We start from the raw sequence: 72,089 nt of genomic DNA on the forward strand, positions 1-72,089 counted from the left end.
TCATTCTGTGAATGGAGCCCAAGAACTAACAAAAGAACAAACTGGTTCTGCTGCGGACTGCTGCTTAGTTCCCTTTTTGTGTCAGTCACATGATGTTAACACTCTTTTAACTATTAATTTACTATAAGAAGATATGGATACTGATTGGATTGATTATACAATCACACCTAGATTACGCCTAGAACATGCCTATACCTTATGCATATTCATAATTATTAATAAGTTAGTTTAACGTTTGTTAGCCAGATTATACTAATTCCTTTGCCCAGTTCACACAAACGGAGCTTCTGTGAAACTGTATCCTCCCACTGCAGTGAATAAATGCATATTTTCTTTCATCAATTTGGACTCATTATCTCATCTTAAAGGTCTTGTTTGAAGACTCACTAACCGGAAGTAATACAACCATGATATTTACTGGTTGTTAAGGAGCAGGCGGCCGCCTGGTCAATAACGACTGGTACACATTCCACATATACTGCAAGTCTGGACCACTACCTCATTTCTGAATACATTTATTTATTTATGTTCTTCTGTGAATGTATTTTTTCACCTTTTCATGCAGTGTTTACCAAGCTTTTCTTTTTCAGTTATTATCGGTAATTACCGCACAAGCAGTTTAGTGAATTGAAAGTTTGAGAATTGTATGAGATATTTAAAATCTCAAAATGTGTCCGGACACCTAAATATCTCATTCTGTGAATGGAGCCCAAGAACTCCTGCATACTGTCATGGGGAAAGGGTTGTTTCGGGAGTAGGGAGGTTGCCTAGCAACTTTTTACATGCTACACCCTAAATATGGATGTAACATGTAACATGCTGCAAAAGGTGAAGTTAGCCTTCCCTACGCCATCAAACACTTGGAAAAAAAAGTTTTGGCTCTACATAATCTTTTTTTTAGTTACTGCAAATTTCTTGACTTATTTTCACTCCCACATCTCTCTTGACCTGAGTGTCTGTCTTGGGAGCAAAAGCTACTATGGCTGTCTTATTTATAGTTTATTCAACTCTTGTGTATTTATTAGATTTGTGGGGGAACTATGCTTGCTTCTAAATGTTTGCAGCACACATACGGAGAATGGTTTCTCTATAATTGTTGACCATCATCTTGCTTTTTAAACTTAATTGAGGCATTTGGAAGGCGTTCAGACATCAAGATGAATGTTATCAAACGTTAACTGCAAAATTAAACTTTTCAGATGCTTTTTTTTTAATAAAGGCTTTACTTGGTAGATATACAGTATTTATTATCTTGGTGTCAAGTTGCCAAGTGATTTAACAAGACTGTTTGAATTCAGCTATGCAAATTTCCATGGGATAGTTCAAAACTTGCTGAATGGGTGGAAATCTCATACATTTAATCTATTGGGACACATGGTGATTCTAAAAATGATGCGCTTGCCAAGATTTTTGTGTCTAATTTAGAATATACCAATTAAGCTCTCTGTGGTCTATCTCAGTAGATTGAGGGGGATAATATCTAGATACCTATGGTTTCTAACCATCCACAGATCTTATATAAAATATTGGTAGACCTACGATAGAGGTGGGTTTTCACCCCAGGAGACCTAATCGCATACTATACATATTTACATCTGATAAAGAGATATTATTAAGGTATTGGTTATACCGAAAAAGAAGTCGGTTAATGAGGATATAACTTTTATGGAATATAAAAAATAGCAAAAAAAAAAAAATGTTTTGTATATAGCATTACCGTTAAAAAGTATCTAAACCCCAAAACCAAAAAGTACATTTATTGTAGCTTACTGTGGTAGCTGCGTTAATTTTCTTTTTTACATTTATTTCCCTTCATTTTCCCTTTACCTTTTCAGTGAGTATAGAGATAAAGGGACACTTCCTGTTCCTTTATGTCTACACTTATATCTCCACTGTATCTATAGAGGCAGCCATATACAGTATTTTTGTTCATCTATTGGAATCAGCTCTTTGTTCGGTCTGAACCCATGTTTGGCTTGAATGTTGCTTGTTCAGACATTCAGCAAATGGCCGAATTAAGTGGGTATTTGGCTGAGCCAAACCTTTGGTTGCAGCAGGAAGTAACACACTTCAGTATTATTGGGTATGTCTGTATATGTTCACTAAAATCACCTGGGCTACCCCATCCCTTTTTTTTACTTTCACCTGCAGAGACTGAGAACTGGTATCCACAGTAAGTTAGCAACGTGATTGGATGTGTTGGTGGGTTTTTCTTTTGGAAAGTTGGAGGGTGTCATTCATTGTGATTGATGGGGATCTGCATTGCTGGGCAACATGATTGACAATGGATTTACATTGTGGGAATTTTTTTTTTTCAATAAAGGACTATTCAAACAGTGTAGGTCTGTTTGGTTACTGTTTACTTTTTTTGTGAATGAATAGCAGTACTATCTACTCCTTACTTATTAACATAGCGGGGAGCAGGTATCTGGAGGCCCCCTTATTTTCAAAGTGGGCTTCCAGATTCCTCCTGGCAAGGTAGCCCCATGTTGAGGGTATGGCCTGGTTTGGTTTAGTAGCGGGACGCGTGCTTATTTCTCCCCTTAAGACTGCATGCTTGGAAAGGGGCTAGTATGGATTTTTTGGGAATTTCTTATTAACATTTACACTAGACAATATAGAAGAATGGTCTTGTATAAAATAAAAGAATCCCCGGCCTCTTTGTTTAAAAACAGAAGCAGCTGGGCGCTGTCATTTGCTGGCAATGAAAAACATTTTTTTTTCTTTCTAAATGTTACTTTTGCTGTAGTAGTAGTTGGTATACATCATAAAATGCATTATTTCATGGGCAGATTAAGGGAATCACCCTGACATGCTACTTAATGGAATTCACTTTGGTACATGTTGCTCAGAGCAGTGCCTAGCCCCCAACCCCACTTGTTTGACAATCCCTTAAAAACAGGCCGTTACTGTTTTCTAAGATTTGGCTCCCATCGACTTTAATGGGGTTTGGATTCAGCATCCAAACAGTTATGTTTGGTGTAGCCGCCCTGAACCAAACCCAGGTATGTTAAGCTCTTCACTATCCATGTCCATTATGTAATATAATAGAAAGTGTTGGAAAACTGCTGCAGAAATTACTCTTTACGGCCAAGATAGTGCTGGACACATGGCTAAGCCCTTTTTGTTTTATTGGAAATGACATGGACACAATGACAAGAAAATGCATCATAATCATATAGTTCTAATAGAGAGAACAATACACTACACAAGCATTAAAAATAATGCTGCCACCTAGTGCAGAGCTACTAATCACGGTTTAATAAACCATAAGAATGATTGTTACACCTACAGGTATGTCTGCATAACCAGCATGCTTATACCCCCACTCAACAACTATTTCTCATATAAGTCTAATTTTTTTTAGAATTTCAAACTTTGGCTTTATTAGTGATTTCTTATAGCATCTGTTATCATCTTATTTGTTTCACAGGATTCAAATACATTCACATTTTCTTGTTCTGGTTTTGTTTTTTTTCACTCTTTGCAAGCATTTTACATTAATTGTCCTAATACAAAACTGTTTGTTGAGATATTGGTTCTCCAGGATCTAGTAGTAGCCAAAACCAAATTACTTCTTGACAAGTATAAGCTGTCAGGATGTATTCGGCTTCTGGAGAAGATAATGATACTGAGATCTGCTTTCTGTTGGACCAGGGTATTGGGCTATTGCTAATTGAAACAAGTAACTACTTGTAGATTTGTGAGTACTGGGATCACCTACCCAGTCAAAACCCACGTAATTTTATAAGTTCTGGGTTGACATTTGCAGATGATCGCAGGTTCAAATCCAGGGTCTGTTTTAGGTAGTGAATGACTCTTTTAATTGCATTCCAGTCCCTTTGCCAGGGATTACCTTCACATTGGCAGAGTCACATGTCAGCTACTACTGTATATCTGGGGGTGTAGTGGTTGCAGTGAATAAAAGTGCCCCAAAGGGGTGTCTGCACTGTCTCTTGTTAGGTAAAAGATCTTTTTCTTCTTCCAACATTAGGTAAGCTGTTTCCTATGGTGTGCTTACACCTTGGAACTTTCCCATATCAAGCTGTTTAGGGCTAAATTTTAGAACTTTGGACAGGAGGCTTTGACTTTCCTTATGCAGTAGTGAGAGAACAGGAGGTGTAGGCACAGTTGGTGCTGAGAGAAGGGGATTCAGGGATATTTGGTGGTGAGAGAAATAAGAGGGCAGGCTCAATTGGTGGGTCAGAGAAACAGGATGCAGATATATTAGATATTCAAAGAAGGAGGGTGCATGTCTAGTGGGTAGTGAGAGAAAGGGATCTCAGGCTTGGTGGTTGTTGAGAAAAGGTGGGCTGCAAGCATGGTGGATGCTAGGAGAAGGAAGGCTGCAGGTGAAATGGGTGGTAAGAGAAGGGAGCTTTAGGCATGGTAGATGGTGGGAGAAGGGGGTGCAGATGTGATAGGTGCTGAGAGAAAAAGGGTGTGTAGATGCTGTGGGTTCTGAGATTCAGGCATTGTGCAGGAGAAGGATTTCTTTGAGAGATTTTCTTTGAGAGTACTGAAGGGTAGGGACCCCATATTGTACAGGAGGAGGTTAGGTGATGATGCAAGGGGAAGTGGCGGATGCAGGTGCCATTGGTGGTATAAGAAGGTTATGCAATGCCATGGTGAGTGAAGGAGGGCCTGCAACTGCAATAGATCCTGAAAGAAGGTAGGGGTGCAGGCTCAGTGGGTGATAACAGAAGAGTGGGTGCAGGAATGGTGGGTGTTAAGAGAGAAGGTAGTGCAGACACAGTGGAAGGTGGAAGGACAGAGGTGCAGGCATAGTAGGTGGTGAAAATACAGAGGCTACAGGTGCATTGGGAAGTGGGAGAAAGGGGAGTGCAGTAGAAAGGGGGAGAAACGACTGCAACCATTATATAACATTAACCATAGCTATACCGATGCACACCAGTATTGAAAAAATTCACGCTTTATATAAAGAAATATTAATAATAGTAAATGCATTCAATGCAAAGGGCCCAATAGGAGTCCTGGTGGAATTGTGCACATACAGTATAGTTATTTATAGAGATACTGCCAGATAATTGTTGTAGCAAAGTCTTGATGCAGGTGTCTCTGAGGATGATGCGGCATCTGTCTTTGTATTGGGAGGCCTGAAGACAAGATCTGCGGTGATGAGAAGACCCTCCAGCCATTACCCAACCAGACTGAAAAGCAGTCCTAGTTATCTGACATTGAATACTCATCTCTTCCTTCTCTTTCTCTACTTCTTCCTTCCAGGATCTTTTCCAAACAACCCCAGAATCAGGAAGTGGAATACATAATTGTACAAAACAGTGCGATGCTAGCACACAGAGGGCAGCAGATCCCTACACTGGAAAACCAGCTCCTAGTGGGAGCTCCCAGTGGATCCTAGGGAAACAGCCAGAGATTTCCAGACCAAATTAGAACTGAAATTCAAGTCAACAGGCAAACTGGATTCATTCTGTATTGCAACATGGGAAACCTCCAACATTGAGCTTGGTGTTCAGCTAAACGCCAGGCCACCAGTCAGATGTATAGCAAAGTTTTGCTAAAATCTTCCAATTTTCACCAGATGTTCAGTGACGTGAAATGGCAGTTATTGCTGGTTACAGTTCCCTTGAAAAAATATAGAAGGGTCTTTAGCAAGTGTCTAATTTTTTAACACTTGTAAACCCATTACTGTGTGACAATGTACCACAATTTTAAAGGATTAGGACACTCAAAACTACAATTAACTTTCGGGTGTGCACTATTAAATTAGCTCACCTACTAAGGAGTGGGGGTTGCACTGTCCACATTTGAATAGTTTTGTCCATCTACCTGCCTTCATTATTATGTGGACTCTCATTGTTTGAGTTTTTACTTTCATAAATGCAGGAGTGAAATGAGCAAGGTTAGGACATCAGCATCCTGATTGTATTGCTGAAGTAAAGTCAATGAGACATATCATGAGGATTCAGACTAACTAAAATGTCAGTTTTAGGTGGCCTTTATAATTTAGGATACATTCTGGTTTCTCCAAACAGCTAACTACATTTTAAAAGAGTAATATCTACATAAAAAACTGGAACTACACATTCTTTAAAAGAAATAGAAAGGCAAAAAAAATTACACCTCTAGGCTCATTACAGGGCTCCGGAGGCTGCTCAGCTACTTCTTTTCATAAGTTTACAGCTATTTCTGCATACTTTCTTCCATCTCTTTCTCCCTCTAATAAATTCACACTCTGTATGTGTCCTATAAATATTTAACAGCTTTATCATGAAATATTAAATGATAGATGGAGTCTTTACTACACCTGCTAAAGGCACTTCAAACAATCAAAAAACTCACACTTCTTTCCAGCTAATCCCTTCTTCCTGCTGTATGGCTTATGCCCACAATTTTGTGACAGAGGCCTTTATAATTGCTCCCATTCTTATCTCATGCACAGATTAGAAATGCCCAAATGCTGAACATACATCCCTATGGCTGGAGGAAAGCTGTTTAATATGTGCTTCTCAACTCATGGAGCTATTTATACTGTACATGTGCAAGATACAACAAAAAGTAGGCTTACCTTTTCTGGTTTATATTAACGACAGCACAAACTGGACATGTTCTAAAGAAAATACATTTTTTGTTCAAATGTGTACAGTATTTCAAATGTCAAAACGTCTAAAAATGTTTAATGCTATGCTTGAGTTCAGTGCTGTTTGTTGTCTACTCTGGAGGTTTGTTGATATCTATAGGTGTGAATGTCATCAGCTGAATCAGACAACAATATTCTACCTGTAATGTTTTATGTATGTCATTGTCACTCATTTCTCTTAGACAAACAGATAATAAGGCTTGAGCAGTTTAACCACACCCGTGTTGTACAGAAATGAGGGAATTGATCCATCAAGTACAAAGTTCAAAGCTAAATTCCAGTTGTAAAGATCGAAGGATATCATCGGATCTGTTTGCAATCTGGACACAATACTTCTGTTACAGCACTCCCATCACTTTATTGTGGGTGTAAGTAGAGAAAGTCACATGGTCTACAATTACAATGTATTTCCCTTAGCTCTGGTTGGCAAGTGGTAGGGTGAGGGAGATAACAGAAGGTAGGTGTAAGCAGAAGAAATGAAGTTCAGGGGTGTGTAAACAAGTGAACCTATTGCTTAGCTCTTTATAGATTAATAACAAGTTCAATTTCCATTGAACTGCCATGCTGCTTTGTTTTTCATGGCGAAAGTTCCAAAATTGTCATCTTTCTCCATGTCTCACATTTTAATCTTCATGTTCCTTTTAGGATGAGCCCATACACAAGTATACACTTCTCAACACTAGTTCTTTATAATAGTACTGAAAGCCAAAATCTTCTAATTGACTTGCAATGTCACTGTGACTACATATAAATGTTCATGCTAATCTCCTTTTTATGTAATTCCTACATCTGTGATTCAATTTCAGACTTGTCCAGCTCGAACACTGACAAATATACATGTAGGAATGAATCACATAGCATCTTATACATATATATAGTGTTACTTTTTTCATCTATACCTCAGCACTGTTCTAGAGACTCTAGTTGCATGCATTATAGTTCACTGTTCCCCAAGCCAGCCCTTGGTCTACATATATTTATTGCTTGCTACGCATATTCCTCTACATTATTCTAGTAGTGTACAAAACTTAAGATATGCAGTGGCTCTTCAGCTGCAAGAGAACTGATTTTTTAGTATGTGTTGTGTAGTTGTACAAATTTAGAATTACAGATTTGCTTCTTTATGCTTGTAATGTGTAATATAAAAGAGGCAAATGCATTAATTTCCAGTAAAGTCTTGCAGTGCTTCACTTCACTTCACCTGAGCCAAATGGAAAAAAAGGAACAATGATGTCATCCAATCCACCATTTTTAGACTCTGACTTATAACTAATGTACACCTCTCAGGAGGTAAAAGATCAAGCTGTTTTGTTGTTATAACCACTGTGACATCAGGATGCTGCCAATAAGGCTTCAAGATCTGCTCCTGGTGCTTCAGCTTTCCACTCCTTGAAAAAAGTACATATTTTAACCAATGAATGTTGTGCTATGGCTGCTACTACTTTACAACTATACACTCTAGACTGTGCCCACTAATGTCCCAGGACCATAGCAATTTCCTTGTGTATTTTATTGTCCTTCAGACCTTGTTCAGATCTGTTTGTTACAGGAACACACAATACAAATTTAGATACCCTTAGTCATTTAAAGATTTGTAGCATTTACTGCTGCAGGAGATGCTGGTGATGATGAATCTTCTGTTCTGCCACGACTCTAAAGGTTGTAATTAAAAAAAAAAAAAAAAAAAAAATGTTATACTTACCTGCTCTGTGAAATGGTTTTGCACAGAGCAGCCCCAATTACCTTATTTTTGGGTTCTCTGCCTTAAGTCCTGGCTCCTCCCCCCTGCCAAATCCACCCAATAGCAAGCCTCTTGCTACGAGGGCACTCAAGAAGGCTCTCTCCTTAACTATGCTCCTATGAATGGACATTGTCCATTCACACACAGAGCGTGGTTCGGCTCTGCCCCCTCTCTATCCTGATTGGCTCACTGGCTGTGATTGACAGCAGCAGGAGCCAATGGCTCTTGCTGCTGTATGAGCCAAAGGAGATAGAGAGACCTGGGAGAGCTACAGCTCTTGAGTACATAGCTGGATCAAGATGGGGCTCAAGTAAGTGTAAGGGGGGCCGGGTGAGGAAATGCACCAAGAAGGTTTTTTAACTTAATGTATTCTAGAACCACTTTAACTGCTCGGTCCCTGCTGACACACTGGGTCATAGACTATAACCCATTTACACCTGCATAACTTAAGAGTTAGTAGACTACTACACCAACATAATGAACAGGAATAAGGCCACAAGCACCTTGGAGGTAAATTAATTAAATGTATTATGGCAATGATATAAATCAAACAACGCATAAATTAATGCAAAGATATCCACACAGAGTTAGGGGCACACAAATAAATGTGTTGGTCCATGAGCCACTAGCTGGCGCTTAAAACACTATAGCAAAGTCAAACTGACCTAAAATTTAATGCATCTAGGGTCTCTAGAATGTCTCTAGAATGGTAGGAACTAACTCAGAAGAATAAACAAGACCTTGTATGTATCTTATGCATACAACCCCAAAAGTGGGTATGTTTATGTGTTTCTAATGTAAGGAGTACCCCTGAAGGTGGGTGAAAGCACCTGGCTCCTGAGATGCAACGTTGGCTGGCTTTTGGTGGGGTGCTTCCTTAGGTGGAGCACATAAACTGTCCCTTTAGGAATTTTGGCAAGAATGGCAGGTACTTAGTAGCATCTTTATCTTTAATCCTTGCCTACACTTCTATTGTGCCATGACCGCTGCCCCAGACCTCCTGTTTCAGGGTGGTTCTTGTTTTTGCAGAATCCTATAGAATCATCATTACATTTTGGGACTGGAATCATGTCTCCCCACACTGTGTGCATCACACAGTCCTAGAGCCTAGGATGGCAAGGCACACCCCTTCTCCTCCCTCCTTCCTTCTCCAAATTAACAGACTTATTTAAGACTGCACTGTCCACTGTAACTCTTTCCTGTGATGACCTAGGTTCATGGAAGAAGTACTAAGAGAGCAGGAGCCATCAGCATTGAAATTTGTAAAGTGAAAGTGCTAGGGGATTTGAATTTTAGCAAATAGTTTACTGGGAATGTTTATTTTATTGTACTCAATGTGTTAATCTAAAAAAAATATGAGGGTTTAATGCTACTATGAGTCTGGCCTGCTCAGCCAAAGGGGAAGATAATCCAGAGTAGGAGCTCAAATATATACTTTCTACTAGGAGTGCACCTACACAGAAGTTCCTAAACGCATTGGTACCAGAGCTCACTGAGATTCCCACTACTGCTCTATTCCCAGCTGGAAAAATTACCTATTTTTGCATGCATGCTGAAACTTAGCAGCACCGTTTGGCAAGCTGATGCCAGTGTATGCACATTTGTATGAGTGGGGAGTAAGACAGCAATGCCCACAGCCCACTGACCATCAATGTACAACCACATATACATCCAGGTTTAGGACTGATATTTAAAGGGGACAGGCGGTACAGTTTCACCTCACAATGTAGACATATTATAGAGTAATCCACTCTCATACACACCTGAAACCAAGTATACAGTAAGCCAATGCAGATTAAAAACTGAGCTTTGATCTCCATATTGTTCCAAGCCAGTGATTTAATAGAAATCAAAGACATTAGATCAGAACAGCTGCCAGGTGACCACCATTTGTAGAATAGGTTATCAATGGATGCATGTTTCTTAAAGCACTGATTTCCTTTAACATATTCTATTTTTGAGACTTTGGTGTAAAGAAACTCTGAAAGGTTGTATCTGTTCTTAGTTTAGAAGGTTAAACACACCTGCAGAAGACAGCACCTAAAACAGTCCATCCAATTAATTCTATTCAGAAAATGTCAGTTGGAGAACAATTCCCATCATTAAGATGCAGAAAGAGCAACACCACTATCTTGAAATTTTTCTAATGATGTCTTCTCTAACTTCACTTTACCTCTCCTCACTCGGATGTTCTGTCCCTTGGCCATTTTAACCATTGTTAATCTTTAAAGAGATTTTTAATTGCTGCAGCTTTGCTATCGGACGTGGCGAGGTGAGGAGGGGAAGGGTTGGAAAGGTTTTGTCGGCAAATTCGAACTTAGCAAGAGCTGCTTGCTTAATCGAGTAATTTCCCCCAGCTCTGTTAAAGGGGACAGACATCTGCTCCTGTGACATACAATTTTAATTGGGCACCTTGCAATATTAAACCCATTTCTATAAAATATTACCCAACTCTTGCTGATAAAAAATGCCTTTTTTCCCCTTTCACTTCAGATTGCTGTGATTTATTTAGTCCTCTAACATTAACATGACTGCAGATAGTATCGTAATTACTTTTCAAGCAGAAAGAACAAAAACACACTAGGGAATTCTGTGTGTATCAGGATTCACAAAATGGTATTTTCGCTAAATTGGTGCAAGAAAATATTCCCTTAGTGTAACCATTACATTAAGGGAGAAAACGAAGCGGTGTCAAAGGAAAATCACACACAATGACATCAGTGATCAGGGTTGTATGGATCATGTTAATCCAGAAATTTCAAGACAAACACACATTAAAGCAATTTAATAGCTTCTTCTACTGTCGGGTTCAATAGCAGTTGATCAATGATATTACACAATAAGTAATGTCATTGAGCAAAACAGAGGAAACCAAGGCTGCAACTATTTATTTGTATAAATTAAGGTGAAGGGGACCACACACATTCACACACACTTGAAGAGCTAGTTGTTACTGCACATTAATGTACATAAAGAAATGGCAGGAGCATGTACTCTGAAGTCACTGGATTATGCATTGTGTCAATGGACAAAGTATTCTGCTTTAGGTGCATTTAGTTCACATGGAAAATCAGCTTGAAGCTCAACATTCACATGAGGTTTGTAATTGACCTTCTTCTACACCCATCAAGGTGCTTCAATCAGCTTTGGTAATTTCCATTGACTTGCAGTGGGAGAAACACAGTTCTGAAGGAAAACCTATATATGCAGGTCCTAAATTACTGCTATACCTTTCATACGTCCTCAGTGGGCAGAACATATCTCTGGTTGGCCAATGAGTAGAGCAGCTACAGCTTGCAGGTTTACAAGCTTTTTACCTATATGCAATGACATTTTATAGAGTGGCTCAGATGGTTTCAGATGAATTGAATCACACATCTGCTGCAAAGTCATCACATCTTATTGGAGGGTTTAGAAATGTGGGTGTAGCATTTATTTTATCCACGAAAATCTTTGACTCTTTGTGGGGTGAAAGATGTTGGGTGCACGTCACTTTAAATCAGTTCAACAGAGTTTATGACCAATAAACTCTGGGGAAGAGGGATTCAGACACAGAATAACCAAACATATGCTGACTTTGTATCATCACTTACAGCCAGTACAGAAAAAACAGTCAGTAGATTCTACCCAACCCTTCAGGTCATCCTTTAGCAGACTAACTTTCATCCCTGGTGCTCCAAACCCCGCTAAGCACCTTCCCGTTCCACTATCACTGAGTAAACCCTTTAGCAGGACAGCAGGATACTTCAGATATCAGGTTTGGGCCTCTCTGGAACACAGCACACCCTACACATAAAGCAGGCAGGGGAGCACAGGAATCCACAGCAACAAAACACATGCTCCCAAGGCTGAATAAGGGATCTAAAAGAGCTTTCCAGGGTAACTTCCAAATATTTATATCCTCACCAGCATGTACAACTGGCAATAAATTGCCTAGTGGTTGTCCAGGGAAACACACATATTTATAACTCGGGTTACTAGATATTCTTACACTATTGCCAGGGATGCTCCCTAACTTTGAGCTTAGGGAAAACCAAGAAAGAATGAAGCAAAACTGTTAATGAAAGCACAGGCTGATTACAGCCAAGCAATGCTAGATTCAGACTAGGGTTACTATTGCTTGGGGCAGTGTCCCTACATATGCATGCAAAGTTTCTAATTTGTTTATGTTTGTCTTTTGGTTAAACCTGATGGACATGTGCTTTTTTTTTCAGTCTGAGCAACTATATAAGTATTGTCCCCATGAGCTCCTCATGTAGGCTTTGGACCAGAGAGGAGTTCTCAGTGCAGCTACTTTGCCATGCTTTCGTGGCAGCTGAGACTGTAAATTTCTTACTACACCAGTACATTTGTAGCACCCTTGGAATCCATAGATGCATAAACATTTTTTGCTGTGAAACTTTACTGAAAATTCTTGACCACTTTAAGACCGGAAGGATTTCCCCGCTTAATGACCTGGCCCTATTTTGCGATTTAGCACTGCGTTATTTTAACAGACAATTGCACGGTTGGGCAACACTGTACCTAAATAAAATTGACATCCTTTTTTTCCCACAAATAGAGCTTTCTTTTGGTGGTATTTGATCACCTGTGCAATATTTATTTTTTGCGCTATAAACAAAAAAAGAGCGACAATTTTGAAAACAAAACAATATTTTTCACATTCTGCTATATGACATTCTCAAAAAAAATTTTAAAAATCAAAATTTTTTAACATTTTAGGCCAATTTGTTTTCTGCTACATATTTTTGGTAAAAAAAAATCACAATAAGCGTATTTTGATTGGTTTGCACAAAAGTTATTGCGTCTACTAACTACGGGAAAGATTTATGTAATTTTTATTGTGTTTTTTTTTTACTAGTAATAGCGGCGATCTGCGATTTTTTGCGGGACTGCAACATTGCGACGGACAGATCGGACCAATAACTGACATTTTTTACACTTTTGGGGGTACCAGTGACATTACTACAATAATCAGTGCAAAAAATATGCACTGTTACTGTAATAATGACACTGGCAGGGAAGGGGTTAACAGTATAGGTGATCAAGGGGTTAAATGTGACCCTAGGGGAGTGATTCTAACTGTGGGGGGGGTGTGGCTTCTGAAATGACCATAGAGACATGTGATCCAATATAGAAGGATATGGGCAGGGAGAAGAACGGTCAGCTGTGTTTACAACAGCCGGCTGTCCTTCTCCCTTAGCGGCAATCAAAGTCGCCTGACCCATGCATCGGCTTCCCTGCTGCTGAGTGGGGGCGGGAGTGCGCCGCCAGTGGCGCAGGCTCGCCCCATAGCTTCCTGCGTGCGACCGTCGTAGACCTACGTCGGTTTGCGCAGGAGAGCCACCCTGCCACAATAAAATGGCGACGGGTGGTCGGGAAGTGGTTAATGAGGGACACAAGATCAGGTACACTCGTAAACACTAGGGAAAACATTCAAATGTCCCTCAATACCCTATGTTTAGATGGCATTTATGTAGGGTTTTTAAAGCCACATAACTAGGGTTGAGCGAAACCGGACTGTATTGTTCGGGATCTTACCGGACTTTTGGGTATTCGGTACCCGGACACGGACCCAAACTGAATTTCACTGTATGTTCGGAATACAGTCAGTTGTTCGGTAATGTTATTTGATGTTTTGGTGTGGTTTTAATGGTGCGGTTTCAACAGGTGCAAGGCAGCCAATCAGCAAGCGTTTAACTAGTGTGCCCTTAGAAGCCATCACAGCCATGCCTACTAATGGCATGGCTGTGATTGGCCAGTGCAGCATGTGACCCAGACTCTATATAAGCTGGAGTCACATAGCGCCACACGTCACTCTGCTATAACTATACTAGGGACAGGTTCCTGATGCTGCTGAGGGAGAGATAGGAGATTATTGTAGGGTCAGGCTGGAGATTGCTTTCAGGGAAAGAATCAGAAGAATCTTCTTTAATCAGACAGCGATCTACATTGATTGTATTGTGTGGGGGTGCAGTGCACAATCTTTTTGCCCTGACCTGAGCCCAGTGAGGAAGAGGGAGAAAAAAACTTTTATCAGTCTGTTAGGTGGGCGGCGTGCAGCGGCCATGTAATGCAAGCTCAGTGCATATGTGTCTGCTTAATCTGGATTTAAAAAAGAAAAAAACTTTTCCTTCATATTTTACTTAGACATACAGTGTTTAGACATTGCTTTTTCTAATCTGCGCATGATTAGAACTAACTATAACCTTTCTAATGACGTGTTGGTTTTGTTTTTTTTTATATGTTAGCGGAAAATATGTACTTATGTGTCAACCATGGAATGTTTTGTATGCTTTCTTTAAAAATAATAAATATTATTGAAATGAAAACCTTAGCAGCATGTAGCTTTTATGGCGCAGCAATGTTTATCAGCAGCTCCAATAATTTCAATGATAACACGCTGTAATTGTACCTTAATCACACATATAGAATTTATAGTGTATTAGTGAAGTGTAGCACCCTACAGGTTGGTGCTAGGTAAAATATATAGTGGGCCATGTCTGCTTAACAGAAGGGCTGTGATTTGTTAGGTAGGGTGTCAGGGCTTCCAGATGTTCCTGCTGAGGGGAGAAGTATCCCCACTGGCTCCTGTGAGAGGTTTCTCATAGGGCAGTGTGGGAAGCCCATTCATGGGACACATCCCAGTTTGTAACTACCCCAGAAGGCAGATTAGGCTGCAAAGGATTCTGGGAGTGGGTATAAGTTTGGGGGAAGTGCGTGACAGGTTGTCTTTGGTGGGAGCAGAGTCCCAGGAAGGAGAGTGTGGCTGTCTCTCCTCCTGTCTGAGGAAGGTGGATGTCTCAGGGTGTCGCCTGAGTGTCCAGAGAGTGCTGAGTTGAGCTGAGGGGATCCGGTGTGCCAAGAGCCTGCGGAGAGAGAGGGGTCCGGTCCCAGGAAAGCCTACACAGATCGTGAGTACTGAGGATTGCCCCTGAGGGTTTGCCTGAAGTGTTAGAGGGGACCACTCTAGAAGAGGTTCTGGGATCCAGTGTCAGCTAGCTGTAAAGGGGGTGCCTAGGTAGAGGACCCTGAAGTTGTAAAGGGGGTACCGGCAGTCTGGGCCCTGAATTGTACAGAGAGTGTCAGTGAAGCGACAGTTGCATAAAGTTCTACAAGGTACTACCTCAAGCTGTACCAAGCGGGGGACAGTATTTAGTGACTTCCACAGCACAACAGTGTCAGGAGTTCTACAGCTCTCAGTCTTGGATCTACAGCACTATAAGTCAGGGATTCAACACTTCTTCGGTTACACAGAGAGTTCCCAGAGTCAGTGAGCGTTGGCTGGCGCCGGCTGGCGTCAAGGAAGTGCCAACAGGCATTTTTCAGTAACAAAGTCCCACATGTAATTAGTTTGAGGCTCAAGGAGTATCCCACTCATTCCCTTCTCCCATCCCCTTTTAAATCAAATAAAAACCACAAACAAAGATGCCAGAGTTGTCGCTGCTTCAGTTATCACACCCAGGGCCACAGCTCACATGGGCTGGAGGAAGTACAGGTTCTAATGGCAGACCCACATCAGGCCACAAGCCTGGAAAGCTTGCTACAAAAGCATTTATATATAAAGTGTTAGCTGGGCATTGGGGGAGAGACAGTGGAGGCTCCTGTATCCCAGGAAATAATAGAGACAAAGCAGCTCCAGTCACTTCCTGCTTGAATAGAGCAGCAATGTGGTAACAATTTTTGGTAGAGTATAAAAATGCCCCTTAGAAATTCTCTGCAAGACTGTGGGTTGCACCAAAACTGGTGTAACACTTTTTTTTTCACTGGGCCATTTTTCCATGATCAGCTTGAGCTGGACCAAGCCAAGTGTCAAAAAAGATCAATATTCAAATCAGTCTTGCAGAGAATTTACAAATATGCCTCCTTTCATACCACAACCTAATAAAGCCTCAAAGCAGATCATTTCTCCTACATCGCTTCCCATTTAAGTGCTTCCCTTTAGAAAAACAACTTTGGCATTTAACAAACATTCTTGATGCTTTTTTAATGTTTCAAAAACACAACAAAAACATGTAAAAAAAAAGCTATAGGCACGTTAATGAGCGTTGCTTTATTCTTCATAACAAACACACATGTGAACGAGCCTTTAGGCTTTGATTAACCTTGCTATTGGTTGGTAATAAAACCCTGCAGTTGAGCCACATTCGTACTGCTCCACCTGTTGCTGCTGAGGCAGCGCATGAACGTGAAATTATTCCTCTTGTCACATTTGTCAGGCAGTACCATGTGAATGGGACCAGTCTGCAATGTCCCCCACAACCATGCACAATGCATGAGGTTAAGACCTGGTTATCCAACAATTAGAAGGTTAAAACAGGTGGTGAGGAGGCAATACAACACCTCTTCACTGTCTGTCTATTGCTGAATGAAAAGTGATCCGAATGCAGATGGAGCTTCAGACAGCAAAGCACATCTAATTTAGCTTCTACTGAACTTTGGTTGTTGCATCTAGTATTGCAAAATAGTTTTAAAATCTGTGTCTCTATACTCCAAGGCATTGAAGTTCCCTGAGGGAACATGGTCCTTGGGCCATAGGGAGCAGGCACTGTAACCCTGTAACATAATAATAGAGTCACTAGGATTGATGTCACTTGCCCCCCGGCTCTCTCCTGCCAGGCTGGGCAGGCTAGTTTGGGGCCGATAGGACATGGTAATGGCATGCTCCCCAAGCCAACTGCTGTAAATGGTACAGTTGAATATAATTTCATACTTGATCCTGGGCCGTCTTTAATATTGATTGGACCTTGGGAAAACATCCCCCCCCCCTGCAGACATAGTACAGGAGACGGTCAGAGACTCCAGGCATACTACAGGAGATGGTCAGAGACTGCAGGCATACTACAGGAGATGGTCAGAGACTGCAGGCATGGCACATGAGACAGTCAGAGACTGCAGGCATTGTACAGGAGACTGTCAGATATTGATACTGGTCAAATCAACTGTTAGAACAGTTATTGAATAATGAAGTTTTGAGATTAGGCAATGTGAGTCAATCAAACTTCACTGCATTGAACAATGCCTTTAACCTAAAACTGAACTCTAGGTATGGTTTTTATTGTATAGTTAGGTGCAGCTTGGACTAATGTAAGTATCAATATCTCGTACCTGAGCAATCCCTATGGAAGCGGAGAATCACTGTAGTAAGTGCTACTACAGTGATAGCAGCAATCTTCAGGGTCCTTCGCTTTTCTTCAGCATAGTATCTACAGGGGGCAACTGTCACCATTTACAGAAAGCCTTATCAATGAATACAAGGCTTCTCTGAATGTGGTGGAGATTGTGACATTACCGCCTCTCCACCTCCTCCAATCAGAGAGTGCTGTGTATTCATTGAAAAAAATCCAAGGTGTTCTGTGAATGGTGCCAGTGCCAAGCAAACACCCACCTGTAGTAATCATGCAGACAAAAAGCCACTCAACAGCCAGTACATCACAGCTATCACTGTTGCAGTGCCAACTACTATAAGGATTGTCATCTCCCCCCAGTGATCATTCAGGGATGGGATATGCATACTTACATAGATGCAAGCTGGACAAGTTTAACTATGAAATAAAAATCATATCTAGAGTTCAGTATTAACATATTTAAGGCACTTGGGGATGAAGGAAATTGTGCTTGGTGAAGGACCTATGAAGGATATCTACCTGCATGCTTTATTTACCTTACAGTCAGAAGGCTAGAGACAGTTGATATAGGAAGCTGTAATGCTGAAACAATGAATTGTGATGTAACCCCCTTGGCTTTATGATGTGGCAGGAATCACAGGAATAGCTGAGCCTAAAATGTTTTGTCAGTTGTATCTTGGTTACATATTTACCTGTTTGTTTGGCTAAAGTTCTGCTTTAAATGTACAGTATACTGTATGACATCATTTTGTCAACTTTCAGAAACACGTACACCAAAGCTAAAGCGTTATCCACTGGATGAGACAATGCATGAGTAATTATTTATTTCTAGTGAAAATTAAATGGTTAATTAACTCGCATGTAGGAATCTCACTACTTTCCTGACAATAAAAGTAAATGCTTGGGTTAATTAATTTAATGCTATGAAATGGCTGACTTCCTTTATCCAGCCCCCAGTGATAGAGGGATTAATTAGCCAGAAACGAATAGAATCAAGGTAATTGTCCAGCAAAACCCACTTAGAGACAGTGGAAAGTTGTCTGTGACAGAGGCCACTGGATATGGAGAATTTTAATGACTCTTAATTAATATTAATACACTCTCTTACCTGGTCTTTTTCTTTTCCAAGTAAAATGACAATGCCTTCATTATATTCACTATGTTATTTTATATCACTTCACTTAAACATTCCACATTATCAGCTCTCATGTTGAATTTGTATGAAATACCTTATAAACCCTGATGTAAATAAAAAGAAAGTTTACTAACTCCATTAACTCAGTAAAACCACGTGTACCTATACTTTTCTATCCAGTAATCATTTATTTGTCAACACCACATCACATTTAACACAGTATATTTCAGTGCGTTATGTGCACGTTTAACACAGTATCTTTCTGTGCGTTACTGCACGTTTAACGCAGAAAATTTCAGTGCATTACTGCACGTTTAATGCAGAATATTTCTGTGCATTATGTGCAATTTAACGCAGTATTTTCATTAGTTTAACACGGTATATTTTAGTGCGTTAGTGCACGTTTACCGCAGTATATTTCTGTCTGTTAGTGCACGTTAGAGCAGTATATTTCTGTGCATTTGTGCACGTTTAACGCAGTATATTTCTGTGCGTTAGTGCAGTTTTACTGCAGTATATTGTAGTATGTCGGTGGAGTGTGTCTGTGTAGTGAGTACTCAGGTTAAAGTGCACCAAACACTACTTTCCATTGATTAAAGTGCATCTATAACACATGTCTACATCTTTATTACATTTTGTTAATAAGCACAGGACGTCTGTGATAACGCCTTGGAGGAGGGCGAAATGCATCGACGCAATTTCCGGTCCCACGCTTGCTGTGACGTAATTTCCGTTAGCGGTGGAACGCACGCCAGGACCAGGGGAGCCCCGAGCACACCGCGATCTGAATGATCTGATATACCAGCTGAATGACTGTACCAGCCTGCCTTTTTTTATCATATGAAATGTGAGTGATCCATTTATGTTCTTCATAATAAAACGGTTACCTTAGCAATATTACACTATTGTGAGCCTTTCCTTATGCATATGGTCCCTTATCCTGCTGAGTTTATTTATTTGAGGTCCCTTGGTGGCTCTAATCAGTCTAAAGGATATTTGCCTGGATTCCTTACTGGACTAAGCCTGTGTGACCCTTACACAATACTGTCCAGGGGTCCATTCTGTCCGGTAAGTGTAACATCCTGGGGGAGAGGAAAGTCACCGTTTTTCACCACACAATGGCAGCATGATTTTGCACAGATTTTCCAGCACTTAAGCACCTTTTATGGACTATCTTTCACTGGCTACCTGCTGAAGCACTTTGGATTTTATGTGTTATGTTTTGATTGACTTTTTATTATAATTTTCATGGACTTCTTTATTCACCGCACAGGGTGTACAATATTGATTCTTTTTTTATTGATATTTGTTTTTTATTGATATTTATTGCACAGGGTTCAGGTCATATCCGTCTTATATATTTATATATTTATCTTTTTATGTATTGTTGGTGATTCATCTTCACACTCTTTATGCCAAAGGTACATAAATGTTCCGTAAACATAAAGTATGACCTACGTACACTTCAGGAAATACTGTACATATACATAATCAGAGACAGATGAGATATACACTGAAACGTGTTCAAAGCAAACAGCTATGTTAGGTAATAAAATGGAGCAGTACTGTGTAAAGTGGATACCCATTTCAGATGTCCATCAAGTGCTTATATTCATCAGAGTATTTAAACTTAATCCACATGATCCAGGTTTTGTGATATTGTTCTAAGAGATCGTTGGACATGGCAAGAGTTTCTTCCATGGAGTGAACGAAGTTCACTTCTGAAAGTCAATCCTTGATAGAAGGTGTGTATGTGGTGTTCAAGGCTCTAGGAATTAGAATTTTAAACACGTTACGCAAATGCTTGACCAAAGAGCCTTTGTATCGTTGGAAAGGTTGAGTAGAAATGTGGAGAAGACAGAGGGCTGAGTCAAGCTCAATGTCCATCTCTATTAATTCTGGAATCAGATCACGGACATTTTCCCAGAGAACACAATTAAGCGGCGCTGCCACCAAATATGGAGCATTGAGCCTACCTCATTATTGCATCTCCAGCACCTATCTGTGGTCTGGGGGTTCCAGGGGTGCAATTTTTCTGGTGTTGCATACCACTGTGTGAGTATCTTATATGAAGTTTCTTGAAGTCTCGTGCTAATGGAGCACTTGTGAGAAAGAACACAGGCTTTTTCCCATTGATGGTCATTGAAGTTTCTATCTAAGGCTGTTTCCCATTTAGGTTTGAATTTGACACTTTGCTTGTTATTAAAGGCTTGGAGCCATGAGTAAGCAAGGGATGTGTTTTTTTTTACTGTTACAGCGTCCAAGCAAACCAGCATGCTTTTTGAATGGGCATTGAGTGCTGCTGGAGGTTTTGTTACTGATAATAGTCCACAGACTCTGCGATCCGTCAAACATTTAACAAAATGAATCAGTCCCAGATTACCAGCAGCTATGAAGCCCCTGATGCAGATGTCACTAATTAAGTTTTTTTGGGATGTGAAATCTCTGCAAGACTTCTAAGCTGCCTAGTGATGTGGGTGTTGGTTTCATCTGGAAGAATTTTTTTGGTGTAGGTTTCATGGGCACAATTAACACCCAAAGACCAATTTTTTCGCACCTGTTTGACAAGTGCATAACATTTCAATTTTTGACAGCAAGGCCAATTCTTTCTTTCATCAAGAGTACCTCTATAGGCTTATGGTGTGAAGGCGTCACAGACACCCAAATACCAATTTTTCCTCATCTGTTTGACAGGTGCATATCATTTCAATTTTTGACGGCCGGGCCAATTCTTGCTTATATAGGGTTATCGTGTGAAGGCACCTCCAACACCCATAGACCAATTTTTCGGCACCTGTTTGACAGGTGCATATCATTCAAACTTGTCGCAGCAAGGCAGTTCTTGTTTTCATCAAGAGTACCTCTATAGAGTTACGGTGTGAAGGTGCCACGGACACCCAAAGACCAATTTTTCTACACCTGTGACTTTTATCCAAAGTCTGCCAAAGAGACACCAGAATTTATCCAAAAAATCTCTAATCTTGTTCCCAGTGCACTACATTGTGGGCTCATCATGCAGAATGGCTCCCCAAGTCATTGCTTACAAAATAAAGCAAGCTTGCAGGAAAAACTTCATTTTTGTTTTGGTTATAAATGCAATCATTTCTGAAGCAGCTTCTATGCACATTACAGATGTGCCACTTTACAGGTAGACTAAAAGGATCCCCCAGGCACTATATTGAAAGGATTTTTTATTTTTATTGTTATTTTTAATTTTGATGCTTTCACGTTAAGCATCAGTATATCACTGCTCATTTACAAATTACATTTAAAAAAAAAAAAATAATTTATATGTCTCCAAGGGCAGTACCCGGACCTCCATAACCATTGTATGCCTAACTACTTGCATATAAGTCTTTTGGTTCCGAATGTTCAAAAGTTCTGATGCGAACCGATAAGGGGTTGTTCGGCCCATCCCTAGTAAGAATTTCTTGACTCAAATCATTGAACACAGTAGGTGAGAAAGTTAATCAAACAACTGTCAGCTTCAGAGGAAGGTCAGTAATGGCAGTTGTCATGCGACTTTCCTCTTAGATTTACAATGCATGTTTGCATCCAGGTATACAGTTAAGGAATTCAATAAAGAATGATTGACTTAAGTATTTAGATTTCCCATTGCATTTGTTAGATCAGATAAAGCTGCATTGTTATTCAAGCCTGAAGATTTGAAGCTGCTTGCTGTGGGGGCACTGAACAGGAGAGAGGGGCCGGCAGAGCAGAAGAGGGACCCGAGAAAAGGAGGATCTAGGCTGCTCTGTGCAAATCCACTGCAACAGAGAAGGTAAGTATAACACATAGTTACATAGTTTGTGAGGTTGAAAAAAGACATCAGTCCATCCAGTTCAACCTATGATGTGTGTGTGTGTTTGCTGTTAACCGTACATTGAATACCCCTGTATGTTGTGGTCTTTAACGTGCCCATCTAATAGTTTTTTGAAACTATCGATGCTCATAGTTAAATACGTTTGTTATTTTTATAGGAAAAAAAACTTTACATTCACTTTAACTGAGTATTGGTTACAGGCAGAAATTGGCTGCAGTATATAAAACTAATGGAAGAATATCAACTGTAGAGAAAAATTGTAAGAAAACCGATGTCAAATGTACCATGCAGCTGGGTAATTTAGTTTATTATACAAATCTATGAATACCTTTCCTTTTCTAATTCAATATTCTAACTAGATTAATTCTAATGACTTAATGGAGGAAAGAAGCCCATTCAATAAAACAACTGAGTACGGACTGATTTTTTTATTGACTAAAAACAGTAATATTTATAGTCATTATAGAAAATGTCCTTAGCATTTTTTAATGATTAATTGATTAACCCTGCAAAATCACTACGACAAATCATTTAATGTAAAAAACAATAAATACTGTTTTCAAACAACCTTTTTTATGCAATAGACCAGTTTCCCTGCATAGAATTAAACTAGTTTAGTTGTTATCTTGGCTGATCACAAAAGAGACAGAGTAATGACCAGTTATAAGTCCAGGAAAATGCAATTTATACACAAATATACTATGAGAACAGGTATTTAGCTGTAGAATTTCAGCAAGAAATGAAAGGTAAAGTGACTGTTTCTGTCATTGTATAAAGAAACAAGCCATTGTACACATTAAGGGGCTCTCTAACAGTATACCTTCCCCTACCCACTCAGCATTATTGCAAATGCAACATTTAGCAAATGGCAACTCATTTGTAACTTTAAAATATAGCGAACCCAATCATTAAATTGTATACAAGCTTTAAAGTAAAACTAATAGCAAGACTTTTTTTATTTTAATTGTACAGTACACAAGCTTAGTAATTTATAGATCCTGGATTATGGGCTTGTATCTTCAGGGGATTGGGCACTGAAAAAGCTTTTAGGACACGTCTCCAGAGCACCTCCCTTATAACCTTCCCCCAATCTGAGAGTCCTTAGTTTTTTGCTATAGTCCTAAAGTGATGGACCTCTTCTCCCTTGAAGATAAATCACTCTTAGGCTAAATGGTTTCTTTTTTTTATCTTTGAATTCTTAAATAAACTTTTTAGTCAGCTCCTTGCTGTCTTCTAAATACCACAGTAGAATCAGTGTACCGGAATTGGTGCACTTTTGGTAAAATCTTGGAAACTATACCCAGACCCAATGCCGTGAGGATGGACATTAATGTTTGCTTTAGGCAAAATTGCTGATGATCTGGTGCAAATAAGGGAAAATATCAAAGTCCATGTATAGGCAATAATGTCCATATAAGTTCAGTGTAATTAGGATAGTCCTTAGCAGTAGTGGCAGCTGTCCCAAAAGTAAGTCAACTCTACAATAGAACCCCACAGAAAAAAGGGAAACACCATCTAAGTGCAGTAGGTTAAAAGCATTTATTAACACATTGCTGATAAAAACTTACAACATAGTAGATAGGAATATACCCATTATATTAGGAAGAGAGCCTCCGTTTCCACATCCTGTATAAACTCCTGCAGTGATGGAAGGGCTGGTGGCGGTGCACAGCCAAGTCAGGGAAACTGAAGGGATACTGAAAGTGTCTCTGATTAGCGTGAAGCACCCACTGGGAAGGAGATGACATCAGTAACAGGGGAGAGTCAGCAGGCTACTACAGGCTATGCTCTTGGAGCCAAACTGCTCATTCTACTAGCTTCCATGTCCTGTAAAAACTCCTTACTTCGCTGCAGGAGTTCATACAGGAAGTGGAAATGGAGGCTCCCTTCTTAAAATGATGGGCATATTCTTATCTCCTATCTTATACGTTTTTATCACCAATATTTTAATAAATGCTTTTAACCTACTGCACTTAGATGGCGCTTCCCTATTCTCTGTGTAAATGATTGCTTTAGGAACTGGATCCTGCACAGGTTCTCACTTTGGCAATTGTAATGTGTCAGCCACAGGGTGCTGTACAGGTTCGGGGGCCATGGTCCATCCTCATGAAACCCAGACCCTGAAGACCCCACCATTACAGGCAAACCCTGGACCCTAAATAGGAATCAGCATCGTAAACAGGTAAGACAGTGTTACCCTGTATCTTCATGACTGTGACAGTAAAAAGTGGGACTTTGGAATGTAATGATAGGGTTTCAAACTTGGTGCTAAAATTCAACCACTTACACCTCAGTCTCAGGTGGATGACTAGGTGTAACATCACACCATAGGTCACACACTTTATCACCATTTTCACCTAGAGTCCTTAATATGGAATATGGGTACTTCCTCCCGTGCTTTTCCCATGAGGATTTCCTTACAGAATGATCTAGACCTTGGGCTCTTCTTCCAAGCATGCTTACCCTATATTCTGCACCCTACTTTTTGAATACTTCACAAGGAATTACGCCAACCTGTAGGTATGGAGGAAACCAGGTGAAAGGGAGCCATGGCAAAACCTCAGGCAAACATTCCCTCAGCTGAAAGCCTGCACAACACTCAACCTCAGACAGGTGATGCTTTCCACTGCACCAGATTGGAATCTGATTTGAACACTGACCTCTGCATCTTATTCTAGTTCTTTTTCACACTCCTTTCTACCTGGAGCAGGAGATGATGATTGGATTTCCCTGGAGAAGATTTTCACTCCTCCAAAAGTTATTGTTGAGCTCTGTTCGGTGGAAAAAGACTATTCCAGTAAGTGGTCTGTTCCAGTAGTAGAGCCATTTCAGTCTTAAAGTGATTGTAAAGTCTCATTTAAAAAAAAAAAAAACATTACATACTTGCCTGCCCTGTGCAGGTGGTTTTGCACAGGGTAGCCTGGATTCTCCTCTGCTCAGGTCCCTCTTCACTGCTCCAAGCCCTTCCCTCCTGTGAAGTGCCCCCACAGCAAGCAGCTTGCTATGGGGGCACCCGAGCTGAACGTCAGCTCCGTGTGTCCATTCAGACACAGAGCTGTGGTTCAGCTCTATCCCCTCTATTAATCTAATCTAAGGGGGGTATGCATTTTTAGGAAGAGCCACATGTCAATGTTTGTTGTGTGCCCCATTAATATCTATACCAGTCCTTCATCTAGGATAAGGGTTTGGTATAGGTGATGGGAATCCTCAGCCACTTTGTTTACAAATATAAGGAAGCAGACAATGTTGTCAATTAATTTGCCTGCAATTTAAGCAACATTTTGTATTTGTCAGATCATATAAATGTGCTACTCCACAGGCATCCCACAGACATGTTAGTTGAATAAATCATGCATTGTTACTGTTTCAGTATAAAAGTTACTCAAATTGCTGCTTCTCGACAAATATAATTTTACCTTTTTTCTTTTTTGGTACATGTTCCCTGGGGCAGTGCCTTGTCTGCTAGTCTAGAGACTATGCCATATATACATTTTTTCACCATCAGATGGAGGTCTGTGTCCCTTTTTACATGATCAAAAATCTTAACTTTTGCAGAGCTCAATAGTTGAGACTCAGAATACACAAACAGCTAAATGAGTTAGAGAAGTGATGTTTTACTCTACTCACCCTCTCCTCTAACTGACTCTATACAGCAACAGATATTCAACTGGTTTTCAAAAGCTATAGGAGGGCCTTAAAAGGTATCATGGAAAACAATTTAATTCCATAAAAATGGTAGCTTTTATTATTATTATTATTATCCACATGTAGTAAATAACAACATAGCATTTGAAAAGACTCTTTGCTGTCATTCAGTCTCTGTAAACTATATTCAGACACCACTTTTAATGTTATGTTCTACCATGGTACCAATATGCCAGAAGGGTATATGGGCCCACTTACTCTTCCAATTCAATACCTAATTATTACAATGTATGTAACCAGAAATCTCAATACACAGTATGCTCCTGGCCAATGGTAATATTACAACACATTTTCAATGCATTTCACAGACAGTTTTAGTCCACTTCTTTAGGAAGGAAATATCATATTTTATGTGGTACCTTTATTGAACAAAAGCCATTAAAAGACCACTACCACATACAGACACAAGGGTACACAAGGATGACAATATGCAGCAATATCTTCAACGTGGGACATTGCTCCACACAGTTCATGTAGTTATCAGTGATAATTAAAAAGGTTTTGGTCCCCTCAAATTAATAATCTTTGCATGCCAACTCACTAATTTTAGTGCAGTTGTCTTAACCAAATATATTTGCACAACAAAAGCTTTGGCATAGACACCAAAGTTAAAACAGTAGTTACTTTAGGTGACAATTGTGGCTTAAAAAAGCGTATATACTACATGGATGCAATTAAAAATTGTTATTAATTTAAAAAAAGTATATATAGTAATTATAGAAAAATTAAATAACACACATCACCTTCTTAAACATGCATATACTAAAAACAGTTAAACAACTACCATAATGTGTACAGACCTCTGTATCCTATACCAAAGGCAGCTATGAGTTAACCATGCTTCACATAGCTGTCACGCAACATCCACATGGACAGCTATGCTAAGTGGGCAGGGTGCAAGAGCTCTATGGGGACACCAACTGGCAAATGACAGCCTTAACACTGTAGCTTACTGTATTCTTCACAAATATTTGACCAAGAACAAACCCAAGGGCTTGAAAGTGTCTTATCCCAAAGACTTAAAGAGTAACTCCAGTTTTGTTGAAAAAAAAAAAACATTCCCGTCTGGGTAATCTATGTACATTGCAAGTATTTTAACAAACGTTGTTGCAAATTCCTACCTTTTGTTATTCTGAAGGAATAGCTGTTTGTTTGTCTGTTTCCGTGTGCTCCAGTATGGAAGTGGTTTTACCAGTCAGATGCTGCACCTGCAGGGCATTAATGAGGCAGGCTGCAGGATCTGCACTCCTTTAGGTATGATTTCCCTTTGAGCATATCTCAGCAAAAGTTTTTGTTGCAGGGGATGCTCAAAATCGGATTTGTATATCAGTGCAGACTTCTGGGAAAATCATTAAGCCAGTCACACAAGCAGGAAATGACTGGGGGGCGTTCTGTACAGAACTTCTCCAAGTAGCAATATTGCATTTTCAGAAAATTACAGATTTGAAAAGGAAACATGGATTTTTAATACATACTTACCTAAAAAATCAATTTATTGAAGTACATCACGGGACACAAAGCCATAAATCATAACATATGGGTTATATAGCCACCTACAGGTGAAGGACACTGGCAATCAATCAGAAAGGAAGTCCCCCTATATAACCCCTCCCACACAGGAAGTGCCTCAGTTTTGTAGCAAGCAATAAAGGCCCCATAAAAGAGAGGAGTGACCTCTGTATCCTATGACGTACTTCAAGAAATTGATTTTACAGTTAAATATGTATTCAAAATTACACATTTTTCATTTCGTACATCACGGGACACAGAGCCATAAATAATAACATAAGGGATGTCCCAAAGCAATGCATCTGAGGGGAGGGGGACACCAAAAATACCACCATCAGACCACAAAAAAGACTACACCACTGCCTGCAGAACACTGTGGCCAAATGCAGACTCCTCCTGGGTCCCAACATCCCCTCTATAGAAACGTGTGAACGTATGCACCGATGACCAGGTCACAGCCTTGCAAATCTGAGCCATAGAGGCTTGATGGCTAAAGGCCCAAGAGGCACCTACTCCTCTGGTAAAATGTGCCTTTAGAGGAAAAGATGGAACCTTCCCTTCTAAACCATACGCCTGGGTAATAACCTGGCAAATCCATTGAGAAACCATAGACTTAGATGCTGCCAACCCTTTCCTGGGCCCTTCTGGCAACACAAACAAGAGATCTGTCTTACGAATCTGAGCTGATCTTTCCAAGTAAATTTTAAGTGCATGCACTATATCAAGAGAATGCAACAACTTTTCCTCCTCTGTCTGAGGATCCAGGAAAAAAGGAAGGTAGTATAATGTCCTGATTCAAATGAAAGGCGGACACCATCTTGGGCAAAAAAACCTGGGTTTGAACGTAGAATCACCCTATCTTGATGAAAAATCAAGAATGATTCTTTACAGGAAAGAGCTGCTAGTTCAGATACCCTTCTAGCCGACCTTATCACAATCAAAAAGACCAGTTTCCTGGTCAGAAGAACCAGGGGAACTCGCCCCATGGGATCAAAAGGCTGTTTTTGTAAAACTGCCAGCACCAAATTTAGATCCCAAGGACATAATGGTGGCTTCACAGGTGGAAACTTATGTAACATTCCCCGGATAAAGGTTTGCACCAATGAATGGGAAGCGATCGGTTCTTGGAAGAAAACCGATAAGGCTGAAATTTGCCTCTTTATAGTGATCAAGGCTAATTTCATATCTACGCCTGCTTGAAGGAAAGCTAGAATTCTCCCGCTGATATATTTGCGGGGATGCAATTTCCTGCCTTCACACCAGGCAATGTAGGATTTCCAGACCCTGTAATAAACGCCTCTAGAGACTGGTTTCCTAGTATTTATCCGGGTGGAAACTGCAAGGTCAGATACTCCCCGCACCTTCAAGATTAAGGCTTAAATAGCCAAACAGTCAAATTTAGAGACTGTAAAGCAGGGTGGAATATCGGACCTTGAGAGAGTAGGTCCGGACGCAGTGGTAGGACCCAAAGCCTTGTCACTGCCAACCTCTGGGTTTGCGCAAAGCAAACCCTCCTCAGCCATGCTGGAGCTACCAGAGTTACTGGTTTCCCCTCTTGCTGGATCCTGCGCAATAAACGCTGTATCAGCTGTACTGGAGGAAAGGCATAAATCAGGAATACTCCTCCCAAGGAGTCACTAAAGCATACACTCCGACTGCCAGTGGATTCCTAGTCATGGACACAAATCTCTTCAACTTGTTGTTGAACCTGGATGCCAACGGATCTATGTCCCCCCCAGCGTAGGCAGATTGATTGAAAAATCTTGGGATTTAAGGATCATTCCCCTGGAAACATCTGTTGATGACTCAGAAAATCTGCCTGCCAGTTCTCTATTCCTGAAATAAAAAACTGCTGTCAGGCATGACACAAACTTCTCTGCCCAGGACAGGGTGAAATCCACCTCTTTCTGGGCTGACTCTTTGTTCCTCCTTGATTGTTGATATAATCTACGGCTGTAGTATTGTCGGATTGCCCCCTGAAAGGGTGATCCCAAAGTCTGGGTGTTCAGTAATTCAAAGCCCGATTGACTGCCCGGATTTCCAAAATGTTGATGGGGAGACTCTTCTCTACTCAAGACGATTTCCCCTGGACAGTGGCTTCCTCCAGAACCGCTCCCCAGCCGGAGAGACTGGCATCTGTAGTCACCACTTTCCAGGTCACTGCTTCTCCAGATTTCTGGTCAACAACCACTAATTCAGACTCTGACGTACTCTTGGTACCAGAGACATGGACCAGTCCAGAGACTGAACCTTTCCGGTCCATGTAAACAGAATGTTGTTCTGCAAGGGTCTGGCATGGAACTGAGCACAGGGAATTGCCTCGAATGCGGACACCATCTTCCCCAATAACTTAATGCAAAGACATCCAGAAGGATACAGCCCTACTACGGACCGAACCAGATCCTTCAGGTCTGTGACCTTTCTTGTTGGCAAGAATACCTTTGCTTATCCTGTTGTCTCGTACCTGGTAGGTATAGCTTTAATGTGCGGAGGAAGGCCTCTCTTACACCTCTGACTCAAAGCCCCTGATAGAGTAAACCGGAGGCACAGACTGCTGTGTCGCACGAGTGCCAGTGGACGTGCAGGCTGCATGACTGCTGGTAGCGAAGCGTTCCAGAAGGAGGCAGGTGTCCTGGGAGTAGTTGGACCAAAGCAGCAACTTGGAAGCCTCAGGGAATACTGGAAGATAAGCAGAGTCAGACAAGCCGGGTCATACACAGAGAGGTCAGATCAGGTACAAGTGGAGAGACTGGAGAATGGTCAAAGAACAGGCTGGGGTCGGTGCAGGCAGAGAACTGGAGTAGTCAGAGGTAAGCCGGGTCAAGATTTCAGGAACAACACAGGTAACAGGAAGCAGGACTGGCACAGAACGCTGTAGACGAGACAGCACTGATCCTGGGAGCAGATCCAGCTAAAATAGCCTTTTTGGCGCCTAAACTGTCATGAGGTGCGCCTCGCACATTAGCGTGCACATGCGCACTCAAATTCGCATCCCGGTGCTTCCGCCAATTAGTGCATGCTAACGCGTTAGCGTTAGCTAAGTGCACTTCTTCCTTGGGAGATTTGAGGGGCAGGACCTTGCCTGCGGTTGCCAGCTAATCTTCTGGCAGGACCTTCCTGACACCTGTGTCCACAAGGAATCCCAGATATTCCAGATGCTGGACCAGCTGTAATGTTGACTTTGCCAAGTTCAGAATCCAACCCAGATGTTCTAGGAACTGTACTGTCTGGTGGACATTTCCGCTTAGAGCCAAAGCCAATCAATCTATAAGTAATACATCATCCAGATATCCTATTACAGATATCCCTTGGGACCTTAGAAGGCTAATTCTGGAGCTAGGATCTTTGTGAACACTCTTGGAGCCGTGGCTAACTAGAAGGGCAGGGCCACAAATGGAAAACGACGGTTTTCCACTGTAAAGCATATAAACCTTTGATGAGCCTGGAATATAGGCACGTGAAGATATGCATCCTTGATGTCTATGGATGCTAGAAATTCCTCTCCTTTTACAGAGGCCATGACTGAATGAATTGACTCCATACGGAAAGAATGAAAGTTCAGAAACTGGTTTAGAGCTTTGAGATCCAGAATAGGTCTCATATCCCCCATTTGGTTTGGGGATTATGAACAGGTTTGAGTAAAAACTTCTGAACCTTTCGTTCTCCGGAGCCTCCGTTATCACTCTTTCGGCCTTCAGTTGGTCCAAAGCCAGAAAAAGAGATCTTCTTTTTTGGGGATCTGTCGGTATACTTGACCTTACAAACTGAGGATGCAGGAATACCCGAAATTCCATTCTGTACCCCTGCAAGATGGTGGAGATAACCCAGATGTCCTGGATCGTTTCCAATTAAACCTTCGATAACCAAAGCAGCATTTCCTCCACCCAAGTGAGTGGGGGCACCCCTTCACAGAGTAGGCTTAGAGGAAGACTTGGCTGATCTCTGGGCCCAGGGATTTTTCTGCCCCTGCCCTGAAGGCTTGGTTCTGGACCCAGATGGCTGAGGCTGTTGCCACCATCTGGGATTAGAAGCAGTGGAAGTATGAGTGCTGGGGATCTTAAAAGAGGGACGCTTGCTCTTCCTTTTTACACATAGCAACGTACTCTTTCCCCCATCCCCCCCCCCAAGATCTTTTGGATATACTTATCCAGATCCTCACCAAAAAAGGCGTTCTCCATGAAAAGGGAAGCCAGCCAGCAGCCTTTTACATGGTAATTCCACAGACCAGATTTTTAACCAAGGAATTCTGTGCATATGCACTATCATCAGAGCAACATGTGATATTTGGAGTCTGTAAGAGCATCCACTGTGTATCATAAAGTGAGAGGCAGATCTGGAAGATCTTCCACAGACTCTCCTTGAGAAGGAACTGTCTAGGACACTCGCTTTAAACAGTCTTTTAAAGACTGTCAAACTCCTATGGCCGCTACTGCTGGTTGTATCACAGGTCCTGCAACAGCAAAGGAGGCTTTCAATAAAGATTCCAACTTTTTATATGCTGGATCTTTAAAAACCTGGGCATTATCCACAGGGCAGGCTAAACTCTTGTTAATCGAAGAAATGGCAGCATCCACAGTAGGTATATTCCATTTCTTAGTAAACTTTTACCTCCATAGGATACAATAGAGAAAGCCTTTTAGGAGGAACTCAAATCCTATCAGGATGGTCCCAATAATTATACATTACTTGCTCCAAGAGCGGATGTATGGGAAATGTACGAGGACTATGATGAGGGCGCAATGAGCCTAGAGAGGAAAAAGAAACTTCAGCCATCTCTAAGGGAGACCATTTCAGTAAGAGACTAAACTAACAATCTCTGGGTTTGAGAGGCTGACAAAGACTCCTCATTCTCTGACTCCCTGGAAGTGGAAACCTCAGCTTGACGTTACATGGGGTCATTTATAGCTACTTCTTCCACATCCTCTGTCAAATCCTGAACTGATTCAAGGGGTGGCTCAGGTAAAGGGTATCTGTCATGTTTCCACCCTCCTTGTGATGCTGCAATCATGCCAGCAATCTTACCCTCAAAGCCAGCTAATGCCGATGCTAAATCGTCCTTAGTGACCTAGGTTGCAGCAGAAGCACCTGGAGTAGCTACTATGCCTGACAACTGTAATGGCTCAGATTGGCTAGTCGCCTCTAGCTTTTTGGAGGGGAGTGGTCACAGAGGAAGCACAGCTAGGACCTTCAAGGCCTGACGGGGGCATCACAGTGCCCCTTCCAGCTGTGCTCCCCGCAGCCCTTTTTCAGGCAGACATTGCTTTGTAGCAAGACAAACTTGAGGTACTAACTTCAGTATACTCAAGGCTTGTGCCAAGCTATACAGCTGAACACACACAGGACTGATTATCCCAAAGATACAGAACCTGTTTGTGCCAGTAATCACGCAACCCAGCTGCTGCTGCTCTGAGTCCCCTTTAGCTTCTGACAGAGGCTTGCGCGTTGGAAACAGTTCCTTAAAAACATGCCATATTTTATGCTGTATGGCGCATGCGCGGTGTGCTTTGTGGCGTCCACGTGCATGCCAATCGCTTTTAATCACAGCCTGTGCCACAGACACGCTATCAAGGGAGAAGATGAATGCTTGGGCCAAGGCGAAAACAACAACATGGGGCAAAATTGATTTGTCACATCTGATACCTTTCAGGTGATCAGTACAGTGTAAAAACAAACAAACAAATAAATAATGCTTAACAAGGTGTATTTTGCATAGCTTAACATCCATTGTCTCATGCACACATTGGTTTGTTACAGCTGATACCTTTCAGGTGATCAGCACAGGGTAAAAACAGTGTGTCAAACAAACAAGCAAATTAATAATGCTTAACAAAATGTATTTTGCATAGCTTAACATCCATAGTCTCATGCAGAGACCCACATGGCACTCGGTTTCTGTTATCTCTTAAAGGGAACAGTGCATACAATATTTACATTTGCTTTAAATATTTTAAATTGGACTTAACAGTCCTGCCACAGGATTCTGTTTGAAACAGGAATCCGATCTTCACCCATCATGGTGAGTTTCGTCTTTCTTCAGGGACTGGGTCCCCTTGGAGCTGTAGAGCACCCTGCACCGAGTGCCTTTGGGGTTTGGTATTACCAAGGGTCCGGATTCCAGAGTCCAGTGCCTTTCCCGAGACTCAGGTACCATCTTTTTAGTCTTCTGACTTTTTTAGATGGATCTAATAGCTAATCTGTAGCATAATCTTCTTTCTTCTTGGATTTTGAATACATACTTAACTGTAAAATCCATTTCTTGAAGTACATCATAGGATACAGAGGTCACTCCTCTCTTTTATGGGGCCTTTATTGCTTGCTACAAAACTGAGGTACTTCCTGTGTGGGAGGGTTTATATAGGGGGACATTCTTTCTGATTGGATGCCAGTGTCCTTCACCTGTAGGTGGCTATATCATCCATATGTTATGATGTATGGCTCTGTGTCCCATGATGTATGAAAAGAAAGGACATTTTTAATAACATTCAGCTACAATTTGACTTGTGTCGCAATTGTATACGCTATATTATTTTTTGCTAATTGTTTTTCCATAAGAGTGGAGTTTCCCTTTAAACGCTATGCCCACAGTGACTGTACAAGTCAAGTACATGGCTTGAATGTCACCTAAAGTAACTACTGTTTTAATGTTGGCATCTATGTCAAAGCTTTTGTTGTGCAAATAGTTATCAGGCCTTGGGTAGGTCAGACTTTTTACCACCATTGCAGATCCTGAAAACAGCAGAATACTCCTGCCTTCCAAACACTGAGCTGATTCAGTCCCTTGTTTGTAAGGCTGGCCTTAATAGGGTGTTGACAATGCAATGTAAGCTCCAGCAGGAGATAGTTCTTCGCATGAACCCCAAAGGTAAAAAGTCCTTCCAAGAGACTTCATTGTGGCCAGATACACATCCCATGACCAACTGCAGAGCATCCTCTCCAACTTCTCTGTTTAAACTAGATAGAGAAAGTCAGAAAGGAAACAGCTGTTGTTGCACATTTTATTTCAACAGTAGGCAACACAGATAACAAACATTACTTAAAAGATAATGTTTCACTTTGTGAAAAAAAAAAAAAAAAAATATATGGCATATAAAAAATACATATAAATATATACTGTATATCATATGCAAGTGCTGCAAAAGCCATGGTTGTAATTTAATGTTAGTAAAAATGACCTTTCCTTTTCCATCTGCGGCCACTGCAATTGTCTGCTAAACCTAATGCAATATGGCTGCCTGGAGGCAAAGTTGGTGTACAGAACACCCCCAGAAATTCCTAGAAGTGTACACTAAGATACTAGTCAAATTTTACGCACCCCCTGCGATAAAAATTTACTTTTTGGTGAGATACTCCCCAAGGGTTAATTATATCTAAAAGGATGCCAGCACAATAACTTTTTCCATTAGAATGCAGAATGTGCGTCATCCACCTGAAGGAAAAGTCGTCACTCGGGATAACTTCAAATAGCGGTCTTCCTTTATTGAAATAAGATATCTTATAGTCTGAGCACCAGGTGGAGCTGAGGATTGGGAATATGGCATTGCTGCTACACCCAGTGGTGGGATTCAGCCGGTTCGCACCGGTTCTGTGGAACCTGTTACTAACATTTAACAAGTTCGCAGAACCGGTGTGCAAGCCGGAGATCCAGGCGGCAATTTGAAATTTCCCGCCCCTGTGCTCAGCTGGCAACATTACATCTCCTCCCCAGCCAGAGTCCGCCCCCACCCCCGAGTCGGCTGCCACGCAAATGATGCATCCATGATACAGGAGAAGCCCTAGGAGAGCCAGTGTCACGTCGGATAATGCCTTCAAGGACACAGCAGGCTTGTCTCTGCAAGGCCAGCCCCCATTCCTCCCCCCTGTCATACACGGAGTCTGAGATATGCTGATCAGCCATCCGTGCTGCTGCTGGAGGGAGCCTCAGCCCAGGTGACCGAGGATGAGTGCACTGCAGCTTGGGAATGGTGAGTGAGACGACCCCAAATTCACCACACTCCATCCCATCCCCCACCCCACTCTATCTCTCCTGGGAACAGGGACCCCTTCTCCCCTGGGGACAGAGTTCCCTTCTCCCCTGGGAACAGGGACCCCTTCTCCCCTGGGAACAGAGACCCCTTCTCCCCTGGGAACAGAGACCCCTTCTCCCCTGGGAACAGGGACCCCTTCTCCCCTGGGGACAGAGACCCCTTCTCCCCTGGGAACAGGGACACCTTCTCCTCTGTGGACAGGGACCCCTTCTCCTCTGTGGACAGGGACCCTTCTCCCCTGGGAACAGGGACCCCTTCCTCCCCTTCGAACAGGGACCCCTTCCTCCCCTGGGAACAGGGACCCCTTCTCCCCTGGGGACAGGGACCTCTTATTTTCTGGGGACAGGGTCTCCTTCTCCGGACCCCTTCTCTCCTGGGGGAAAGGGACCCCTTCTCTCCTGGGGGACAGGGATCCCTTCTCCCCCTTAAGGCTTCTCTGTGGCTATCTCCCACCAGGAACTCTTTCCCTACAGGGAGTCCCGGGAGCCCTACTGCTGCCCGATGGGGATGATGAGACCCCTGAGGTGGTGAAACTCACACAAATCAATTTTTTTCATCATTTTGGCTAATTTGTTTTCTGCTACATATTTTTGGTAAAAAACAAAAAACGCAATAAGCGTATTTTGATTGGTTTGTGCAAAAGTTATCTTTATCTCCAAACTAGGGGAAAGATTTATGTCATTTTTGATTATTTATTACTAGTAATGGCGGCGATCTGCGATTTTTAGCGAGACTGCAACATTGCGGCAGACAGATCGGACCCCTGACTGACATTAGATAAAAAAAATTACACCATGCTTGAAAGTCGGAACTGGTTACGAAAATTATTGAATCCCACCACTGGCTACACCTGTTTCTATTGCATCAACTGATTAATAATGAACCAGTCACTCCCATTCAGAATAAGAATATGAGCAATCTGGTAAAACAAAAAACAATATTTTGCAACAAAAGGTAGAAATCTGTTACAAACTTTGTTAAAACCCCTGAAATGAACATTATCAAACGAAGGGGATTTTTTTTTTTTTTTTTTTTTAACAACGTGTAGTTACTATTTAAAAAATGCAAACTTAAAAAAATACATTGCTTCAGGCTGGGTTCACATTTATGTGAATTGGATACAAGTTTCCCCACATTTAATTTGCATGTCAGGAGCCTGTGCCTGGCTCTCAATAGAGCTGGTTCACACAGCTCCGGGACGTCTTCTGGTCTGTTTCAGTACTGAATTCAGCAAAAAATTCTGACCAAAATCAGACCTGAAACGATGAACAGGTACGCACTGGACCCCTGCCGTGAGCTGCCCTGCATGCCTCCGCAGCCTAAAAATCTAGAGACTTGTCTTTGAGGATGCCAGAAAAAGATTCAAAGTTTACTGTTCTTGTTGGAGAGAAGGCTGTCTTTGCTTCAGCTTCATTCCTTCTGTGGATTTGTGTCTCCTCCACCTCTCTTGCGGCTTCTTAAATATTCAATAAACAATCATCAGATCACCAATCATTGGCAGAAGGTTCTAAAATGAGAAGTCCATTTGTCTAACAAAATTACCACTCCCACATACTGTAATACTGTAGTGCAGAACAAGGCATGATAAGTCAGTCAGAACTGCAATGCGTATAAAGGAGAAAGAACACATGATAGGGTGGGTTGGATGCAAGGAGAGCCCAACAAATAGTGGTAATTGAGGGGGGTAGCGTATATGATGTAGGAAGTGGGGCAAAGGAAGTAGCTAGAGGTTAGGGAGACAGACAGTGAGATGAGGAAACTGATACACTGCTGTGCTGAGTAAGTATCTTTTTTTTATTTTATTTTAACAGGCTCTCCAGGTGGAGTTGTATCTGGACCTCTTAGCAGTGGTGTGGTGCTTCATTGCATTAAATTGCAGTACAAGATTAGGAGACCAGGAACCAGATTTTTTTTTTTTTAATTCTTTTATTTAAAATTTCAAGATAAAATTACAGAACATAACTTTTCCAACAAAGCAATATTTACAAACAAAGCAAATAAGTCAACATTTCCATTCCATGTATAACAAAACTTTACATCAATTAACAAAAAGGATTTTACAGAAAAAATACAAAATAGTCATTACAATATGGTCATTTACATGTAAACACCCCTTTCCCCACCCCACCAAAACTTTTTTTTTTTTTTTTAATTAAATTTTAAGGAGACCAGGAACCAGATCATTTACATCAACACCAATACTTTGAGACAGCAACACCAGTGAGATAACCCAATGGGTCTGTGCTTTTTTTTCCACTTTCCTCAACAGAGTTACTGAGAGGCAGAGTTAAAGTAGAACTATAGGCAAAACTTTTCTTTCCATTTTGGATAGAGCAAGGGAGAGTTATAACCCCTGATTTTTTTTTTAGGCCATCTGTGTCCCATTGAGGAGATTTCCCTTCACTTCTTGTCCCATAGCCAAACAGCCAGTGAGAGGAAATCCCTGCAAATTAACAGAATTCCTTGGGGACCCCCAGGTCACCAGAATTAGTGTCCTCATTTGAAGATTCCCCCTCTATTACTTTTCTGGGGACAACCCAAAAAAACTGTGATTTTCTTTTACTTTCACTTTCAATGATAATGGTAAACAGGACAAATAGAGAGGGTGAATTTTCCTAATGGAGGCACCGACAGCAATAAAAACTGGCAAGCATTCTAATCCCTCTCCACTCTTTCCAAAACTAAAAAGACAATGTTGTGCCTTTAGTTATATTTTAACCTCTAGTAAGATTTAGTCCTGTAAGAAGAAGGCTGGAAATGATTGCTGGTAGTGCTAAAGTTTATATTGTTTGCTCAAGACAGAGCAGTGCTGGGGATCCATGCACCAACTTGGAGACAGAGGAAGAGACAGCAGGCTAGTGGTATGAATGGCGCTAATTAGGCTCCCTACTCTGATAATAGGCCAGTGGTGTTTCCTCTCTTTTTCTTCCTTTGCAGACTACAGATTGAGGTTTCCGAGCAAGATGGCAGTCTCTTGGTTCCAGCTGTGCCTGGGACATTCAGGCTGTTAGGTCCAGAAAAATCCAGGCCCCTTTTGGGTGGAGTTAATTGAGAGGCATCCAGAGGAGTTTTGCCATCAGAATCAACAGCAGAGTCAGGGAAGCTAGTGCCATAGCTGGTCACCTGTGTCGTGTCTTCAGGTGATTCTCAATTGTTTTTATCACCTGTGTTGCAGAGTGGAGTTACCCTTGGGCTAGGCATCAGTAAGCAGGCAGTTTGGTTCAGGGAGCAAATTACTTTTGGGTGATTTAGAGATGAGTTTCATAGGGCAAGGATCCTGTGTAATAGAGCTGATACCAAGACTCTTTTATCCACTTTGCAGGCAAATTTATGCAGACTGAGGAGGGTTCCTCGTGGGCATGGTGGAGGACTGGAACTAGTGTGGGAGGCATTACTGGTGCAGAAAATCCCCTGAGCAGGCAAGAAACTGAGTAGGTTGGCAAACAAATGTAAGTTTTTTGCTTGACAACATGGTTTCTGTTTCAGGCATGAATAAGCCAACAGCTCACTTTGCTTTAGAAAGTTCATTTTTGGAGCAGGTTACATGTTACTCCTGTAATTATTCCAAATACTGACAGCTTGGCACATACATCTTACTTGTTCTAATTAGTAACCACAGCATGCATACATATTATTTTATATGTGACAGATTATTTTTATAACACGTAAAGGTAAACCTGGAAATGGATGATATGTTTGTTAACATGCCTTTGTTTCCTGCCCTAGGTGACAAACACAACCCATATGTCAACACATGCTCCATCAAAACATTGATTAGCTTCCAAAACACATCACTATTATGAAATCTGATGAGCCCCAAACTATGTGTGGAGAATAGGGAAGCTGTTTGGAACACAGAGTTACCCTTTTTTTCCCCAAAATGTGCAAATTGTTAAAATGTTACTAAACCCAGGACCCTGCATTCACTATATTTGGTCTCATACAGTACACAGAACATGGCAATGCAATTATTTTAGTAAATATAAACTGCTAAATACCTTTTCTCATCAGCAGTGTAAAGCAGTCGTGTGACTTCTATCAGGGTCTGGCTGATCACTGGAGGAGTTTTTCCTCCTCTGACTTTTCTATGAGGCTCCATGACGCCTGACCCTCTGTCTGGACAGTGCTGATTGGCCCTGTGTCTATAACATACACCATCCAAAGATAAAAAAAACAACAACTCTCTAGCAATACACACCAAACTGAACAGAGTGCCCCCAAGGCTTGGCACTATCAGAAGATGGATCAGGGACTGTGGAGGAAGGGAAGGATCAGAGGAGACAGGATCAAAGAGCCTTTTTACACAATGCGCTGGATTAACTTCTTAGGTTCTACAGTGAGTATAACAAGAATACTTTACTTCATATACAGACTGATTTTACTGTTGTGTGTTTAGTAACACTTTAACAGTAATGGTTAGATTTAACCACTTGCCGACCGCCGTCAGTATATTTACTGCGGCGGTCAACCCCTCCTGGGGAAAGTGACGTAGGGGTACGTCACTCGCCCACGAGCCTTGAGGGGGCGAGCGCGCACCGCCGGAGGCGCGCTCCCACCCCCTCTCGTTCACTAGCATCCCCGCGCGAGTGACCGGCGGCTCTGATGTCCGCCTGTCACTCGCGATCTCCTACTGGAGAGAGAGAAAGGCAGGCGGCTAATGTAAACAAATTGTCATTCTCCCTGGTGTAACTGCAGAGACTATATGATCCTGCTATGTAGGATCGTATATCTCTGTGGTTACATCACAAGCCACGCCCCCCCCACAGTTAGAATCACGCCCCTAGGGATACATTTAACCCACTGTTTACCAATAAAGTTAAACCCTTCCCTGCCAGTGTCATTTTTACAGTAACAGTGCATATGTATAGCACTGATTACTGTAGTAATGTCACTGGTAACCCCAAAAGTGTCAAAAATGTCAGTCAAAGGTCCGATCTGTCTGCTGCAATGTCGCAGTCCCGCTAAAAAAAAAATCGCACATCGCCGCCATTACTAGTTAATAAAAAAAAACAATAAAAATGACATAAATCTTTCCCGTAGTTAGTAAACGCAATAACTTTTGCGCAAACCAATCAAAATACGCTTATTGTGATTTTTTTTCACCAAAAATATGTAGCAGAAAACAAATTGGCCTAAAATGTTAAAAAATTTTGATTTTTACATTTTTTGGGGGGAATTTCACATAAAAAAATTTGAAAAATATTGTTATTTTTTCAAAATTTTCGCTCTTTTTTTGTTTATAGCGCAAAAAGTAATAATCGCACAGGTGATCAAAAGAAATCTCTGTTTGTGGGGAAAAAAAATACGTCAATTTCATTTAGGTACAGCGTCGCACGACCGCGCTAATTTCCGTTAAAGTCACACAGTGCCGAATCGCAAAATAGGCCCTGGTCTTTGAGCAGCCAAATCCTCCGGGGCTTAAGTGGTTAAAACTCATGTCTTTGGTGGGCAGTCAGATAAGGCAATACATTTAATAAGTCACAGACCAGGTTAAAGCATGTTTGATGGAACATGAAACTATGAATCTACAGTATGAAAGAATGCAACAGTATCATAAAACCTTCATTAATAGCCTGAATCCTCAAAATGCTCTGAATTCAGACAAGTATACACTATAGTAGGATATGCTTTGTTCATATTTCATGTCAGAGGTTTACATTTCTCACTCTTGTAACTGTAAAATGTTGGAGGGCATACTGCTAAATTCATCTGCACGTACCCAAAAAAAGAGCCAATTGAAAAAAATAATATCTTTTAATTTCTTTAACCGCTTGCCGACCGCCGCACGACTATATACTGCGGTGGTCAGCCCCTCACAGGCAGAGTGACGTATCTGTACGTCACTAGCCTGGGAGGGTCTGGGGAGCGAGCGCGCGCCGCCGGCGGCGCGCTCCCGCTCCCGCGCGGTCACGGACCCCCCCGAGCGTGTGACCGGCGGACCCGATGTCCGCCGGCCACTCTGCGATCGGCGGGGGAGAGGGAGAAAGTCAGGCAGCTTGTGTAAACAAGCTGCCTGTCATTCTCCTCGGTGTAAAGACACTGATCACACGGATCTACTATGTAGATCCGTTGATCAGTGTCCTTACAGCTCAAGCCACAGCCAATCACAGTAGAAAGCAGGCCCCTAGGGACACACACAGCCCCTCCCTCCCAAATAAAGTTAACCCCTTCACTACCAGTGTATTTTTACAGTAACAGTGCATATGTATAGCACTGCTTACTGCAGAAATGTCACTGGTAACCCCAAAAGTGTCAAAAATGTCAGTCAAGGGTCCGATCTGTCCGCCCCAATGTCGCAGTACCGCAAAAAAAATCGCAGATCGCCGCCATTACGCATTACGCGTTAAAAAAATAACAACAAAAATGACAAAAATCTTTCCCTTTGTTAGTAAACGCGATAACTTTTGCGCAAACCAATCAAAATACGCTTTTTGCGTTTTTTTTACCAAACATAGGTAGCATAAAACAAATTGGCCGAAAATGTTAAAAAATTTTGATTTTTACATTTTTTTGGGGGGGAATTTCATATAAAAAAATGTGAAAAATATTGCTATTTTTGCAAAATTGACGCTCTTTTTTTGTTTATAGCGCATGATCAAAAAATCGCACAGGTGATCAAATACCACCAAAAGAAAGCTCTGTTTGTGGGAAAAAAAGGACGCCAAATTCGTTTAGGTACAGCGTTGCACGACCGCGCAACTGTCCGTTAAAGTCTCGCAGTGCCGAATCGCAAAATACCCCCTGGTCGTTTAGCAGCCAAATCCTCCGGGGCTTAAGTGGTTAAATATTATTTGAAAGCAACTGCCATTTTAAAATGGATGTAGCCAGTGCTAACTTGCATAACAAAAATAATCAGGTGACAGGTACAGATGGATGCTGTCCCTGCTGAAGAATGTACAGAATACTTGATAGAGTATTTGAGATACATTTTGGTGCTGTATGGGAAGAACTCAAACAGACGAATAAAAAAAAAAAAAAACAAGATGAAGCTGCAGCTTTTTCATCCTGCACTGATCAAAGCCATGGAGAGCTCATTAAATAACAAGATGCTGAAAAAAAGAAACAAAACTTCACAGCTTCTATAAAATCCCAGCTTTTCTTCTACCTTTCTGATCCATCTCCCCCACTCCTCTGTCATACAAATCCTGCTCAGCTGTCACTCCGATAAGAACATGGCTGTGTTATTGCCAAGCCTGCTATTGAAGTTGCACATGAAGACATTGATGAATTTGCACATAATTGGGGAAAGTTGGCAGTATGGAATATTTTAGGAGGCTTTGTGATTAAGAATATTTGCGCTTGGCTATGTTTTTTAAGCTAGAATATAAACAGAGTATGAACTATTGAAGCTAAAATAGTTTAATTTCATGAAGTATGATCACTTAGTTGAAGATACAAATAACTTACCCCTAGTTTAAATTTTAAACATTTTAGGATATACAGAGAAGTTCCAAGACCATATTAATAGCTTAATGATGTCACAGTGTCTTCCAGTGGAGTCTTTACTGGAAGGGATATGTGTATAGTATCCCTTTAACACCAAACTAGATTGTACATTTAATGGGGCCAAACTGATTGCCAGCAACATGTTTACTTGTTGGCACCACTTCGGATTGTTGTGGTGCCCAGATACATAGTGTGTACAGGCTTAAATGAGTTCACGTTATTTTATTGAGTTAAAGCGGAGTTCCACCCTAGTTATACATTTTTTTATAAAAATACCCCCGGGACAGTCAGGGCTAGCACATTCCACAATGGCTAGCCTCTGATCTGTCCCGGGTTGCACTTACCTTTCAGGAGAAATACTTACCTTGAAATTGTCTTCTCCAGCGCTGCCATCTCGGGTGTGGGCAGCTTGAAGCCAGCGCGATCCTCTTCCGCGTCCTCTTCGGTCCTCTTCCTCCTTCTTCGGTCCCACGATGCACTGCACCGGCCCCGACGTCACTTCCGGGTCGCGCGCGTCATCCCTCCACAGCTTCTGGGCATGCCCAGAAGCTGTTTAGAAGGGAATGACGCGCGCGCCCCGGAACTGACGTCGGGGCCGATGCAGGCGCAATGATTCCTGGGAGCGATGACGTTCAGCTCCCAGGAATCATTGCAAAAGCCAGGAAGTGACGAATCGCCGTGGCCGCCGAGGGGAGGAAGAAGGAAGTAAGGTGAGTATATTTTCTCTAAAAGGTAAGTGAAAAAAAAAAAAAAATTGCGATTATCCATTTGTTTTTCAGGTGACCGGGAGCGAGAAGATGGAGGTAAGTATAAATTTCGGGTGGAACTCCGCTTTAATTAAAAACATAAGCCTAATGCACACTGCTTCTCCTAAACTCATGTTTAGAAGCTCCTGAACTCAACACAATAAAAGTATGTGCCCATGGACACATAGGCTTTTGCCAGAGTTTATAGCCAGTAAAACCCTCCTCACCTGAACGCAGAAGAATCACGTTCAGGAGAGGAATGTTTTGACAGAAAAACGCCAAATATGGCAAAAAGGCACCTAAACACGTCAAAAAGCTAGGCGCATTTAACACTCTAGCATTTATTTTAATGGCCAGAATTTTTATTTATTCTAGCCATTAAAATAAATGCTGGAGTGTTAAATGCGCCTAGCATGAAAATAAATAAACGTTCAAACACTGCAAAACTCAGCTAAACTCATTTTAATTGGTTTTAAAAAAATGCAGTTTAGGAGAGTTTATAATGCAGATTTTCACCTGTCAAGAGTAACAGCGTCTACAAGACAGTGGCAGGAACTACCAGGGTCGCAGCAGCCGAACTTGGGACCGGGCTCTGACATTCTGCCACTGTGGGATTCCCAAGACCTGACATCTTCCCCTGTACCTCCAGCTGGCAGCTAACTGTGCAGTGGAGGGGGCAGGAGGGGGACGATCGGCAGCTCTGTGATGCCCACAGGATGTTCCTCTGGCTAGCAGTTCACTTCCCATGTCTATACAGTGGAGAGGGACCTTAGGGGTGTGCGGGGTGCCAAGTTAGCTGGCTGTGGTGTACCATGGTGTGCTGTAGGGATACAGAGGATGCTGGAAGGTGCATAGGTGTGTATGTATGTGTGTATGTGGGGGTGTGTGGAAGGGGGGGTGCAGAGGTGTGCTGGGGGTTACAAAGGCTTGTTGGTATATGGAGGCATACTGTGGGATAAAGAAGATCCTAGGAGGTGTGTGGGGGTGCAGAGCTGTTCTGGGGGGGATGCAGAGGATGCTGGGAGGTGCAGAGGTGTGTGTAGGAGGTGCAGCAATGTGCAAAAGGGTACAGAAGTGTGCTGGGGGAATACAGAGGTGTGCTAGGGGTACATGGGGTTATTTTGGAGGTACAGACATGTGCGAGGGGTAAAGAGGCATGCTGAGGGGTACAGAGGCATTAAGGGGGGTGTAGAGATGTGCAAAGGGGTATGGCATTAGATGGTTCTTGCAGAACCATGCCCATTTTAAATGGCCCACCCCTAATTAAGATCAATTATCTGCCTACCATGGCTGGCTGAACACATAGAAAGAAAAATGTGTGCCTGAAACTTTCTTGGAAATGTTGGCAACTATACAGGAAGGGGTCCCGCTGCAGAACACATGAAAGAGTCCTTCTGTGGGACCGCAATAAAGTGCCCCACGTTGGTAGAAAAAGGGCCCTGGATCAGTGGGAAGGGCCCAGAAGGTTCTAGTTACACCTCTGGTACAAGAAACAAGTTTCTTACTCCATCTCACCTATCCTCTCAGAAAGCTTGCAAGTCCAAGGCAACCCAAGTTTTTGGGAGATATATGAAGCCAGCGAGAACCTGAAATATAAGAGTTATAAACTATGACATCTGATATTTACACAGTATGAACAATATGTAAACATTAACAATACTCATAGCAATTAATCTGCCTGACATTACAATTAACTACTTCCCATCTGGGCTCATTCTGACACTTCGCTCCTACATGTAAAAATCTCCTTTTTTGCTAGAAAATTACTTAGAACCCCCAAACATTATATAATTGTTTTTTTTAGCAGAGACCCTATAGAATAAAATGGTGGGTGTTGCCATTTTTTTAAGCCCCACGGTATTTGTGCAGCAGTTTTCCAAATTCAATTTTTTGGGGAAAAAAATAAAAAAATTATTTTCATGAATTAAAAAAAAAAAAACAAAAGCACTGAAGTTAGCCTAATTTTTTTGTATAATGTGAAAGAATATGTCACGCTGAGTAAATAGATACCTAACATTTCATGCTTTAAAATTGCATCTGCCCGTGGAATTGTGGCAAACTACGGTGTCTAAAATTCTCCATAGGAGACGCTTTAAACGCCTTTACAGGTTACCAGTTTAGAGTTGCACAGGAGGTCAGGTGCTATAATTATTGCTCTCTCACTGACCTCACATGTGTGGTGCGATCATGGTTTACATATGTGTATGGGAGTAACATATGCGTTTTCATGATGGGATGGGTGCGCTTACATTTTTTTTAATTTAATTTATACAAAATTGTTTTTTACACTTTCTTTTTTTTTTGTACTAACTTTATTGCTATTACAAGGGATTAACAACATCCTTTGTGACAGCATGAGCTGTGACAGGTCCTCTTTATGGGGAGATTTGAGGTCTATTAGATCCCAAATCTCTCCTCCAGCCTCCCATGTAGCCGATCAGACACAGATTGGTCTGATTGGCTGCTTTCCTGGCTGCTGGCGGCTAGGTAAACAAAGGGGCGGAACCGGAAGTGACACACTTCTCTTCGCTCCCGGTTTCTGGGGTTACAGAGTGAGAGGAAAGGTGTCAGTTCCTCTGTCTCTGTACAGGGAAGCCATCACCGCCGGCCGCATCGCTCCTGGGCTCCATAATGGGACAGGAGAGCCCGAGAAAGGCGGCGGCAGGAGGGGGGGGGACCCACTTCCGCTACCTGCAGAAGTGATCGAATTAGCCACTCGGATCACTTCTGCATTACTTAGAATCACAGACTGAAAAGATTGATACCGGAATGATGCCTGTATGTGCAGGCATCATCCTGGTATAAGAAGGAAGTAGATAAAAACTGAAAACAGAGTGGCATAGTATGATCATGACTAGGATTATGAACAGTCTGGGGCACCCTGGGATAAAACAGAAAAGTAAGTTCTGTGTTGTGAGTAGCACACCGTGACGAATGGTATGCATGGCAAGATTTTGCCGAACAGTAAAGTGGCATCAATAAACAGAATCTGAGGCTAGTCACTATATACACTGCACACATATAAAAGTCCTTGCACACACAAAATACTTTTAATTACTGTACCACAATCAACAGCTTCACAGACACAAATAAACCTCAGCACAAAGGATCATTTTTAAAACCTTTCCATTACATATGCTTTTCTGCACACAAAAAGGATATCATTTTGTCTGATTGAGCCTACCTTGAAGAAGAACTTCATTAAAACCAGCAACTGTTGGGACAATGCATAGAGTGCAAAAGTCAGAAGTAGGTAACATACAAAACAAGAGTGAAGCAGTCAGGATGAACTCTCTGTTCTCATCAGAGTCCCCTAGTTACATCAGAGTCCCTCCTTATATCAAATTCCCCAAAAACCCCCTTACATCAGCAGTCCACAGCATTCACCTATATATCAGGGTTCCCATAGTCCTTTCTTACATTACAGTCCCCAGTGTTCTGCTATTTACATAAGAGTTCCCCTTTACATCAGAGTTCACAGTGTTCCCCTTAAATCAGATTCTCCCCAGCATTCCCTCCTAACATCAGAGTCCACAGTGTTTCCCTTTACACCAGAGTCCCCCTTTACATCAGAATCTACATAATTTCCTTTATATCAGAGTCCCCAGAGCCCCCTTTTTCAGTCTTCCTTTACATCAGTGTCCACAGAGTTCTTCCCTTAAATCATTGTTCCCAGAGCCTCCCTTACATCCCCAGAGTCCCCAGAATTCCCCTTTATATCAGAGTCCCCCTTTACATTAGAGTCCCCAGAGTTCCCCCTTACACTTATTAAAAGGTGGAACTCTGGGGATACTGATGTAAGGATGAACTTAAGAGACTCTGATGCATGGGGGGGGTTCTACATACCCAGATTTAAGGGGGGGGGGGCTGGGAACTCTGATGTAAGAGGGAAAACTGCAGAACCTGATTTAAAGGAGAACAATATGGACTCTAGTGTAAAGGGGAACTCTGATGTAAGGGTTTAAGTCTCCCTTAAATCAGGGTTCCCAGAGTCCCCTGGGACCACAAATACCAGCATAATGGGCTCCCATTTCTCAGCTCCCCGCACACAGCAGAACTGCACAAGAAGATGTCACCTTCTCTATCCCCCCCCCTCCCCTCCTGATAATCTCTCTTTCTTCCGCTCACTGTGCCCCTCCCCATTCTCTCCTTAGTGTCCTGGCGGGTCCCCCTTCACTCAGGACCAGACTCTAAGTTTGTTCCCAGTATGGCTGAAGCTCATCTCTGAAGTTGGGAGGTGGTTTACTAGAATGAGGAGAAAGACTGAAGGAGGACATTACATCCTCCTTCTCTGAATGCTGGGAACTGAATATGCATGTGATTGGTTGCTAGGATGCTAGACGTGCCTAGCAACCAAACCTTATTTTTCCGGACAGTTTTGTCGCATATACAGACTTTTACAGACAGGAAAAATCAGCGTAATTTTTACATACTGTCCATAAAATTACAGACAATTGACAACGCTGCACAATAATGACATAGAGGCTAGTGGATAGAAAAAGGTTAAAGTCCCTACCTATCCTTTTACAGGGTGCCTCTAGCTTTATTTTTTGTATTTTTTACTTATGTATTGCTTTTATGGGGCTGTCACCTTTACTCACAATATCTGTTCTATTTAAAGCCTAGCGTGTGGTGTGAGTTTTTACTTCTGATGAGCAAAACCCATCGGGTTTCTAATGAGTAAAGGATTAACCATGCTGTGATCTCATGGCTCCATTAAATTCTCTGTCTGTTCTACTGTGGTGTTAATGTGCTTGGTTTCCTCTTTCATAAGCCTCATGTTTAATTATTGATGACTGATGGCAGTCTGTACCACACAACAATATGGAACGGCAGGATCAGTTAGAAGGCATGCATCACCCTATGGTTGGGTTAGTGATGTACATACATTATATCTGATCTACACTGTCATCAAAGAGTACCTGTCAGGATAGGAGTATGGAAGGTGCAATTGCTACATTTTTTGTGAAGGCATATGCTCCTGGGATGATCCTGACCTGACCATACTGTATGTCACTCACTCTGAACAAGTATAAAAAATATCATCACCTGAGAGTTTATGGTGGGCTACATGGCTTGGTACAAAGGGGATGTTAAACACACATGAGTTTTTTATTCTGTTACAATGCTAATTTGTGTGTACCTGATTGCCAGTGATAAGCATAAATTCCTTTTTTGGTTTTCTATTACTCTTGTATCACTTTTTAAAACACTTTTTCTGTTGACTATCTTTAAATGAACTGATTAAGGAGAGGGTTTAAGTGTGCTCAGGTGTTATAAAATCAGCTGCAGGACTATCAGGAAGCTTGTTCTCAGAGATGCTTGTGAATAAAGTGGGAAGCAATCACTAAAATGTCATATAAGCTTTAATGTAATTTAAATAGTTGTGTTCACTCTTTGAAATTTGCAGCTGTCATTAAAAGAACACCTGCATGATCCTGCCATCAAGGTTCTTGTCCAGGCACTTCCTGGCATAGGATGACAAGCTGTGCCTATGCCTTCGTTCATACTGAACATGGCTTTAAAATCATGCAACTTCAACTGAACTCACACAATTTCAAAGCCGCATTTTAGTCTGAATTTAGGGGCAACTAGAAAGACATTTGTGGGGGTTCATGCACATCATGCACAGATGTCTCTTGAAGTCACCAAAAGTAGTGCAGGAACTACTTTTGAAAAGCAAAGTCGGCGTTGCACCGATTGGGATGCTCCCATTGCCGGCAATATGCTGCGATTTGACATGCAATTCGACCTGTCAAATCACACCAATGTGATTGGGGGCTTCCTCTCAATTATGCTTTTGCAATGTCATCCTGTTGCATGCGCACCTGGTTGGAATGACCAATATACAGTGTACAGACTGTCCACCATTGTCACTATTAGTAGCTAATTGAAAACAAGCTCAGTTACAGCTGTAACATTAGAAAAAAAAATCACAAATGGGAACTTTTTGTAACTATAGGAAAACGGAAAATTGATAACAAATACTTACCGTAATTTTCCATTCCTGATGGACTCCATGGCAGCATACGTTCGGGTAGGCCCCGCCTCCTCTCCTACCTCATAGGACGCCACTCCCATAAATCTTTGCTCCCTTTCAGCATCAGTGTTCTGTAACTAGCCTACTCAGGAATTGGGAGGGGACTCCTGCTGCCATGGAGTCCATCAGGAAAGGAAAATTACGGTAAGTATTTGATATCAATTTTCCGTTTTCCTGACAGACTCCATGGCAGCATACGTTCGGGAAATAACTCGCTATACACTCCCGGGTGGGAAGATGCTCAACAAAGAAAAAGTTTAATTGGCACTGTCAACAGACAAGACTTGAACGCCAAAGTTAACAGAAGATAAAGCAGCAGGTTCAACACAGTAATGGGTAAGAAAGGTATTGACAGATGACCAGGCGGCTGCTTTGCAGATCACATCAGGCGCGACGTGTTTTGAAACTGCCCAGGACGTAGCGATGCTTCTGGTAGAATGAGCCGTAATCGCCTCTGGAGGAGCCAAGCCTTTTGCTCTATACGCCCATTGGATAGCCTGGACAATCCACGCAGCCACCTCTCTAGAAGAGGCAGGCTTCCCTTTCTTTTTCCCATGGAGAAGAACAAACAGGAAATCCGATTGGCGGAAGGAGGATGTGGACTCCAGATATTGACTCAGAGTGTCGCCCACATCTAGAGGATGGACTAAGGACTCCGCACCAGTTCTGAAGGTGGGAAGAACTATCTCAGAGTTTTCCTGGAAAACAGATGTTACTTTAGGGTTTGACCCCAGCATAGGGATTAGGACCACTCTGTCCTGAAAGAAGGTCAGAAAAGGCTCTTTGCAGCCCAGATTGTGTATCTCCGAGACCCTCTTAGCAGAGGTGATAGCCACCAGAAATACCGTCTTCAGAGTAAGCTCCTTGATGGACATGGAAGCAACATCTTTTGAAGTAAAGAAGTCCAAAACCAACGGAAGATCCCATTTCGGGAATCTTGGCTTTCTCTGCGGCCTTAGCCTGACTGCGCCCTTAAAAAACTGTTGGACCAGTTGATGTCTTGCCCACTGAATTCCAGTGAAAGCTGAAATGGCAGAGACTTGCACCCGGAGAGAACTAACCGAGAGGGATAGATCCAAACCAGACTGCAGGAAACTCAAAATTTGCTGAATAGTAGGTGCGCCTGCTGGACCCAAACTCTGGGCTTGATGACTCAAAAACCTTGACCGGATCCTTTCATAAACCCTGTTCGTGCTAGCTCTTGTTGAACTCAAAAGAGTGGGAATCACCTCTTCTGGACATCCGAGGGCCTCCAGCCTCCCCCTCTCAAGAACCAGGCCTTGAGGTGCAGACGCGCAGGGCATGGATGTAGAGTAGGACCCTGCGATAGAAGGTCTGGCCTGAGAGGTAGAGGGATCGGATCCCTGAAGGTGAGAAGGGACAGCAGGGGAAACCAAGGCCTGTTGGGCCAGAAGGGAACTATTGCTATAATCTCTACTTCCTCCATCTTCAGTCTCCGAAGGAATTGGAGTGCTATTGGCACCGGTGGAAAGGCATAGGCCGACTGGAAGTTCCATCTGTCCGTGAGGGCATCCACTCTGAAGGCTTGAGGATCCTTGAACCTCGTATAATACTTCCGAAGTTTCTTGTTGTGTGGACTCGCAAAGAGATCCACCTCCGATGAGATTCCCAGAGACAGAACCCATTTGAACACCTCCTGATGGAGGGACCATTCGTTGTTGTCCAATTGAAATCTGGATAGGAAGTCTGCTTCCGTATTCAACACTCCCGGAACAAAGACCGCTGAGAGATTGGCCAGATGTTGCTGGGCCCAGGACATAATTGGTTCTGTTTCGTAGAGCAGAGACATGCTGCGGGTTCCACCCTGCCTCTTGACTTATGCCACTGCCGTGGTTTTGTCTATCCTGAGTAACACTGAGGCCCCCTGAGTCAGATGGTAAAAAGCCTGAAGGGCTTTGAAGGCGACTCGTAGCTCTAGGATGTTGGACACCACTCCGTGACCGGAAAAACTCCACATGCCTTGTGTCACCTCCAACAGGCAGTGGGCTCCCCAACCGGTACTGCAGGCATCGGAGGTTATCGTCACCCATGAAATTGGAGCAATTGAGTGGCAGTTGGTGAGATTCGCACGGCGTAACCACCAAGGAAGGCACCCCTTCATGAATGGTGTTAGGTAAATAATTTGTGACAAGTTCTCTGTCGTCCATTGATGGAGAAACCCCTTCTGGAAGTGTCTCAGTTTCCACAGAGCCCACTTCACCATGGGCGAGGTAGCCACAAGAGTCCCTACCACCTTTAGACACTGACGAGCAGTGAGATGGGAGGCAGCGAGGGCGAGAGCCACCCTGCCCTGAACTACTGGGATTTTCTCTTCGGGCAGAGATATGGTGCATTTCACTGTGTTGAACAGTGCTCCAAGAAATATCAGGGACTGTGTGGGCACCAGATGGCTCTTTTCTAAATTCAGAATCCACCCGAACTCCTGAAGAGTAAGGATCACCTGCTCCAGATGTATCAGTAGCTGGGACCTGTCCTGGGACAGAAGAAGGAGATCGTCCAGGTAATGATGCAATCTGATACCTCTGGTTCTGATGAGAGCCACAATTGCCAACAAAGTCTTGGAGAATGTGCGAGGCGAAGTCGAGAGCCCGAAGGGAAGACATGTAAATTGCATGTGGACATGATTGACAGCAAACCGGAGAAACTGATGATACTCTTTTGCCACGGGAACGTGGAAGTACGCATCTTTTAGGTCTATCGATGCCAACCAGTCTCCCGGGAGAACCGAATGTTGTATTGTGACTAGGGACTCCATCTTGAATCTTTCTCGATGGATAGATCTGTTTAGATATGTGAGATCTATTACCGGGTGCCATGTGCCGTTCTTTTTCTGGACAAGGAAGAGAGGTGAATACACTCCCTGACCTCTTTCCGCCTCGGGAACTGGTACCACAGCTCGCTGATCCAGTAGGGTATCCACATAACTGAGAAGAACCTTCTTCTTTTCTTCTTTTCCTGAAGGAGGAAGGGAAGTTGTGACGAACTTGGGTTTTGGAACGTTGTCGAACACCCAAGAGTGCCCCTGGGACACAATACTTAAAACCCAAGGATCCTGGATCGAGGCCGCCCAGACATCCCGAAATTGGAGCAACCTTGCCCCTACCGGAAAAGCCTGGACGGGCCCAACCTCAAAAGGATTTGGTGGCCTCCCGGTCACCGGACGAAGACCCTTTAGTACCTTTCTGAAAGGTGGATTGTCTAGATTTCCAGCCTCTTCCGTAGGATTTTCCTGATCTGTAGCTGGCGCTTCTCTAGAACGGTTAGCGTTCTGTCCTGAGGGAGGAACCCAGATTTTCCACCCGTGGCCCGAGTTATGGCTGCATCCAATTTATTCCCAAAGAGGGAAGAACCCTCAAAGGGAATTCGACACCAAGCCTGTTTAGAGGCAGCATCAGCAACCCAAGGCCGAAGCCAAAGGGCACGTTTGGCCGTAACAGAGGCCAGCATAACTCGGGCCAAGAGGCGAATGGTGTCTAGAGATGCCTCCCCCAAGAAGCCCGCAGCCATCTTCAGCTCCTGAATGGGAGAGCTTTGAAGAACTTCCTCTGAAACTCCTCCAAGAGTATCTTCGAGGGCATTGACCCAAACTTCCATGGCCTTAGAAATTGTAGCCAAAGCCAGTGCGGGCTTACAGGCCATGCCGGCCGAAAGATAAGCCCGTTTCAGGTCAGCGTCAATCCTCCGATCCAAAGGATCCCTAAATGATGCTGTATCCTCCATTGGGAGAGTGACGTGCTTCACAAGATGCATCACTGCGGCATCCACACTGGGTGAAGACTCCAAATATTTTACCTCTTCCTGTTTGAAAGGATACAGTTTTGCCATTTTAGTGGTCATGGAATTTTTCCTTTCTACTTTGCTCCATTCCTCAGAGATTAGGTCTCGCTTCCCTAGAAATGGGAAGTTCAAGCACTCTTTGCATAACTGCTTGAAATATTTCTTCTGCTTTGGAGAAGAGACAGCAGGATCCTCCCAATCAAGGGCCTCTCTCACCGCTTTAACTAACGGGGATACGAGGGAAAACTCAAATCCAGTACCGGAGTCATCCGAATCGGATTTGGACTCTGACGGGAGAATGGAAGGATGGCTGGGTTGGGAAGACTCAAAAGGATCTTGAACCAAAAGATCTCTGTCAGGGGAGCGTGACGGACCCGCAGAAGGACTTGGCCTGTGCAACTCAGCAAGAGAGTCTTTTAAAACTCTGTGCACCACCTCCTCAATATGTTGGTCCGATTTTTCCCTTTCACCCGTAGCTTGGGCATAACAGGGTTTACACAGGGAGGAACCATCTGGTATCAGGGTACGGCAACCCCAGCATTTTTTCCCCTGCGGACGTTCTGAGTGGCCATGGTGTGTGGAAGACTGGCCATCACGTCCCCTACCATGGGGGGAGCTGCGCTTAGATTTAGATGAGGAGCGCCGGTGCAGCGTTTTTGAGTGACTGTCTTCACTGCGTGCGCGGGGCTGTTGATCAGACCTGAAAGAGCTGAAGACAGATATATACAGCAAACTTAACACAGACCATTCAATCTATAGAATCCAGCACATACCTTGAAAGAGCAGGCTGGCCACTAGGGGGTGGCGATGAGTCCATAGCTCAAGCAATCCTAATAGTGCAGAAAGCTGAAGGATATGTACTCTAGCTGGAGGAGGATATAAATCATCAGTCCCCAGTCATCCATAAAAAAGACCCCAAAAAGGAAGGAATCCATCTTACCTTAACCACTTAGACCAGAGTCTGGGGGAGGCTACCGATATGCCGACCTTCCCACCAGCTCTGGTCGGATCGCAAGTTTAAATAGACCGCCGGACCGGCGTCTCGCCATATTGCGCAACCGCGAATGACGTCAGACCTCGCTACTGCGCATGCGCGATGAATCCACTACTCGGCGCGCACTGCGCATGCTCAGAAGCGCCAGACAACCCGGAAGCGATGGACGAAATCATGGCAGCGGCCGCGACCGAACAAAAACAGACAAGTAAGTTCTACTATGACCGCACACATAGCCACACTGAAGCATTCATTAACAGACCAGATACAGCCTAGACACTAGCAGCAGTAAAAAATGAAACAGAGAGAAATAAGCACATAAGAAATAAGAAATGGTCCCATATAAGGGCTTACCACCCTTCCGATAGCATAACCGAGTCCAGGAGACGCAACACCGGCTTGTGCCTTCAGGCAATAAAGGGCCACCCGCATCAGCAGGGCTCTCTCGGCCAAACCACATAGCTCCTGCTAAGGGTCTCTTCCATTGCCCCCTCCATACCCCGCTAAGAGCCAGGGCTTATCGGAGACTCCAAAACTCAGTCTGCCACCGAAATATAGGACCGGATATAGTAGGAACATCAAACCATATGTATGAGGAGGACGAAAAAGGAACACTGATGCTGAAAGGGAGCAAAGATTTATGGGAGTGGGGTCCTATGAGGTAGGAGAGGAGGCGGGGCTTACCCGAACGTATGCTGCCATGGAGTCTGTCAGGAAAAGAGGTTTACTCTTTGGATATGGAGAAGGTTCTTTACTGTAAAAGCTGTGAAAATATAGAATTGTTTTTTACAATAACTGGTTCAACCTGACTCACTAGATTGCATAAAAAAATGTATGTGCTATATGCTATAAAAAGCTATTAAAATTTGTAGGAAAATGTATAATGTTTTTAAGAACTTTAAAGATTTTTGGCCCTTCTCCAGGAAGATTTTTTTTTCTGTCAAACTCGAATGAAATATATATTTTTTTCAATCTGATCAACTCTGTAACCATAAGCCTTGACATTGAGGGGTTGATTTACTAAAGGCAAATGAACTGTGCACTTTGCAAAGTTCAGTTGCACTCTACAAGGGCAGTTGCACCATTAGTAAATGAGGTAAAGATTCACTTTGTAAAGAATAGCCAATCACATGCAAGGAAAATTGAAAAAAAAAAACTGCATTTTTGCTTGTACATGATTGGACAATATAAGTCAGCAGAGTTTCACCTCATTTACTAAGCTCTGGAACAACTGCTCTTCCAAAGTGCACAGTCCATTTGCCTATGGTAAATAACCCCTGAGGGTCTATTTATAAAGCTGTGAATATGACAAACATACACTGTAAGTGAATTGGTCTCTGTAATTTAAAACACACGCACAAGAAAGATACACCTGCTGTGAATGTTTGGTGAATCTCAGATATACTGATTTATAAATAGAACTCAAAGGCCTGGTTCATACCAGTTCAGTGTGTTTTTAATCTGCATCAAAATCACATGTACAGTGTTTTCAAAGTATTCCAATGGCCCTAGGTTACACCAGTTAAATGTGTTCCAGTGCAGTCAACAAAAGTAGAATTTGCTGCATTTTTTTCTGTATGGAACACATCAGGAACATGGCAAAATGCATAAAAAATGCACAAGAGCAAACCAGATCGCATGAAAAAAGGATCAAAAACACACGTCTTTAATTGAGATGAAGAAAAAAAAAGAGGGGGAAAATGTACTGGAATGCATCAAAAATGTATCAAAAACATGCATGCAGAAACACATCTGGAACACAAAAATTGTGAACTGGCCCTAAAAGTAGATTCACAACATTTGTGTTGTGTTTAGACACACTTGAATTAATATATGTTGATATTTATTTATTTTACATTGTGTTAATGTGTGTTGTTTTTTTCACAACAAGAGCCAAAATACTTTAGTTTGTTGAATTCTGGCCTAGAAATAACTAAGCTTAACCTCCCCACTCCCCTTCTAACACCTATACTAACCACCCTGTAGAAGGAAGATGCTAATACTTACCTATTCTCAGATCGCTGCAGTACAGTCACATGATCTCCTGAACATCCGGCTCCAGAGAAGAGGAGATAGTGGCAACAATGGATGGAATGCCCTGGCAATGACTTTACCCATAGGCCACTATGGGGCATCTGTTGCCAGCTGTCTCTCCTTACCCCCTGAAGCTGCTGCTAGGTGACAAAGAAGAGCTGATCATGTGTCTGGACCAGAGTGCCCTGAAAATAGGTAAGTATAGGCATCTTCCTTCTACAGGATAGATTGTATAGGTGTTAGAAGTGGGTGGGAAAAGTTTTAAGCTTAGTTAGTTTTAGTCTGTGTAGCACTGCCCTAGGCTAAGGAAGTTAGGAAAAAATTGATTCCCCCTGAGCCTGCTGAGAACTTCCCAGTGCTCAGGGCAGCGAAATAAAAATGCTCAGGATGTGCTCTTAACTTTCCCAAGCCAATCTCTGAGGAGGTATGTCCAGATAGTGGGAGGCAAAAAAAATAGCCAGGGAGCCCAGAGTGATGGGTTCTTCTCTGGAGGGAGGGGGACTGAGTGCTTCAGTTGTGTGCTAAGCCCTGAAGCCTTCTTGCTGCCTTCTGGGCTACTCCCCCCCCTGCATAGAGCCCATGGTCTTGCGTCTACTATTATTCGTAAGTAGAGCCCAATCTCCTAAGCTGCAGTTTATCTATGGTTCCCAGCTGTGGATGTTAAAAACTGTTCTAATGTGCCTAGCATGCTATCCTATCTTGTGGTCATCAGCTGCAGGAATTGTAAGGCCCATACGCACGATATGAAAATCGGAAGTAAAAATTTGTCCCATGAACGATCTGCCGATTTTCAGATTGTTAGTATAGTGCTTTCGATGACAAATACTGGATGTGCAGGCTATAAAATTGTTATCGTACGCTAACACAACGTCCGATTTTCATTTAATTAGTATAGTTTTCTCCTAAAAAAAATCATAAGAGCAAGACTAGGCATGCTAAGAAATGAGAGAACACATACAAAAGAATTCAACACATGACCTCACTTCTGAAGTTGAATTCTGTCGTATGGGAATTTTCAAATAAAATTGTGTAACCGCGCTAAAGGTAAAGAAAAGCAGCAGCTATAAGTGAGACTACACCAAAAGCAATAAAAAAGATAAAAAGCTGCGCTAATGTGAACTCATAAGTAATTGTGCAAAACCTCATTGATTAAATAAATAACAAAACAGAGCCTGTATAACAAAAACTCAGTGAAGCAACAAATTCCATATTGTAAACATACAAAGTGACCACTGGAAATCACAAAGGAATTGTGAACGGTGTAAAGTAAAAGATCATAACATAAATTGTTAATATAAAGTAAAGTCCCAAAGTGAAATCCACAAGAAGGTGAAGTGATGAAGATGTGAAGCAAATCTGCAATCACCCCAGTGATCCAACGACAGTGGCACACTTATCTCCTTACCAGAACACTGATAAAAATCTGCCTGTATGGATGTCCTCACGGCGCCCTTACCAAGGCAATCCTTCCTTCTTCCTCCAGCAGATGACCAAAGGTATGAACAGGAGAGAGTAGTAAACTGGTCCTGATGTCACTCGAGATAAACTCCAATGGTACCATACAAAAGATAGGGGCTTGATAGTGTAATAACGTCATAAAATAAAACTCACATGTATTCATGCAAAAATAAGCTCTGGATAAGCCGGCCGGCTCTCATGTAGCCCGTCCTCTGGGCAGCGCGGTGACGTCAGCACGCCGTACCCTACGCGCTCGTCTCAACAGACTTCTGATGGGGATTTTCGTATGAAAGTAGCTTCACTTTCGATATGAGACTAGCATGCAAAAATCGGACGCAAGATCGTTTGATAATCTGATCGTGTGTACGAGGCTTTAGACTGTACCATGTCCTGCTCCTTCTTTCCCCTGGCCTACAGCTGGGAGTGAAAGACTGTTGCTACTACCTAGTAGAGAGGTGCCTCTGCTAATTCTATGCCCAATATTCTCCTGTCTCCTGATCACCTAGAGAAGTGTCCTTTGAAACATTGTGCCTAGAGGTTTTGGAGTATCCCATACCCCACTGTCTTCCATAGTTACAGGTTTCTGCAATAAATTACAAAAGACATCCCCTGATTTCTGAGTTAGAGTAAGTGGGCTGTTGCTTTGTTCCTGGCTGCCTCTGCACTAATTTGGCAGAAAAAGCTGTGTTAAATTCAGAAGCTCCTGTGGGGGTAGCAATACACCTGGATTTCCATTTTAACCACGTCCTCTCTGGAGTATTTTTTTTTTCACACACATTTTTGACTAGAAAATGATTTAAACATCCCAGTATATTCTCTGAATGCAGAGGCATTGTGGAATAAAAAGATGGCATTTAACATTTTTAATGTTGAAAAAATACACTACAATAAATTTTAGTGCACACAAATACAATTTAATCCTCATTTTCTTTAAACAACAATAACAAAATAAATGTAGTGTTGGGAAAATAGATACCAAATACATCAAGCCTCAAAACTGTATAGCCCATGAAATGTCAAAAAATGATAGTAACCAAGATTGTAAATAGTTGACGCTTTAAATGCATCTCTATCTATTAACCAGAGATTTGGAGAGACAACTGAAAGGCAATAACATAGAGGCTTCTGATCTCTGTTGGTCTGGTGAGTGTTTAATCTAGAGGGGAGCACTGGAGGTGTGGTGGTGGACCCATTTCACTTTATCCGGATTGAAGTACCACTATTCATTCGATCTGGGATTATGAACTCCATGTCACTCTGACAGTAGAAGACCTCACTGGGGAGTTATAGAGACTGCTCTATGTATTGGACACTTAGATTCATATGATGGTCCTGTGCATTTTGTTTTATATTTGACGTTTTTGATACTCAGAGCAGATGACTTTGAGTATAGCGCTGCTGAGTGTGATTGATTTTGTGTATTGACACGTTATTAACTGCACTTCATTTATAGTACTGTTTATTTACAGCGGCTGCTAATCAGATATATATATATATATATATTTATTGATTTATTTATATTTATTGTTGCACCAGTTCAGTGTTACATGCTAATACTTGGAGTTACATCAGTATTGTGTTGCATGTCAATACTTTGTGTTATCATCTAGTATTTCATAGGGACTACTAGCGCTGGGCGTGTGTTTGATAGGGATGATCAAACTTTTCAAAAGTTCGGTTCGGCCAGAACATCCGAACTACCCGAAAGTTCGGCCCGGATTTCAGAACCCCCATTGAAATCAAAGGGACCCTGAACTTTGGTAATCAAAAAACACCATTTTAAAGCCCTAAAACCCAATAAATGCCCCTAAAAAGTGCCTAGGGTTCTGGGTCATGCCCCAGGGACTATTAATCACGCAAAAAAAAAGTTCTTAAAAATTGTCATTTTTGATAGAGAGCCAATTATTGAAAAAATTAAAAAAAAAGAGAGAGATTTTTTTATTTTGACTTTGGATTTCGTATCTGGGGGGTCTAAAAGTGTACCTGTGAAGTTTCAGCTCTGTAGCATGTCCAGAGCCAGAAAAAAAGAGATCGTTTGTATTTTGTCACTTTCAGAGCACTAATATGGCTCCGCTCCCGTCAGCATTTTTTTTTTGCTGCAGGCGTTGATAGTGCTTTTTTGAGGACATGTTTGGAGTCAGGCATGACATCTGAACATGTCTATAGGGGTATATATATACATACACCCATGTCTGTATATATACACCTGTACATATATAGGTGTTAAAGGAGCAGAACACTATACTTTTGCTAATGAAATAATTTCCACTAATATGGCTAGGCTCCTAACACACCTATATATGTGTAAATGTTAAATACATATCAGTGTGTGTGTATATATATATACCCCTATACAGAAGTTCATATGTTTTGCCTGCCTCCAAAGAACCCAAAAAAATGCCTGCAAGAACAAACCTGGGCATTTTTTTTTTTTGGCGCTGGCATTTTTTTGGGCATTTTTTTGGGATTCTTTGGAGGCAGGAAAAACATCTGAACTTCTGTATAGGGGTATATATATATATATATACACACACACTGATATGTATTTTACACTTACACATATATAGGTGTGTTAGGAGCCTAGCCATATTAGTGCAAATTATTTCATTAGCAAAAGTATAGTGTTGTGCTACTTTCACACCTATATATGCGTAGGTGTGTATATATACCCCTATACAGAAGTTCAGATGTCATGCCTGCCTCCAAAGAACCCAAAAAAATGCCCAAAAAAAACGCCTGCAAGAACAAACCTGGGCATTTTTTTTGGCGCTGGCATTTTTTTGGGCATTTTTTGGGGGTTCTTTGGAGGCAGGCAAAACATCTGAACTTCTGTATAGGGGTATATAAAAACACACACTTATATGTATATATACTCATACACATATATAGGTGTGAAAGGAGCAGAACAGTATACTTTTGCTAATGAAATAATTTGTACTAATATGGCTCCGCTCCCAACACACCTATATATGTGGAAATGTAAAATACATATGTGTGTATATATATACCCCTATACAGAAGTTCAGATGTTTTGCCTGCCTCCAAAGAACCCCAAAAAAATGCCAGCGCCAAAAAAAAATGCCCAGGTTTGTTCTTGCAGGCATTTTTTTGGGCATTTTTTTGGGGTTCTTTGGAGGCAGGCAAAACATCTGAACTTCTGTATAGGGGTATATATATATATATATATATATATATATATATATATATATATATATATATATATACACACACACTTATATGTATATTACACTTACACATATATAGGTGTGTTGGGAGCGGAGCCATATTAGTGCAAATTATTTCATTAGCAAAAGTATAGTGTTCTGCTCCTTTCACACCTATATATGTGTATGGGTATATATACATATAAGTGTGTGTTTTTATATACCCCTATACAGAAGTTCAGATGTTTTGCCTGCCTCCAAAGAACCCAAAAAAATGCTCAAAAAAATGCCAGCGCCAAAAAAAATGCCCAGGTTTGTTCTTGCAAGCATTTTTGGGCATTTTTTTGGGTTCTTTGGAGGCAGGCATGACATCTGAACTTCTGTATCGGGGTATATATACACACCTACACATATATAGGTGTGAAAGTAGCACAACACTATACTTTTGCTAATGAAATAATTTGCACTAATATGGCTAGGCTCCTAACACACCTATATATGTGTAAGTGTAAAATACATATCAGTGTGTGTGTATATATATATACCCCTATACAGAAGTTCAGATGTTTTGCCTGCCTCCAAAGAACCCCCAAAAAATGCCCAAAAAATGCCCAGGTTTGTTCTTGCAGGCATTTTTTTGGGCATTTTTTTGGGTTCTTTGGAGGCAGGCAAAACATCTGAACTTCTGTATAGGGGTATATATATATATATACAAACACACTGATATGTATATTACACTTACACATATATAGGTGTGTTGGGAGCCTAGCCATATTTGCAAATTATTTCATTAGCAAAAGTATAGTGTTCTGCTCCTTTAACACCTATATATGTGCAGGTGTATATATACACAGACATGGGTGTGTATATATACCCCTATAGACATGTTCAGATGTCATGCCTGACTCCAAACATGTCCTCAAAAAAGCGCTAGCAACCCCTGCAGCATAAAGAATGCTGACGGGAGCGAAGCCATATTCCTGCTCTGAAGTGACACAAGAGAAACAATCTTTTCTCTATAGCGGTCACCCTGCTATGGAAGGGTTTTGTCACCCTTCCATAGCAGTCACAGTCAGTTAACCCTACACTACACTACGGTCCCCTTACACTTAACACTTTCACTACAGAAACTGAATAAATTAAAACTAACTATAGTGAAAAATAGCACCCTAACTACACTAGATATCCCTTTCCTCACACTAAAAATTGCTAAATGACACTTTGTAACACGTTGTAACAGAAGTAACAGAACAGCATTCCACTCTCTTTCATGTCCCGTATAAGAATGCTAGGAATTTAGGTACTTTAAATGGACCCATGTCTCCCCTGCTGCCTGCTTGATTTTCAGCCAGGATTATGACAGTTGTGAATCGGAGATGCTCAGAGCTGAGCTTTTCTGGATTCACAGGATTGTGGAAAAGATTTTTCCTCATCTCCTCCAGCTTACCATCCTTAAGGTAGCCATAGATGGATTGAAATTCGACAGGTTCAGCAGGGATCCATGTAATCCACTTTTTCATAAAAGCTGGGAGCTGGCTGAACAAAACTAAACCAAGCTCTTACCACGTCTGTGACCATGTTTTAACCATTCAAGCTTGAGATGTACTATACATGCCCAAAGAGCTGAAGAGGTTGACACATGTTGCAACATGTTGTGACATATTGTAGGCCAAGGGTCAGCAGCTAGTCATCAAAACACTGGACAGCCAGTGGTGGACAAAGTGACCATAGAGCCTAATGCCAGAACAATGTTTGGCTTCCCATTTTGCTATTGCCCAATGCCCAAGTACATTGTCATGGTAGATAGCTAGATTGATAAAGAGACAGATAGATACGAACTTGAAGTGAAGGTCCACCCCTGGGGAAAGCATAGCTCATTAGTCAAGGTAGGCATTACAGATCATCAGTGGGAGAAGTCATGAATCCTTAATAAAAAAGTTCTGATGAAGTGCCATAAATGTAATTGATGGCTGCCAGGGGTTATTCAGTCTTTATTCAAAATTATTTTAAGTTGGATAAGGGGTATAGTTCATAAAGAAAAAATGTTCTTTTGATGGTTAATAGCCTACAAGCTGATGATGATGTAAACCAAAGTTTATTAGTTCTGTTGGGAGATGGTTGCATGTCTTCTTCAGTTCAGTATTGCAGGTCAAGAGTCAGATACAGGTATGAGTACAGGCAGTGGTAGTATAGTAGTAGTAGTATGGGATGCATAAAGGGGCAGTATGGGAGGTTCCCAGTATGGTAAATGTTGAGGTCATGGTAGTTGTGATAGTAAAGGAAATATACAGTATATTTTAGTGAATGGATATTAAAAGCGTAGACAAATAGCTTTTTGTTTTCATTATAACATTTTGTTCCTTTAAATTATTGCTGTCAAAAAGTTTAAACTAAGAAATTGAAATAATTTATCTCTAAAGATACATGGGGAAAAAGGACCTTCTAAAAACACAAGAAGAAAATGAACAGAAAATATGCTTGTGACACATAGTCGTATATAAAGAAAATGTATTACAGTGAAACAGCGAGGCACCCAGAGACTGCAGTGACAGCCAACCTCGATGGATGAGAGCCAGGCTGTTTGCCTGCTATGGTCACACATGGCTTGTCCCTAAGACATTCTGACTTTGGGTGACACATTGGGACATAAGGAAAAAACAGAAGCAAGTGAACCATGAATGATCCATGTACCGTAGAGAGCAGAGAGAGCCCCAAACATGCCCTCTTCTGCTTTCTTCACCTCCGCCACACTTACCTAATGACTGTGTGTCTCTGTAGATCTGCTAATGAAAGAGACAGGCTAAGTAGCTCTATACTCCTTGAAATTAGGAAAGGCTAATTAAGCAGATTGCAGATTCTGAACTTACTTTTGCATAGATATTCTCTGCTGTTTATTTTACCACATAAAATAAAGATCTACATAGACTGACAGTGACTAACTCTGTCAGGGCAGAAATATGTCAGCTAATTTGAAGGTATAGAAGCCATTAAATATATTATTGTACAAAAGGAAAAGAAAGAACTAAAAAAAAAAAAACAATTATGGCACAGACACCTGCATTGTGGGAGTGACACAAGTTTCTCATTCTTGGAAATACCTGGATTTTAAAGGGTAACTCCCCTTTCGTGGGGGAAAAAAAGTAGCAAATAAAGAAAAAACAATATTGCGTATACAATTGTGACACAAATCATATTGTAATTGAACGTTTTTAAAAATTACCTTTCCTTTTCAATCTGCTGTATTTTCTAAATTTGCAATGCAATATGGCTACCTGAAGCTGTTCTGTACACAGAATGTGCACTGACCACACCCCAGAAACATAATTTCCTTCTTGTATGATTGGCTCACCAATTTTTCCAGAAGTCTGCCTGAGATACAGTCCGATTTCTGGCATCCCCTGCAACAAAAATGTAATTGTTGATGAGATACTCCCAATAGGAGTATGTCTAAAGGGATGCAGGACCAGCAGCTTTCCTCATTAATGCTCTGCAGCTGCCACAGCTGATAGATAAATATGAAACCATTCCCATTTGACCCACTCAGCACAGAGGCACAGAGGAACAAACAGGGATTTCTTCATAATAACAAAAAGCAGGAATCTGCAGCAAAGTTTGTTAAAATCCCTGCAATGTACATAGATGTACATAGATCACCCAGAGGGGAATGTTTTTTTCTCTACAAAAGTATAGTTACTCTATAAATTGGAAGATGGAGCTGTACCATAGGGTGTATAGCACACTGTGGGCTGGTAAGTTTACTTTTTACTGACCGGTTTACTTTAATGTACCGTTTATTTCTTATTTAACCACTTTACATCTGCCTGCAGTAATATTACTGCGGCAGAGTGGCTCGTTATCGTCTGACGACGTAGTACTACATCATCAGACACTCCACTTTCTCGGCGGCGCGCGCGCGCCGCCTGAGGCTCGCTCCCGCTGTTTTCAGTCACAGCGGGAGTCGGGCCAGGGGAGGAGCAGCGGCGATCGCCGCCACTCTTCCCCGATCGTCGGGGATCTAGTGTGGAGATCCGCCTGCTTGTGTAAACACAAGCGGGCGGATCTCCTAAGTGACAGGCAGGGTCAGATTGCAGGGTTCAGCATTGCTGAACCTGCGATCTGTCCTTGTATCACTCAGTCACCTCCCCCCACACACGTCAGTAAGCACCAGGCATACATTAACCCCTCCCTCTCCAATAAAATTAACCCCTTCCCTGCCACTGTCATTTTTACAGTAACAGTGCATATGTATAGCACTGATTACTGCAGTAATGTCACTGGTACCCCCAAAAGTGTCAAAAACGTCAGTCAAGGGTCCGATCTGTCTGCCGCAATGTCGCAGTCCTGTAAAAAAAATTGCAGATCGCCGCCATTACGCGTTAAAAAAAACCCACCAAAAATTTTTAAATTTTTTTGCGGGGAAATTTCATATAAAAAAATGTGAAAAATATTGTTATTTTTTCAACAATTTACGCTCTTTTTTTTGTTTATAGCGCAAAAAGTAAAAATCACACAGGTGATCAAATACCACCAAAAGAAAGCTCTGTTTGTGGGAAAAAAAGGACATAAATTTCGTTTGGGTATGGCGTCGCAATTGTCAGTTAAATTCGCACAGCGCCGAATCGCAAAAAGTGGCCTGGACGTAAGACAGCAAAATCCTCCGGTGGTAAAGGGGTTAAAAGATATAATTATTTTTACTCAAAAATGTTTGTTCCATTCATTTTTTTTGTAATAGTTATCCTAACAGCTAATAGGATACAGTACAACAAAATCTTCCTTTTAATTCAAATGTTAACCCAAATTAGGGCATGTACCAACATTATGTTTTGTTTTAACCTTGTTCCTGCAGAAAGAAACACCTTTTATTACTCCATGTGACATTATTGCAAGGGTTTCAAAAACCGGAGGAAGCTTCTTGTAGCTGAATTACTACTAATGTTGGGACGCCCCCAGCATTGCATATCCCAAGAGTCCATTCCCTATACACAATCAAGACAACAGCGTTATTTGCTGAAAAATAAATTAATGTTTGCATGTAAAGCATAACAAAGGTAGTGAAGGTCTGTAGTCCAGCAAGTAAGGCTGAGAACTCTGGGGTTGATTTACAAAAACTGGAGCGTACAAAATCTGGTGCAGCTCTGCATAGAAACCAATCAGTTTCCAGGTTTTAATTGAACAAGCTGAAGTTAGAAGCTAATGGGCTACCATGCACATCTGCACCAGATTCTGAGTGCTACCATTTTAGTAAATCTCCCCCACTGTGTTGTAAGCTGAAACAGGCATCAAGGAGCACAGTGGATTTCTGGCAGATGAACTGTTTTTTTTTTTTTTTTCTGTACTTTTTTTTTTAAGGGAAAAAGTAAGATAGAGATGTACTTAAAATATATTTTTTTTCTATTTGTCCTGACATACAATTTAAAGCATAACTAAACTGTGTCTGGGCACCCCAAACTGAAAAAAAAGCTATTTAATTAATTCTTAAATTTTTAAAGCAAACTTGCCCATCCTCCCATTATTTTGTTGGGAAATAACTTTGAAATATATCCCATAGGATGACTAGCGGTGGCCATCTTTGGTAAGGGCAGATGATTCACATAGTTCTTACTTTCTGGAATTCATGTTCCTTCAGCTCAAGCATGTAGACAAGAGTCTCTGATTACAAAAAAGTGAGTAACATATGAAATAAATTACAAAAGTGCGCTAATATAAAACAAGAGAAAAAAAATGTCCATAAGTGTGAAATCAAAATGAATCAACAGTTTGAAATAAAGTCTTTTTCATCCAGAAGAAAGTATTCCCAGAAAGATATTCCAGGAAAACCAACTGATGAATGATGGGTGTTGAGGAGTGAGTGATAAAGGGTGGGTGAATTAACCTCTTCCCAACAAACAATCCATGAACGTGACTTGGAACAAAAATTATAATTTTGTGATGACACCCGGTGATGTGCGTGGACTCTTACCACATTTGAGAGAGGTTGAAGCGTATACTGTGGTACCGAGGAATCCAATTGGTCAGCCAGATGGAATGGGATCTCAAATGGGATGGATGGATCATCAACTTCCCAGTTTGGGGGATCTATAGGCTTCCAGGGGTGAGGATGCCAACAGGGAGACCACACCAGAGAAAAGAAGGGACTAATAGTGCATTACCTCCAGGTTTATTAGTAAAATAGGGTGAAAAAGCACTTACAAGATCCAAAACGATAAACAGCATATACTCATTATAGTCGCGGTCGCCTGCAGTACGATCCGGGACATGTAGCAACAGGGCTAGCTCCCCCCGACGCGTTTCCACTGATAAGTCGGCTTCTGGGACTGAAGTCTCTGATTAGCTGTGAAAGTCTCTCCTCCCCTCCTCCAGATGAAAGAAAAACAAATGCATTTAAAGACTTCTAGGATGTATGACATCCAGAGATGTATAGTGACTAAGTAGAACTACTTCACTACTGTACTTAAGTACCGAAAGGCAGTATCTGTACTTTCCTAGAGTAGAATTTTTTTCTCCTACTTCCACTTTTACTTCACTACATTTTTTCAATGATTTCAATACTTCTACTCCAATATTTTTTTTTTTTGTGCTGCATAGTTACTCGTTACAATTATAAAAACTACCACTGCCAGAACAGTAGATGGCAGGTTTCATGAAGCTCAAAACATGTGTATTATCAGCGCATATGAAAATAAATGCTACTGTATGTATAAATAAAAGCTGCATTTAAAATATTAAAAAACAATATGATGTTCAAACTTTTGACTTCTTTCTTTAATAACTACATAGCACAGTACTTGTACTTTTACTTTCAGTACTTGAGCTGCAAAATTAAAAAAAAAAAACTACTTGCAATACTTAAGTACAAAAAATGTTGAATACTTTAGTACTTCTACTCAAGTCACTTTTTGATCGAGCACTTCCACTTCTACTCAAGTCACTTTTTGATCGAGCACTTATACTTTTACTCAAGTATGGGTTTCGAGTACTTTATACAACTCTGATGACATCATTGTGGCCTAGGCCATAAACTAGGAAGCAACTGAGGAAATTATAACAGAATAAGGATTAAAAATAAATAATGTTGCATTCAAAAGTTAGGTTCCGCTTTAATGATGGAAGTCAGTACAGAAACTCAGTAATACTGAACATAGCCAATTATTCTAATTAAAATGGTCTTAGAAAGCACACCAAGAAGAACTTCCACAATATCATGCCCTGCAGCCAGTTGCACCCCCAAATTCCAATGGAATTGTTACTGGTTGCTCAAATGCTGTATTGTTTTAAACTTCAAACTTCCTAGTTACTTTTGTGTAGTACTGAACCTACTTTTAAAGGACCAGCTCACTTTTTAAATTAACTGCATTTGCCCACACTCCCTAACTGCATAACAAGAATAAACTTAGAACAGTATCTGACAACTGCTTACTTACCTCAGCAAGACAGTCCCAACCTGCTCCTCTGTTCACCTCCACCTGGGAGGATTTGTATCTATCTAGCTAGTAAATCAACCTTGAAAATTATTTTAAAATCTTGACAACTATGACTAGCTAGTATAGGCTTGGGTATACATAAACTGGGCATAGAAACTTCAAACCAACTCTTAAAGCAAGCACAGACAGTAGATCCTTATTGTTTAAACCTCAAGACCTGGAGAAGACCTCTCCAAATCCTGAAAGAAAAGGCTGTTTAGTGGATTTAATGTTGTTACATGTATAGTAGCTCTACAGTTTTCAAAATAAGAACAGCACTGAAGTTTTAGCTGTGAATATACAGCTGATATGGACATGTACTGTATAGTAATCAACAGTATTGATGTCTGCACACTTGTTAAGTATGAAAATTAGTGACTCTATACACACTTATGTCCAACATCCAGCTAACATCTCTTGGTATCATCAGTCCACATGATGATTTATATTTTAATCTGTAAATTTTTAACCTTCAAACTCACAAGGTTTTTACTGCCAAAAAAAAAAAAAAAACAGCAGAATATTATAAATCAATAAAACATGAATTTTATTTGTATGATATATTCTATAAGAATGCAATGTGGAAAAAGAAAACATTTTAAACATTAAGTGAAATTCAGTAGAAGTTTGCGAGGATGAAAATATAAAACATTAAAAGGGATTTTTAAACTATTCTTAAAAAGTCAGAACAAAAAGACCATGAGCGTCACAGAGAGCCACAGAGTTCACTCAGATGTGGGAAACCGTCACCCATTAAAAGTGTCCCCATCACCTCTGGGATGTGGAGGATACTGGATTAATGATGTTTGTTAAAATCTAGCCATCATACCATGAACATGGGTTTATTACGAAGCTCAAAAAGAAGCAAGTGTCATAACACTAGAAAATCATTTTTAATCAGGGTTAGTTCAGCATGAGAATTCTACAAAAGGCAAAAGAAAATATAGCAATAAAATACATAGAAGGTTGTTTACTCAAGTACGTTTTCTGTTTGGTGTGAGTATGTTTTCAGCCATGATTAATATATAATACAAATATTAATTTGATGTTACATTTTTACTGTATGTTTTGGGTTTTTTTTTTTTTCTTTGTGGTTGGCATGTTAAATAGGAAGTGTTTTACTACACTTAGTAAAAACAGATGGTATGGGGTCGTAAAAGATCTGGTGGGCAGTAGTCAGGGGCACAAAGGCAATTTATTATATGTATTTTTGTACTTTACACAACCTGCAACAGAGAAAAGTATAGAAAAGTAAGGTCCCTGGTTGATGTTAGACACCAAGAAGTACCAGATTGTACATTTCTGGCTATAGTACCTTTTCTCAGAGCTCTACCAGTGTTCCCAAAACATACAAACCAACCAAAATATGATAATAGTAGGAACAACCCATCCATAGTCCTGCAGTGCTCAGTGTATATCTGTCTCACCAAGGGATTTGGAATGCATCAAAGCCTATGTAACAACTGATTTTGATAAAGCCTTTATATTCATAAAACCTTTGAAGGGCTCCACAAGGGTACAATAATGGTTATTGTATTGGAAAATGTGTAGTCAGGCATCCTAAAAGTCAAACCTTTGATGATAAACAAAAAGGTGCTGGACCTTAGTTCTAAAAGTAGTTTGGATATCCTCCAATTGGTGGACCAAATTAATAGGCACACAAAGATGTCCTTAAATATACACAGTGCTCCTTTTTGTACCCCCAACTCCTGCAACACTCGATGGCCTACAGACATCTATAAAAAAAAAAAAAAAACATGTTTGAACCTGTGCAATGCACATTGGAAAGCATTGGAAATACAATGACAGTAAGAATTTAGTGGCGCTAGAGGGATGTTCTACAAACATATAGTCTCATGCATCAGAAAACATCATGATTTAATAGATAAGCCCATTATTAGAGTCCATAGAGTTATAGAATAACCAGCAGCACCTGGCGGCAGCACCCTTGGAGGGAAGCAAGCAAATCTGTATAGTGGAAGAGAAGAACAAAAGGGCACCTGTGTAGCATCAAAATCAATAAACAGTTTAACTGAGGGTAAGACAAGTTGCAATTCACAAACAGAGGAATAATACAGGTACATATCATGGTGGTAGTCAGTCTCTGGTCCTCTCTGGATCATCTTGGAAGTATGGCAGCATCAGGCTGTGGCTATGCAGACAGATGATTGTAGGAAGCGGCTGATCGCCGCAGTAACCAGCAAGGAGCACAAGATGGCGCCGGACCGGATGTAACATCACTAGAGGAGGTTTATTTTGATGCAGCACGTAGTCTGGTGCCCCTCTGTTCTTCTCTTCCATTGGAAATACAATAGCTAGCCTGTTTAACATTTCCTACCTGAAGCTAGGCACACACATGGGGAGCCAATGAACTGATCAAGAGAAAACAACTCCATTCCCACATTTAGGCCCCTTTCACACATGCTGTCCGCTAGCCGTTTTTTATCCATCCATTGTATCTCAATGGATAAACAGTTTACATCCGCATCCATCATCATCCGTTTTTTGAAACTGATCAAAGCTCCATTTTTTCTTCCGTTAAAAAAACGGATCGGACGATAAACAAATGTAAACTGACAAATGGTCAGTTTTTCATCTGTTTTTGCATCGGTAGTAAAATAAACTGATTAAAAACTGATAAGCACTGATGAAAAACTGATGACCACTGATAAATACATCCCTTTTGACGTGACTGAACTGATGAAATGAATGTTCCGCATGTGTGAAAGAGGCCTTACGCACAGATGTATAATTTGATGGCTATTGTATTTAAGCAGCCACAACATCTGTTATTGCACATACACATATCTAATAGAATGCAGTCACTGTGCAGATAGGGCCAACTGTGGCTCAAATGTCAGGCCAATGTTATAACTGCTTAAAATTAGAGCCTTGTATGGCTAGCTTTAAAGTGACTAGCATGATTCACAGCCATTGGATAGGCAGGAAAGGTAGACTTGCCATCAACTTTTCCTCAGATCAATATTTGTATATCAGTGGAAAGCAGGTCTCAGGGGTCCTAGAGGGTCCAGTAAGGGTCTTTAAGCTTTATTTCACTTGCTGTATAATAATGTTTTACTTCAATTTGAAAGGTTCACATTAATGGGTATAGTTCATGAAAGAAGTATGGAGGTTATCACTGGATGAAAATGCGAGTTGCCTGGCTTTGCCTGGTTTTCCTACTTTTGATTGAAAATAAAATCAGAGGAATGACGTAATTCTTTATTTCTATACTTGTTTCAGGAAATTGATTCAGAAATTACTG

The sequence above is a fragment of the Pelophylax lessonae genome (genome assembly GCF_965119305.1).
Source record: "Pelophylax lessonae genome assembly, chromosome: 3".
Lineage (NCBI taxonomy): Eukaryota > Metazoa > Chordata > Amphibia > Anura > Ranidae > Pelophylax > Pelophylax lessonae.